Raw genomic sequence first — 72,089 nt, 5'->3', positions numbered from 1 at the left:
AGGAAAGTGCTTGAGTCACATTCCCCAATTAGGTTCCTGCTGCTCTAAACCATAGTGGTTAAGTCAATGGTTAGGCTGATATTCAGACTGCTTCCTCCTTCAAGTTTCACACAAAAATGCTTTTGAGAGGTTAAGAACTCAAGTACGAACACAGATAGCTTGAACAAGACAGAGTCACTAGCTGAGATCCTTGCCTAAGTTTTGTGCTCTGACAGCACTTTTCATCCCCCTCTGCATAGTAGCTCCTATTTCAATTCAAATTCTTTTTATATATCACTTTTAGAACAAGGGGGTGGGAGATGCACCATTAGTAACCTCTATGTGCTGTGGAACTGGTGAAAAGAAACTCTTGATCCTGATTGATAGGAAAGAGCTGGGAATATTTCTGGTTTGATAGTGGTGACCTCACGGCCCAAGAAATAATACACTCAAGACAAAAACATTAAATAATAAGAAGAATTTTTAAAATGTATTAGAAATCTGTAAATCTAGCCACAAATTATTCAAAGGATACATCTCTTGATTATTTACACTTGCCCTTTTGTTCAGCATTTGTTTTACACTACACCAGTTCTGTCTGAAATATTTTTCATTAGGCCATTAAAAGAGATTTACTTTCTTTGCAATATATGACACACACTTCTGATTGATAGTGCTCTATGTTTTTTCTGGTGAAGATTTACAAATCAACTTTACAGATGTATGGCCTGCTGCCCCCCTATTTCAGGGATCATGATCTCCGGCACAAGCAAGTAATTTAATCTTTCAAAGCTAGTGATAGAGGCAGGAACTTAAAACTGCTGACTTTGAGCATAACCATGTGACCATGTTTCTTTGTATGAGATGGAGAAGGCTGCAGATTACAAGACACTTGAGTCATTTCTATGAACACTTTCCAAGCAGGGGAAGTTGTAGCATACACATTTATCTGTAGAATACACATTATCTGCAGTCCCATTAATTACTTTGATTTTGTGAGGTTTGATCTATCATGATTCCATTGCTGTCTCCGAATTGTTGCCGCTACTGTTGGCCAAGGAGCTGCAAGCCATGGTGTTCGCACCAGCGAGAACAAGTCTCTCTCTGTTTCCAAAAACTTCATTCACTGCAACACAGATAAAGGATTGCTTACATGTTTCTTTCCCAGGTACAGGAGCAGTACAGCAGGTACAGTATGGTTGACATCATAGAATGGAAATCCTAATCTGATGCAGTTTTCAAAGCTCTCCCCCTTTTCCCTGAGCAGGGAGTTGAAGTTTACATGTCAGAACAGTCTCCTGTATATAATACTTAAATTACAAGTCCTGTTCTTTCTCCACCAGAAAACCTTGATGTTTTCCTGTGCTTAATTACGAATGGGCTGCATTTATCCTAAGTACAGTGAAAGGGATGATGATTTTGGTAGAGCAAAGCATTAAGCTTAAATAATTTAATTCTGGTTTTAGTCTCTCTAGTTTCCACCAACCTCTTAAAGCCTTCTCAAAAATTCATGCCATTTAGTTGCATGCAACCCAGACGACTGATCAAAACCAGTCCTCACTTTTGTTCCTACAGGTACTCAAGAATATGATACCTTGATTACACCAGGAACATTTAGGAAAAAAAACTCAAAACATAGGTTTTATGAGAAAGCAGTTATTGTATTTCTGCTGCAAGGAAAAAGACAAATGTACAATTCTCAGAAAAGAAAAAAAAAGCTGACAATGTGAAAACACATCCAGTCTTAGGGTATTTCTTTAAAAATAATAACCTACGGTTTCTCTCAGAACCACAATACATTACTGAATATGCAATATACCCTGAGGGCAGGGAGGGAGCCACAAGATTCCAATAAATGAGAACATTACCTGCAGAAATGCTGCTTATATCCCAGATGCGCAGCCCTTCTCGCTCTCCTCCAAAAGCAAAGACAAAAGGAAAGTCAGGGCAGCAAGCTGTGCAGAAGAGAACACCCTGGGAGAAAGGTAGAGTGATCAGTTTTTTGTTGGTTTTTTTTTTTTAATTAGATACACTGACTTCTTAAAATACTTTTACCAGCTAAGTTTAACAGATGTAAGCTTGCTGTTTCCTCAAAACTGAGTCAAAATTATTTTATAAAGACACAAAATTACAGAGCTTTTAACTACAAACAGTAAATCACTTCTTTGCCTTGAACCTGGTAGATACACATTAGACTACCCATAGTTCTGCTCCAGAACACTGCATCTGGTATTCAGGTCCAAGGCTTTGAAGTGTTTGGCCAATTATATGTTGAATTGAATACTGCAATGTAGTGAGAATGATTTACCTGGAATACACATTCTTAGATGTGATTTTTTTTCTAAAAGTTGTCAAGTTATGGAAAACAAGATACAAGTTAGAAAAAAAGATTAAGCAGACTTGGTTTATATATAAACCTCCTTAGAATCAAGAGATGAAAGTTACTTTACCATTTTCATATCCCTGGAATGGATTAGACTTGGTTTCTCTCCCAGGATATCCCAGATTTTCACATATTTGTCAGCAGAAGATGTCACAAGGCACCCTTTGATCTGACTGCTTAGTTGTAGCCCTGGAAGATTACAGTGCATCAGTCAGAGCACCATGTAATCACTGTTTCACAGAGACAAGGATACATTTTGAGCAAACCTAATATTCTCCACAGGCCTTATGCTAAATTTTTTTCCAGCCCACAAGAGCAAAAGGTTAATGGAAGTTTCATGCTGCCATTGCTCCCATAGTGACAGAAGTAACAGTCTCATGGGAGCAAATTAACTTCAGGTAGGCCTATTTCACCTGTCTCTCTAACCACAGAGTCTTGCACAGTGCAAAGATGTTATTCTTCTTATTCCACATAATCAGGCTTCCCCAGAGAGCTTTCTTCATTCATTTCCCAAAGACCATCTCTTTTGCTATCCAAGACAATGGGGCATATTCACGTCATCTAGTTTTAGACAACTGATCCAGTACTTCAAGTTGCTTTTTAGAAGCTCCTACTCTGGTCAAGTTATTAAAGTAGCAAAAAGCAGGCAGTGTTAAGACCTTCCCATGTGACATAGCCAAGTAATCTCCAGAGTGAATATCAGTATAAAATAATTATGGATCCAGGAGGTAAATGCTACAGTCAACAACCCTCAACTCTTTTTTTTTTTTTTTCCCAACCTAGCTTCCACAGTTTTTGTCCTTCCTCTCCCAAAAAGTATACGGAACATGCCCCAAGTGAACAGATCTGCTTTGCCATGCTTAGTCTTCATGACATTCACCGAAAAGAGTTCGCTTGTTAAAATACTTCCCTTGTAATGACTTCTCAGCAGAGATTTGTTTCATGGGCCAGCTACCCACGATTAGTACACATGACTTTTGTTAAGCAAGTAATCACTGCCGCCTCAGCTGTATCAGTTGAAGACATCTTCTAGATGTGTACCTCCATGTGTTTGGGGACAAACACAAAAAACAGACACAAATTACCTGATACCTCTTCATCGTGAGCCTTCAGAGTAAACAGTGGCTTATCAGAACGAGCATCCAGACAGTACACAAAGCCATCTTCTGTGCTTGCCTAAGGAAAGCACAATACTTTAAAAACAAATAATCACAGTCATTCATCCAAAAAAGCTTCTATGAAATAACACCCACACACTGTCTCAAACCACAGGGATTTAACAGACTTGCACTACTTAGCAGGGCACATTACATTGCCCACTGAAGTCAGACTCTGGCTGGTACCCGAGCTACTCTAGGTACCTAAACTATGCTGCACTGACATACACACAAGTCTTATCACAGAATCACAGAATGGTTGTATCCTATACAAATTTCTTAAATCACATTTTGAAAAAGGTTACACTACTAGGCTTGGTTCTGCTATTAGGCAATGAAATACAGAGCCTTTTGTCTCTTAGCTGCCAGTTCAGTGTTTTTTGGGCCATCCAGTGGCTGCATAACTGTCTGTGCAAAGTTAAGCATGATTTTTCTAAGAGGGATCTATATCAAACTCAACAAAACTGAGCAACTGCTTTTGTTGGCTGTATACACAAAGCAACAGAGAACTAGACAGCAGTTGAGACTAAACAGGATTTTAAACGAGTATTTTTGATTAAAAGTTTTATAATAAAAGATTTCCAGAGAACAAGGTATTTTTACTCTATACCAACTAGGAGGACAGTGCCCTCTAGTGCTGATGTGAAACACTGAATTAGTATTCAGGATCTTAATTCTCATTAGCTACTTCTCAGCTGCAATGGCCTCTCTACATGAGGCATAACAGGGACTACGCAAAGGAAAATATATCCCAGCCACTGAACACTATGACACCATGGCAAAGACACCACCTCTGCAGTGATTAAAGGATCAGCACCAATTGCTTTTCTTCTATCACAATGAAGAGATGATACCAAATGAATAACTGAATTCAATACACATGCTGAAAAACAACCTAAAAACATCCCCCCACATACACACACTGCATTTCTAAACTAGGCAACACCAAGAGCTCAGCTCTCCATCAGCTCCATTATATGATTCCGAAACATTACGAACACAAAAATACAGGTTAATTAAAACAGCAATAGACAACAGACCAAGAGTAGAAGAGTATACACTCACTAAGAAGTTGCAAGGCGAAAAATGATTCCACATTACTCTTTCAACTTGACCACTAAACCGCCAGATTCGATGGTTATCTTGTGGACTTCTGCAATCATACAGCACAGCTGATCTGTGGGAAGAAAGGATGGCAGAGGGGATCACATCCAAACACTTCATGAATTTGATTTGATCTAATGAACATGATTTGAAGAAGTTTGTTTTTAATCACTGTCCTATAGAGGATCCACGTAAATTACAATGCTAATATTAAAATGGAAGCAAATTCAATATTTAGTCTTCCAGCTCATAACAGATGAAAAATCTCTTACAAGTACAAGCTTCAATGTTTCATCCTGGTTAGAAACAGCAGTTCTATTGAGACAAAGCAAACAGACCTCTGATTTGCTCAATACATAAGATACTTATCGCATAAAAGACAGTAATTATGCAAACATATCACTTAATTAGGAACAAACTTTAATATAGTCAAGTAATGACTGTTCAAAAATAATATACTAATTAGGAAATCAGTGTGTGACACAAACATTTTCAAATATGCTTTAATCAAAAAAATTAATCTTTAAAAGTGGTTAGGGAAATGTTACTTTAGCAAGGACAAAGAGCAGATGGTATTTAGTAGGTCCTTTGGGATTCTTTACAGCTGTGCGCTCAGCCCAGTGGGGGCAGAATCTGTTCAGGCTCAGAAAGCTCCTTTATGCAAATGTAAGAAAGGATAGATGCTGTCACTCTAGCAATATCTCATCTCAGTCAACATCCACAGTATAACACATTTCCACCCTATCCTATAATTATAGCCAAAGAAATCCGATTTCTCAGTTCTTTTACCAGACATTTTTAAAAACAATTTTAGCGCACATGCAATTCTTAATTGGTCTTTCATGTTATGAAAGGATCTGCCAGTATTCCTTGAATAACCTGCTGTCCTGGGATGCTTTACAGGAGAAGTCTACAAAGGCACTACACTGGCTTATGGGTGCCAAGGGGTTGAAGGACTTGCTAATAAGCAATGGAGAAGTTGGCCTCAGTGTTTGGACTTTTTTATTCTTTTATTCTATTCTGACGGAAGTGGACAGAAGGAGGTTCCCAACAATACAAATTCTTTTTCCCCCAGTAATTTTACCTAACAGAATGTAGTAAGAACATAATATAAGCCAGAGAACATAAAGGCGTGGCTAAAGATTAACGAGTCTTTAAATATACAAGTGCAAAGTCTTAAAAAGCAGAATAAAAATTTAATAGAAACAAAACAAAACATGGTTATAGAAGTTATTAAGAAGTTACCCCCAGAAAGTCTTCTGATTGCTAAGTCTTGCACAGAACAACAATTACAGAGCTGGGCAAAGTGTCCAGTCACAAACCATTTCACAGCACCTCAAGACTGCAGTTACAGGCGGTGCCCTGTGAGGTTTTGGCAACAGCACACCTATCAACAAAGGCTACAGAGAGCTAATGGGGATTTTCAGTTCCCACATCCCCCCCACCTCAGGCTTACAGTTTGGTCAAATCTGGACAAGCTTTCACAGGGATGAGAAATGGCACATTTCCAATGCAGAAACTGCAATAATGCCAAACTAAGAAAAAAATTCATTTTGGAGCAGACACTTGGCACAGAAAATTTCAGTCCAGATGGTTAAAAGATTTGGCCAGTCCTAAGAAAGAGGCAAGGAAAACTGCATATTTTGGCCACATTCAATCCTGGCTACCTTACTGGGGGGGGGGGGGGGGGGGGGGCAGAACACCCCCAAACCCAACATTACTCAAATTTGGCACAGTTATAAGCAATTGAAATAAGAAAACATGAGGCAACTTAATGGACTCAGTTCAATATTTATACCCACCCTAAGTATAACATTTGAAAACACCACCCTTGCTTACTTATCATAAGATCCAGAAATAAGGGTCTGAGTTTCAAATGGATGAAACTGCAATGTCTGAACCTATATGAGAGAAATAAAAAAAAGCATTGAGCTTTAACACACACAGCACTTTCTCAGAAAACTTCTAGACTTCTAGTAAGCTTGTTGAAACTCTCATTCTCATAAAACAGATCAAAAAGTGCAAGAGATGCACATTATTTCTATTTCAGTCACCACTGCCCAGTGGAAACTAAATATTGGCCAATGTCATTTAACTGAGCAAAACCACATGCTCCCTTTCTACCTTAAATATTAAAAAAATAAACTAGAAGACGTAGAAGAACAGCTGCTTCAGTTTGGCAAAAAATGCATACGTTAGCAAGAACAGCAACAAAAAAAAAAAAAATCAGGGGTTTGCCAAGGGCAGTGACTTTGTTAACAGCAAAATAAGGTTACAGCTATTAATAACTAACTTTCACATTTTAATTAATGTAAGATGAATTGATTTCTGAAGTACCCATCACTATGGTATTTTGGTATCATTTATTTTAAAACATACTCATCTAAAACAGATTGTAACTGACACTCATTGTTTCCTTAAGAGAGTTACAATTTGACCTATTCTCAGAGACCTATTTTTTGTAGCTTATACCAGCACTATTAGATTCCCAATCATCAAGATTTATATAAAAGTGTCTTAAAAACTCCAAAAAATGCTGTAAAATCTTCCCTCAAACTTTCTAAAGGATAAGCTAAATAAAACTTTTGAAAGTGAATAGTGTTGTCCACAAAAGCAACTAATTCAGAAGTTTGAAGAATTCTGCACAATTCTGCACATTTTTTGGAAGTTACAGAATTGTTGTTCTAAGAGTTCACTACCAAGCAGCTAATGAAATAAATCACAATATTTTTCTCCATATTTTACAGCGGAAGAAACGTAACTATAATTACATACCTTGTCTGTGTGTAATGTCAGGTTGGCTGCTGGCTTACCCACAGACATATCCCACAGAATCACAGTATGGTCAGCAGACGCACTTGCTAAAACATTCCTTACAACATAATCAAAAGATACAATTTTTAAAAACTTTCTATAGACACAAACAAATAATGATAAAAAAAATCCAAAAAACATACAGAGTCTGATTTTGAAATCAGGTACACTCTGATCTACAGTCTACATCTTTCAAAGCACGAGAAATAACTTCCTGGAAGGTAATTATAAATCACATGCGAAGATTACAAACGGACCATATTACATTACATTAGTAAAACGCTTTCAATACAAAATTGACAGCTTTGCTTGTATTTTTCCCCACGCACACCTAAAAAAGAAAAATTACTTACTGGAAGCTTTTTTTAAGCAAAGCAAGGCTTTTGAGGACTCAGTCCTTTCCTCTGGCATTAAGGGAGTATTTTTAAACATTATTATGCAGCTTCGGTTTGCTTCCATATGCACATGCCAAGAGCCAGACAAACTTATTTTTAACAAAATAGTTCACTCTCCGGCATGTTTGCATAATTAATAATGACCCAGCACTGTACCCCCTGCATAGAATGCTCAAAGTCAAAGCAATTACTAACAATTTACAATTAGTTTACAGGCCCCCACATTTCAACTTAAATATCAACTATGTTCAGAGCAACAAAGACAGTTTAGACCTTTAAACAGATAAAGCCCCAAACACTCCCAAAGGCCTGTCAAGTACACAGAACAATCACTAGCAGTGCTCTTAAATACAGATCTATTACTATAACATGCTGTTTCTGTTTGAAATTGCTCCTCCTACTCCTCTCATACTAACCAAGTGTTTCTAACTGAAAAGGCTGGCATTCTCCTCAAAATACTGTTCTCTCAAACTGTGCTGAAAGGGCCAGTTAAGAACACACACAGTGGAAGCTAGGCGAACATTTTACAGTAACCCATTATGACCTACAGGCAAAAAGCTATTTACAAAGAGCTGTCACAGCACGACCTGCTCTACAAAAATGCATTTAAATATAAGCTGTTGCAAGGAGCTCCTCGTTTTGCACAAAAGCTTCCCATTTCAAGGCTGTTTTTTTCTCCTGGAGGATCTACTGGTATCAATGAGTTTGTAACCCAGCATATTACAGAATTATACATTTCAGACATTTAACTATTATAGCTGTAATTTCTGTGACTTTTCTATATACTGCCATCAGCCAGCCACTTCCAGGTAACATGAAAACTACTCTTTCGTAAGACTGATGGAATAATCATTACCATACTCTGTGCATATATATAATTTAAAAACAACAGACAATGCACTGTAAATTAAGAGTGCAATTTATGTACTTTTACTGAATGTCTATGGGGGTGGTTCCTTCTTCAGTGACTAGATAATAAGGAATTATAAGTGAAGGTTGACACTTGCTGATCAGGAGCATGTGGAAATGATTACGTGCATCTTCAGAGACATTTATGACAGCAGGAAAAAAAAAAAAGAAAGTCTGTTATCTGACTGGAACATTAGTTTCAAGGCTCATGCCAAGGAACCTCTGACAGCTGTACTGTTAAAAATGACCGAAGTGATTTAATAAATAAATAAATAATAATAAAAGCATCTTTACTTCAGTCAGCACGTTCACTGGCCTTGACCTGTCCCTCAAGATGAGCCAGCTTTGTGTTCAATAGCAGCATTTCATTACTGGTTCATTCAAGCAATGAAGAATCTCAGTCTCAGGTAACCCAAGAAGTCAGAGGCATTTCTGTATTTGTACTATTACTGCTTTTATGTTCCCTTTTTTGCTCACAGCTCTGGGGCAGAAGTCAGAAGTGGGGTGGGAGGCCGGAAAGGAGGACTGACAAGGAGTTCCTTCTATAATAGCTACCTCTATCTGTTGAAATGGTGTTTCAGATCATCAGCAAATCAGCACAGGTCAGGGCAACCTTTGTGCTACTCTAGTTTGTGCATCTGATTTAAATGTAGCTGATTCATTAAATGGCTTGGACCAGCCTTAGCCCTGCCCTCATCTGGACAACTTGCTAATAAAAAAGATCTGGAGCAATATACAGGTTTAAGGAAAAAAGTAAAACCCAAGACTCCCAGTTTGAGGGGAAAAAAAAAAAGAAATTGGGCATATTTTGAGAATTAAACTGTGATTCATTCTAACACTGTTCTCAAGTTCAAACTTATAATACACAAAGTTTTGGATTTGTGTGAAAAATGAACGCCTAATTAAGTATGCCAATTTGTAACCATCCACTGGAAGTTATCCAAGTATTCTTTTACCTGCTTTGTTTATTCCAAGAGAGGTCAAGCACAGCATCAGTATGTCCTTCCACTGTCCCTTCTGTAGATAAACCCTGTGTATGTGGACACAATTTAAAGGAGATTTTAGAGCCTTGATGGAAATCAAACATTTGATTGAATCACAGGAAAATATCAGTCGTAAACTATCTGGATAAAACCATACCTTTATCTTCTATAACCCATCTAGACACCATCTTTCAACAAGACAGACAGAATTAAACCAGACTGCATATGGTTTTCTTTTTTCAGTGTAGAAAAAAAGAAAGAAGACATTATCCTTGCTCGAAATTTCTACAGTCCAAGAAGATAAGCTTCTTTGCAATACTTACTTTCTTTCCTTTCTTTTTCTTCTTTTTCTCTTTCTTGCTTCCTAGGGAAAAGACTGGTTCTAAGGAGTCCACTATATCAAGGTCCCAAATATCAATAACTGGGGTCATGTTTCCCACTGCAACATAACTTCCTGCAGGAAGAAGACCATTACAAAAGAGCATATTCGGCAATCTAGATGTTGCTCATTTCTTTAATTAAGTAAAATTTTTAATTAAGTAGAATTTACCCTTATGTGCCAGAATCTTCTATTTAAACATTTTTCATCATTAGAACTGACAAAGACCAATTTAAAAATATTAACTGACAACAGACATGGCCAGAAAAATATGACTTGTTCTCCAGTACACTTCTCCATTAGCAAAAGTAATTGTCCAAAGAAGCTGCACAAAGCTCCACATTTAAGGAAAAAAAAAAAAAACAACCCACATTCCAGGTGATATGAAAACATTCTGTGAAACACAGGAAAAAGTTACTAAATACATAAGTACATATAAATTTTCTTGTGCTTTATAGTTGATCAACTGCATTGGCCAGAATGAGTTTGACCAAAAGCAAACTTTCATTTGCAGACTGAGAAAAGAAGATTAAGAAAAGAGCTTTATTTGGGCTGCTAATTAATAACAACTTTATTATTTGTAGTAAAACCAATATTTTCATTAAAGTCATTTATTATGACTATATCACCAAACCAAAGAGAATTGATATTCATTTTTTCCCCTCTTAACACCTAGGTTTTATTTCTCTGTTAGTACCTCTGGAGGAAACTATTTAGCGACATTACATTTATATACTTCAAATAAGAATGTTTTTATTGGACATATACAGTCTCCTTTGTCATTCATTTACCTGATGATTCAGCAGGATTAGGATCAAAATTCAGCCACTCCACACTTAGAGGATATGCAGGCAAAATAATATCATGATGTACATAAAATGAGTCCTCTTCATGATTATAAACTGAAAAACAATTAAAGATATTACATCCACAAAGAGACAAAACAAGCAACTATAAACAGTTCATTGCCACAAAACACACATATGGCAAATACTAAATTCTCAAGAAGATTTAGAATGTAAATTTACAGTGTGTTCAAAGATTAACATAAGGCCAGAGCCTCCACTACTAATGTTACACCTCACAGAATTATGCAAAATAAACACTCTCTAACGTACTTTACATAAGAAAGTGACAAATTCAGCAAAGCTTAATCACCTCATTCCTAACACGCTCTGTTATTTTTTGTTTGCAAGATCTTTTGAAATATGTTGCATATATGTATCACCGCAAAGCATTCCCCTTTGTGCATCAGAGGACATTAATGAAGTTTTAAAGACTTATTTTACAGAATCAGTAATCCACAAAAAATGAAATAATTCCAGATTCAGTCACATGGGAAATGGGGGTAAAGACAGTTTTCAAATTAGAGGAACCTGGAGAAGTCAGGGGAAGTTACCATTAGTAGGGTGTAACTGAGGTACAGGAAGAGTTTTAGTAAAGCAGCTCTATACTAAACACAGCACACTCTTTTGCCAACTATTTTTCTCCTCATAATAAACTAATTTAGTAACTGGATAGCAGATAAACCCTATTAGTAATCTTAACAACATGGTATCATATCATCTCACACATACACACACACAGAATCACTGCACCATTTTTAAGTCCATGTTTTAAGTAGCATGCTGAGAGCACATTTAAATAAGCCAGGAGAAAGCAAGAAAAAAAAACAAACAAAAAAACACGAATACAGGAAACTTGCCTGGTCCAGATAGTAAGACGGTTCAGAAGAAAGAATTGTGTGTTTAGAAAATAAAAAGGCCTTAATATTTTCTAAGTGTTATTAGGAACACAGTAAGGAAAGCAAATGTTATATAGACTGCAAAAGGCACACTATTCTCTAAAATAACAGTAACTCCACATGGAATACTTTGTTTCTGGAAAGTGGGTGAAACACCAGGGCATAGGAAAGAAGACTAAACACATAGGGCAAATGGAGGAGGGGAAAAAAAAAAAGTTCCGCAAAGTGACAGGGAACAGGCTATGCAAACAGTATTTCCCAACTTCACTGCAAGGAACAAATCCCATGTTACTCACCATGGACCTCTAAACTACAGTAGTCTTTATCAACTCTGCCACAAAGTACAAGATTGTCACTGGACTTAATCATAAAGTCCTCCTGTTCGTACTGATCCTGAAACAGCAAGAAGGAGAAGACCATGGATGTTAGAAAACACACACCAAACCACACATGTTCAAAAGCCTGAATCAGTAATAATTTTTAACCATAGCTGAAAACTCTCAAAACCCAACACCCTGCTCCCCCAAGACCATCTAATGGTGGTAAATGGAGAAAGGCAGGAGCCAGAGTCCATCATGGGACATTTAAACAGTTACCATATAGACTGAAGGAGTGTTTAGGTGGACTGAGGTGGATTTATGGAGATGTTTAAAAACCAAATATAAAACCACCTTTTCAGGTTCTGTGATGCAACACATGGCGGAAAACTAAATCACTACCAGGAGCCCACACATGCAGCTTATTTCCCTTAGGCTCTCAAGCCTTGAACATTTATATAGCGTAACAATGTTTTACACAATAAATATATTGTAGCTGCTCCTCACATCCAGGAAGTAATTCCAACAGCATTAAAGTATTGTCCACTTTCTGGAAAACATTTCCAGAAAAATACTGCCTGCAGCTATACTGGGCATTCAGCTGCACCAGAGCAGATGTAGTCTCTCATCTCATTTTCATTGTTAGTGATGAATGGATGCCATTCATGGAATTTTTATTGCTTGAAAACCAAGAACTGTAAATAAACCTCAGTAGTGTTATACAAAAACTACCATCCTTCAAATATACAGTACATGCAAGACCTTTTAGCCTTCACATTGCAAAATTAGGGTTTTTTAAAATTTATCCAAGCATCTATTTAATATTAGCGTTCCATCTATCAAGAATGCAATGTTTTAGTTAGGCAAGTTAATGCTGCACAGTACTTAGTCTTCAACAGACTAGTACACACCAGAAATAACATAAAAAGCATGCTAAAGCATTTGTTTTATGTATAAAAGTTTTCTCCTTCAGAATTTGAGGAAAGGACTTCAGTATAGATGTAGGGGACAGGGAAAATGGTGTTCACTATTTCTATGTCTGGAACAGAGCCAACTTTTTTGACACAGAATTAGTGTAGCTCATACTCTCTCTGATTCTCCTTAAATCCCTGTGCGAGTCCCTCTTTGATTTTTAAAATCACCTTTAAGACATGTCTCTCCTCTACCAGTACACAAAAACAAGAAAAATCATCAACCAATCAGTGGAGCACAGAGAAAACATACAGTGCCATAAAATGTACATAGCAAGTGAACCGGTTTTAAAGATAGACTTAAGCTTTCCTCTCTGAACTTTGTTACAGTATGTGAAGTCACCATAGTAACTCACTGCCTGAGACCACATGCGTTTTACAAGTTCCCCTGACAAACAAATATGACATTGCGGTAGGAGTCTCCTGCTACTCTGCTCTGTCAATGTTATTAGCTATGTAAAGAATTCAAAATAGCAGAGAAAAGTCAGTGTCCAGATAAATCTCAGAACCTTTATGGATAGAAGACATCTCAAAAACTCACCTACTCCATCACCCTGCCCTAGATGTTCATAGTCTCTCCTGGTCACTCTCTAGGTTATGTTTTTTCTTCTCATTCAACCTCTCCTTGTAAATTAAGTCTATCAGAAGTTAGAGTCTATCCTTATAAATCATATTTCTGGACATTCTTTGAAATCTCTCCATATCTTTTCTGAAGTGGCACTCAAAACTGGACCCAATATTCTAGCTGAGACATTACCATACTAAGTAGGGTAGAAGGATTACCTCACATCTTGCATGACACACCCCTGCTTACCAGAAAAAGACATTATAGGCTGTCTAATGGCACAGTGTTGTTGAAACAAAGTTAGCTTGCAATAGACTACAGCCAGAGATTTCCCCCCACTCTGCAGGGCTCCTATAAAATTTCCCATCTGATACATTATGGGAACTGATACAGGCAAAAATAGTCAACTACACACCATGCTGTGCATAAGGGACATATTTCTTCATGCCATACCCCTAATTTGACACAGTAACTTTGAATTTTAATCCCATTCTCTAAAGTAGTCCGAGTCCCTCTCAGCTTGCTTTCTTCCACAAACTGGTGGAAGACTCTTATTGATCTGGGTCATTAGTGACCCGAGATGACGAGATTTGTTATTTCTTCAAGCACTTGCTGGTCCCTGCTAGATAACTGACAAATCACCTCCACATACAGAAGCAGGCAGCTTAAATAATGAGCCAGATCTCCCTTATATGTGACCTAGAAGTGAAAAGCACGCATAAAAGGGACTGCACAAAGCAATTTTAAAGGAAAAATGTTCTGTTGCCACAACATTTTTTGCAAAATGTTGCCAAAAACCTGGAAAACCTTTTGAAAAGGACCACAGGCATCTATAGACTATAAGTCAACCTGGCACTGGTGAAAGTTTAACAGATTTTTATGTTGTTCAAGACATTTAACATTTTTAAAGTACTTACAGTGCTTTTTAGGGTGATGTAAGGATCATGATCATTGCTCCCATATACTGCCAGACCAGCTAAAGTCTCTCCAAGCTTTGTATCACCTAGATACAAACACAACATTTCTTATATGGATCAATGATAAGTGAAGTCTTAGAAACTCCTGTACCAATAACTGTATTGCAAAATATCCGGAGCAGGCATGATCAGAAGTTCAATTTCCAAATCTAAGAAGAACCTCAGTAAGCTAAGTTGCTCAGTGCTTTCAGAGATGTCTGCTGCTCCGTTCCACCACTACAGCAGGGGGAGAGACAGCCTTTCCAACTCTGCTCTGTTTCAGTGCCTATCCCTTAGGGAGGGGGGCACTTAAATGTTTCACTCATTCAATGGCTTCTTGAATCGGGACAAGCAAATAATTCAAAATGTCACTTTCCCACATTTGAAACAAAGTACTGCATAATTTTATGATACTCGTGTCTTAAGTACAATGAGAACCAAAAAAATTCACTCACACTACAGGTTTGACATCTAAATTTCTCTTGTTACCTGTGCTTTCCTCTTCATCGTATTTGTCCAAGTCATATTCAGCCAGTTCATCATCACTCAGCTTTTCAGCGGTTTCCTCCTGGTCTTCATTTTTAGGAGAAGACTCAGCTCTGTCAGCAGTAGCAACATCCATGCCATCTGCCATCTGGCCTTGCTCTTCTTCATCGCTATCGTCAGCATCCTCCCTGTTAAAAGACACGCATCCCCGAAGAGACGGACATTTAGAATACTTCCAGGAAATAGGGGATGTGTAACAAGATTTTGACATATTCATTTCACATGCATTGACTGTTCACATGCAATCTATTCTCTCCACTCCTTTACTATCTTTTCCCAAAATACAAAGCACCATTATTCTCAGACTGCTTGACAGAGCTAAACCAAAGTGTGTCTAAACCCATCTCTCCTATCCTTTCTTTGTGGATACAATGCTTTCGACTTTTCCTCAGTATGTTCTCATATGTCCAATTCCTTCCTTCCTTTTCCTTACCCACCTGTCCTATCATTTGTGATGAATCTTGCACTTCTGCAAGACTTTTAAGACCTTATTTCCTTTATACATCTCAAAAACTAAAAATCCTTCAGCTAAGACCTAATTAGCTCAAGTTTCATAACTGCAACCTTCTCTCTGCTTTACCCAATAGCAATGCTGCCCCACCTCAATCCATGCTTGCTAAAGTTATATTCCTATGAATCTAACCATCACAGACCAACTCTTTTGGGCATCCTAACGGATCTGGTTACACTTTTGTATTAGAGGAAAATAAAACAAAAGCTTCATTAGGTAGGGCCATATTGCAGATTACTTCTAAAGACAAAAACTAGGCAACATCTAGAGAATTCTGAACTTTCATGACAACGATTCAGTTTCTGTTAACACCTGCACGGAATTCAATAGAAGAAACTGTGCAGCAAACATTGACCGAAGACCTAACAGACATCCCAGACCTCGCAAAGGAGTTGCATAGCAACTCCTCCCTGCTGAGTACACTCTATTACTGTCCTTCTGTTTGCAAAATTCCCAGGCATCAATAATCCAAGATGCTCTCATAATCTTTAAAGTGCCAGAAATCTATTTTTATGATCTGTTTAGTAAAATAAACACTTTTTCTCCATCTAACATTTTATTCTAGTAACAAATGTAAAAACTGATAGCAAAGTAATTAGAGATTTTAAATCTGAATCTGATTTGTGATGTTTGCACAGGAAAAAAAAGTGACCAATATCGCAATGAATTCTACAAAGTACAAGATGTTATGAAGAGATCATAACACTTTTGGTTGTTACAGTTATCTCTAAATTTTCATGCTGAAGTTCAACAGAATGAATAATTACTACCAAAAAGCACCTCAGATTTTTCTGTATTTTTGTAATTGCAAGAGAAGAGAATCTATTCAGGAAACAAAAGCATGTATACGTAAAGATAAATACGTAACACTGTGTGCAACAGAAATGTGAAACAGTTTGTTAAGAAATGAGTGTGAAATAAGAATCTTCAAAACATTTAGGATGATTTTGAAACCATTAAAAAACAAAACCAGAACAAAACACACTCTGGGATAAACACTTCGTTCAGTAATAAAGTCGCAGATCCATGTAATAGAAATCGGGTGGGTAATGTTTACTCAACTATAGGTTTAGTATTTATTGCTACCTACTGTATCTGTTCAATCACACAATACTGCAGTATAACCTTACACACTACATAGCTCAAACAGAATCAGAAGCCTGAATCTGTGAATAAATCTGTAGTTGAAAATGCTGAAAATGGAGTAAAACCCTCAATCCTGCCTCTTTTTCCAGACAAAAGAGACCCACTCCTTTAACTTCTTCCATAGATTACATTTCCTACATCCCTCACTGCTGTTATTCTTCTCAGGGCTCTCTCATCCATTTACTTTTTTCTTTAAGGCAGAGTGATGAAACTGAATCCAGTTACACAACTAGGAACTTTCAGAGTTGAGTGGAAAGTAGTGACATCTCCTGTTTCATATATGATCCATCCTGAATGATGCTTTGCCTTTTTTTGCCAAAACACAGATACCCACTCATTTATCCTGAGCTCCGCTACAGCCTCCAAACCCGCTGAGACGGCAATGTCTCACACTCAGCATCCACGTGTTAACACTGTCAGTTTGGTGCTTTCACCTCGGGCTGGCGCATCTCCGAAGCGCCTAACGGCCCCCCGACCTCCCCAACACCTGGGATTACAAACTCGATCTCTTACTTCCTCCTTCCAGTCGCGGACGGCGGTTGCAGGGACCAGGCCCCGCGCGGGTCTCCGCAGATCTCACCTGAAGCGCTCGCCTCGCCCGAGCGCCAACGGCCGACGACGGAAGAGCCGCCACGAAGGCGCAAACCCCCTCCCTCCCCCCCATCGGTCTCGCTCACCCCAGCCTGCTCCGGGCCTCCCCGATCAGACGCTTCAGCTCCTCCTCGCTGAGCTGCACCTGCGGGCGGACACAGAGAGCGGTGAGAGCGGCGGCGGGAGAGGACGGGGACCCGCGGGGACCCGCCGGGACCCGTCCCGGCCCCCCGCCCCCACCTTGTCCGGCGTCTCCTTGGCAACGCCGCGGCGCACCCACGCGGCGCACGTGACTGGGCAGCTCATGGCGGCGGCGGCGGGCACGCGGGGGGCGCGGCACGTGCCAGCGGCTCCGGCGCGCCGAGCGGTCGCGCCCGGAGTGACGCAGCCCCCCTCGGCTCTGCCTGTAACGGCAGAAGGGGAGGCGGAGGCAACAGCTGCGTGAGGTCATCACCGAGCGCCGGGAAAGCCCAACGGCCGAGGGGGCGTGGCCTGAGGGGGAAGTGGCCGTTGAGCAGCTGGCGGGGCGGGGCCTGATCTGTACGAAGAGGGAGAGGGAGAGGGAGAGGGAATGGGAATGGGAATGGGAATTCAGCCAGGCCAGGCTAGGCCACCGGCCTGCGTTTGCCTATGCCATTAACCAGTTAGGGGAAGAAACACGTAGGGTGCCCGGCCCAGCAGGATCCTCTTTAGTGACACTGGTCCTGCTGCTGTGAGCAGAGGAGGAAGGGGCAGCTGGCTGCTTCCTGAGGTGCAGTTTTCAAGCCTGCCCTTCCAGTGTAGCCCCACTCCTCAAGCCGCCTGACTTTTGCTAGCCTGCTTTTACTCCTGCATCTTGCAGAACACCTTCACATACATTTGAAGACAACCCTGAGGCCGGAGATCCAAAAGCAGTTCTTTGGCAAACAGGCTGGCATAAAAGCGTCTCCGCCTGTTCCCCAGTCACGCTTTCTTGCTCCTCTCTCGCCATCTGCATTGTACCAGCACAGCCGCCTCTGCAGGTGCACCATGACTGGGATCAGGGAACAGATCTGACTTCACAGGGGGGACAGGAATTGGCAGCCAGAGGGGGACAGCCACTACCGCTAATGTGACATAAGCTTAGTTTGTGATCAAACTTGCAAGGAGACCTATTGCCTTGAGCAATAGTTGCTCCTGTTCCCAGCAAATTAATTCCAGAAAGGTACTCAGTTTTGTCCCTTAATTAGCCTGGATTATTATGCTTGGCACTCCTGCCATCTTTAGCTTGTGCTAGGACTAGGCAGAACTCAAAGACCCATTTAGTAGCAAAAATTAACACTTTGCAACATAATACATCTTTGCATAACCACTCTACTTGGATGGTCTGTTTAAGTAATGTGCTGCCTCATCTCCAGGCTCTTCAAGTCCTTTACTTACTGCACCTAATTACAGTTTCATATTCTTGCAGGAAGAGACCTGCTGTACTGTCCTTCTGCTGTTTTTATACACTTTGGCTCTAAAATATTCCAACAGTAATCCACCAAAATTAGAGGTTTAGCAAAATAAAAAACTACACTGATTTAGCACAAGATTCTGCTTTTGTATCAGCATACATACATGGCTGGAACTCTGTATAACTTACTGACTTTAAACTTATAGCTTGTTGAATTTTGGGGGATATACATATAATCCAGGGGGGATTAGAAGATATTCACTGTCTTTGAACATCACTAAATACACTCATAGTATTCAGTATAGGTGCCCTTTTTGTTACTGCTTTTTAAATATTGTCCAAGGAAGATAAACTGATGCACAGTCTCTGGTGTGAGGAATATGCAGGAACCTCTGTGAGGGAATAGCTTGCTCGCAGGAGATGTTTCTTTTTTCCCCTCCCAAATATCCATATCCTATACTAGCTACTTAATTAAATCAGAGAAAACTGATAAAATGTCCTTTGGAATATATAGAAAGGTAACCTTTCATTAACATGCAGAAATCATTGCTGTTTGCATCACTGAAATCTTATTTCAGAGGCTAACTGCAAATTACAAGGATGAGGAAACAAGGTTAGGGGAAGGAGCATTTCTCATGGTAAAACTCAAGGATTTGGCAGCCAAATTTCAGCTTGGCAGATAGGATGGCTATGTTATTTCATCCATATGTCACTAGGCAGCACAACTGTAGCATTTTCTTTATTTTATTTTGATTCCTCTGTGGTTCTGGCATGAGAGATAAATATCAAAACATTGCTACCTCCCCTGCTCCCCTGTTTATTTCACCCATTTGCTGTGTTTTGTCTTAACTTAGGAAAAAAACATATGGAGGCAAAAGCTATATCTTTTTAGCTATTTGTACAGTACCTTGTAAAATGGGCATCCTAGTCCTACCTGGGGTCTATGGTAGGGGTGATACATAGGTAATTACCAAACTGTGTTTTGCTATGCTGTTTTGCTGTGTTTTTGCTGACATGTTATTATTTGCTTTGCTGGTCTTCTCTTACTGCGTTAAGAAATCCCTCTTTTCCTCCCATGCATGAATTGGCTACAATTTCACTGCCAGTCCTTTTCCAAATTCTTAGGGAAGTTTTGTGTAAGCAGATGCTATTCCCAAAGGATAGGCAGAGGGAAGTGTTATGCAGCCAAGAGGTGGAAAGAAAGGTTACTTTCCAGTGACTGTGGTTCTTAGATGTGTTTTTTGCAAACATACATTTACACTGTGGATGTTTGTACAACAAGAACTTGAGCCAGACTTTTTACGGAAGCAATACGCAGAGGGGGCTCACGCTCTGCCTTCCCTCCCACTGTATACATAATCAGAAAATGGTAGTGCCCTGTGGTGATGCTCAACCAGAGGAGTACCAAAAAAGAGACTTGGACATGGAGGAGGGACAGAAAATAGGTAGCAAGTGTACATATAGATAACACAGCCCAGAGAATTGCAGTTACTGCTAAATAACTTTTCTTCTCCTTTGAGAGCCAATACATAAATGCTAGGTGTCTCTACTACTTCCCTCCTTCATACGCTCTCTGGGGATTTGGAGCTGGGAAAAGAAAGATCAAAGGGCTGATTTATGAAATACATTATTGGTTCAGGGTGCCTTGGCAATAGCACAGATGTGGTTGAAAGAGTGGAGCCCCAGAGAGGGAAGCTCCCTGCAGACACCTGGGATAGTAACTGGTTTGACTCGAACTCTAGTGCAGTACAGCCCCTAAGGAGCAAACCAGGACGTCTCATAGATCATAACACACCAGTAAAAAATGGTCATCTTCGTATCTAGTATGCAAAGATGACTCTGCCATAGAGGTGTGAGGCTTAGGAAAGAAAACAGATGTTTATTTCTTAATTTGGATGGAATTCTGACACAACTGTGTGGGATGCACCCAAAGAGCTGTCCTAGTTGAGAACAAGACTGTATAGATGACAAAAGTCTGAATCTCTCTGACTCTGCTAGGTGGAGGAAATGGTCATGAAGACGGATATATGCAACAGGAGACAAGGGCTTGAATGGCTGTCCCAGGCTGTCCTTGGTTGAAAGGACCAAGTTCAGATCCTATGGAAGTAAGAGGTCTCTGACCAGAAGAAAAATTATCATCAGGCAGTTACAAAACATTCTCAAGCCATAGTTTGTTCTGTAATGGCCTTGAGGCTTTCCTAAAACTGAGCTTCTAAGATTTACAGGCTTCTTTTTTTTTTTCTCATCAGCAATCAATCAGACATGGCAGTACATCTCCTGCAGATTTGGACTCTGGCTGGAATCTCTCTTAGACACATTTCTCTGATGAGCAGAGCTGAGTTTACTTTTCCTCTGTGGGGCATCTGCAAAGTAGGGCAAGACACAATATTGGTGATTTTCATTGTTTCAGTTTAGTCACTGCTTCTAGTGTCAGAAACTCCTATGCCTGTCTGAAGTGAAAAGCACTAAAACATTGGCCCTATTTCTGGATCTGCTTACGTAGAATTTGGAGCATTTGAGCTATCCCAACCTACTACTTTCTACCTAAGGATGCAAGGGCTGGATAGTTCTCATCAACAGAAAGCGTGTGTGCTTACTTTGGTCAAGGTGCCTTCATCAACATTCAGAAAGGTTCATCTGGATTAAGTTACCTAGCTAAGCAGAGCAAAGTTGTGATCTGGCATGGACTTACCAGGTCAAGAAAAGGCAGGGGGTGGGGAGGGAGGGCCAGGGCCAGGAAAAGTAGTAGGAAAAGTCAGTAGCTCCTTTAAAGGGAAAAGTCAACTTCTTCATTTTAGGGGATGGGTCAACTTGGTGCCAGAGAGCTAAGATATTTGTCTTAACACTAATGGTGTTAAGAGAGGAAACCTGGTTGATGAAGAAGTGATGCCGAAGTAGCTGATACCAGTAGGCTCTCCAGTAATTATCTGAAAAATTGAAAAGAGGGCACTGCACTCCCCAAGGCTCCGCCGAGAATTTGAAATACCTTGAATGATGAAACTGTCAGGGACACTGTAAACATTTCCAATATGAAAGTTGGAAGCTACTACAAGGCCATGAAAAGGTTCATACTGTAAATCCTATGGGCTGTAAGTAAGAAAACAGAGGGAATTTTGTATGTTTTAAGAGAGGTTATGCTGTAGGCTTATGGCTGCAGTTCAATTGGCCTCTACAGATGTAAAGAAAAGCAAGTAAAGGAACTGATACATTAGCAGGCCCCCTTATTAAAAAAAAAAAAAAAAATTCTCTCTTCCCAAATGAGCTGCAAAATATTACTTCAGCTGTCCCAGAGATGAACAGCTGAACAGCAAGGCCAGGACATCAAGAAATCCTCTGACTTAACAAAGAAATAAGGGAGTACTTATTCTGTGGCTTTGAAACACCAAGGGTAGCCATAAAAGTCCTCAAGGTTACCTTTTGATTCTCCATTTGCATTCCCTGGGTGTTCCTATGAAGTAAAGACTATGAGTAGTGAGAGGAAACCAAAGGAAGATCAGATCTCAATAGGGCAGCATCCTGTCAAGGGAGACTACATACCGTATTTGCACACAGCAGCATAGCCTGGAGGGAGAACTCCTCAACTGACAGCTAGGCATAAAGTTACATTTTCGGGTAGCTGAAATGCGGTAGCTGCTTTTGTTTTTCATTTATCCACAGTCTCTCTAAGGAGTTCTCCGGGAGAGCACCAACCTCCTCACTTTAAAAGATGAGGCATTCTTGTGCCAAAGCTTATTCTCCCAGGTCTTAGGTATTGCTTTTGGTGTTTACCTTTAATGGAATAAACTAGATCTGTTGCTTACCTTTTAACTATGCCTAGTAATAAGTGTGATGATCTCAGGGTGAACCAGATACACACATAAGGCATTAAATGCTTATTGGAACAGTGAGTTTATTATCAGTGCAGAGAAGTATGCTTATGGAGCATCTGCTTCCCTAAAATGTGTGCTGAGAGTTTGGGAGTTAGAATCCCATCATGCCTGCAGTGACTGTTTTAAGATAGTATTGGAGTCAACATAAAGGAAGAGGAGATCTTCTAGTCCGTGCCCTCTCAGCAATCTTGAAAAAGGACTTCTGGATGTGGATTCTGGATTCATATTTGCCACACACAGCCAACAGAGGAAAATAATTTTAAAGATACTGGTAGAAAGCAGAAGTAGTAGAGTTGAGAGGAAAAGGGGAGAGCTGGGAAGGAAGAACCAAGAAGCACATGAAGGTAGGACACAGTCAAGGGCCTAGTCGGCCATTCTTGGCCAACACACACAGAGAAAATGACAAAAGTTGAAAAGAGCATAGAACATTGCAGTATGTTAAAGATTTACTAATAAAGGAAAGTCAGTACACATATGGGTACAGGGGAAAAAAAAGAAAAACAATTGGTAAAACTCCCCAAGCACTGTGACTCGCTACGTTATTCAAGTTCTGCCCTTTAATGGTCATTCTCAGAGCAGGCGGAAGTGGGGTCTGCATGCGCTCTCTGGACATTGTTGTGGTCTCCACCCCAGACTTTGCCAGTCAGACCTCCCCGGTGTGAATGTGCCCATGTGAGCATGCCAAGGAGAGCCAGCGGGGCTGCATCACGCCTCTGAGAGCTGACGTGCTCATCAAAACACCTGATGACTCTCACCCCTCCAGCTGCTCTGTGCCATGAGACCGATGGGAGCTATTAGGGCTGGGATTTGGCTCAGTGGTAGGACATATTTATTACCTCCGGATCCTAAAGTATATTGTTCAATACTAATTAAGTATTTATTATTTCAGAAGAGACTCCAGCTTCTTACACAAGCCACGGGGCTTGTAGAGCAGAGGGACTGATAAGCTCTAGAAAGGTAGTCAGGCAGCAGGGCTGCGCTGGGTACGGCAGCCTCCCAGACTGCAGAGGATATGTGCACAGGTTCTCAGCATTTATCCTGTGGTCTCAGATCTTCATAGCAAAGCTTGGAAATAGCCAGCCCACACTCCTCTGGAAAAGCATTTCCCTAGAAACATTCATTAGAAGAAAGGAAAGCCATTGCAGAAGTTTTCATTAAAATATAAGGCTCTATTGACTTGAAAAAGTTTGGCTGATATTATTAAACACATAGAAATATGCCTGTATAAGCCACTATGCAGAAATTATTATTTTTTTTTTCTGAGTGGCTTTCTTAAATTTGGCTTAGATGTTACTGTTACCTTTGAAGTAATGTAAGTTAAACTGAGAATCACTTTTTTTCTGCTACACAAATATCTCTGCTACTGACTCCATCAGTAGACCTACATTAAGCACTTCAACAGTGCTGTCCTATTTGAACAGAACCTAAAGCTCCTCTCAGGTGAGCACTAAAATTAGCAGTGGTGGTTTAAGATATTGCTGCCCCTTTCTGCCCCAGAAGAGGAGAAACAACAGCAGTGGGTGTCCTAAACCTTAATTAGCTCAGTGAATACATTAAGAAAACATCAAAAAATGTGAACTGAATATAACCAAAGCATAGATGAGTTTGCAGAGAACACAGAACAATGTTGTTCTGTCTGTTGTTCTGTCAGGTCTCTCTGAACTTCTCTGTTTTTCTCAGTGAAAGTTCAACTCAGATGCCCAGAAATGTTTTAAAATTGTCCCTGTATCCTTGCTTGGGAAAGGAAACACATTAATCCAGTTTGCTAACAGTGAAGCTTGCTTTGCTTTTTCTTTCAGTTAATGATACTGGGGAGGAAGGGAAGGGGGCCTATATTTGTCACAAAATTTAGACAACTCTAGGGTTCCTCTAGAGCTGCCTTTCACACTGTGCTCCCGAACAGCTAAGCTCGCAGAGCCCAAAGGCACCTGACAGAGCCAGGATCCTGTTCTGGACAGTCACCCAGTTTACTGTGAGCAGCGTCTCACTCCCGTGACTCGCATTTGTGGCTTTTTCTTTATAGGCCATACTTGAAAGGCGATTACCACTTTTTGCCTCCTGGACCAGCCTGTTTCATAATAATCTGATACATTATGAAGAAAGGATTTGACTTTAAATCCACCAAAACATAAATGGTATAAAACATTTTAAATTAATTTTAAATCCTAGATCAACAGATGAAGTAAAAAAATCCTAAAATCAAAAGATTTTTCAATGCTTGCTTTAACTCTCAAGCCAAAGTTAATCAATTCCTTCTATTTAATTCTGACTTCTCCTGTGATACCCCTTTGCTGCTTATTTGTATACACTTGCAGCAATATAACATAATGAAGCAAGCTTCCAGACTTTCAGATCTTCATGTATTCAAAACAGCTTGTCTACAGTGCATTTGCAGATGCTTAATTTTAAGCACGATGGAGCTCCGTTCCCAGCCTCATGTGCACATTTGTTGCCAGATCAGGGCTCGGACCAGAAGCTTTGGAAAAGCATCCACGTCACTTCTTCACAAGCACAGCAACCATATTGACAGCACAGAGTGGGGAAAAACAGCACCAGAATTTCCAGATGAAAAAAACCCTGAAGGTATATGGTTTCTGGGAGATGATTCTTGGAAGAACCCCAGTCCTGTAGCCATCTGAAGTATATTGAGAAATATCTGAACTGGAGAAGGAACAACAAAAACACTCACAGCAGCCATTTCCTAGGCTAGAAAACAATGGAATTTTTATTGAACAGAGATGGCTCATAAACACACTCAAAAGAGTTCCACCTGCTGTTCAGCAATATTCATTGCCATCTGATAGTAACCTATGGGGGCAGCTGTATAAAATAGGAATAAAATACCAAATTGCTATATTCATTAATAACTTTGCCTTCCAAATACAGAACTGTATGTTATTATTTAAAGTCTGAAAATAGACTACAATTGTTAGCATTTAAACCAAAGTTTTATGATAACAAATATACAAAAAGGCAGTCAATATATTAAACATTTAAATCAATAGCATACATTTCCCAGAGGTAAACACTGAGCAAACAAAGCCACCAATGATATTCAGAAGTCACGTAAAAGTTTTAAGGTCAAGCTCCAAATGCTGTAGCTTTCCTAAAGTCATAGTGATATTACACTTTTATCTAGCCCCTAAACTATGTAGCATGAAATTTGAAAATATAACATTTGCTACCAGCAGGAAATTGGAAGTTTCTGGGGTCCTCATTGTGTTTATCTTTAACAGAGGGAAAACAGGGGGAAATGGGAGTTAAGCACTTTGTTTTGCTAGGTTGGGGTTTTAGTTCTGCTATAAACCAGGGCAACAGTGTCATCATATTAAACATGAATTCCAGCACTGCCAAAAAAAGAAGTATTGGCCTGACAAACTGCATGAATAATCAGCCTTGCAACTTGCATTAAACAGAACGGGATTTGCATACCTGCCTATTTTCTGAAAGTCAGTGCTATTTCTACTGCACAGAGAAACTCTCAGTAGTTGATCTAATGCCTGAGTTTGAAAGCTTGTTACATACACTCAAGAATAATGTGACAAATTTACTATCAATAAAAACATGTTTTAATGCCAACAACTAATAAAAGTTCATATTCCAATATTGCTCACAACATAAATGTACAATTTGCACAAAACGTGGCTCTTCAACATGAATATTTTGCAAGCTACAATATATATATATATATATATAATATGTATAATTTCTTTTCTTAAAGAATTATAGGCCAGAGTGCATGCAAAGAATTTCAAAGCAGTAACACAACAGGAGCAATCACTTGTTTACAGGTTACTGAAACCATTCAATACAGAAACATTGGGATATTAGATAGACAGACAGACAGACAGATAGGTAGATGTATATACACACTGCTTCTTTGTGGACCTTCCCATGTGACACAAGAAGTGTGGGTTCCTTCTTATTAGATCAGGTCCCTGTTAAACACTGATCCAAACAGGGCTTTAAATGTTCTCCACACTCTTCAAATATCAGAAACCATAAATCACTTCCCTTCTATTGGAGATGACAGCGAAGGAGGCACTTGTCCTTTAGCCAGGAGTGGAGGCAAGCAGTCTTCTCCATAGCCAACATCTGTCCCAGTTCCTACTCCTACAATTATAAGCAGTGGGTTGTGATCATCTATCCATCCTATTTTTTGGCTGGTCCCAAGCAGTCTCCAGCAGCCTTTACAGTCAAAACCCAAGACTGAAGAACCTGGATCTCCTAAATAGCAGTGCACAGCACTGCCACCACTCTAATCAGATATGTACAGGGAATGACATGTATCCTCTGGTTAAAAATTTACATAGAATATATACAAATAAAGCTATACTATCAAGGTGCAAATTTATTATTCTCTGGTGTGTTCCAATGAAGATTTCTTAAAAACCTTTATACAAACCCACCAGGAGAGTTTACACAAAGTTGCCATTTGTCACAGTTCATTAGGTAGACTTCTTCTGCAAGCTTTATATCAGAAGCTCCCATTACTTTCCCTTGGAGTTCTGCCTACGTACAGGACTGGATTTGGTAGACTACAGTCATGTCTAATAAAATTTTTTTGACTTTGATACATTTCCAACTGGGGTGAATTGGCACCATGTGTTTGGTTTTTTTTTTTTCCCCCGGGAAGTCATCAATCTCTATGAAATGAAGCAGGACATGTAAGTTGACATCAAGGGTGGGGTAGGGGGAGTTGCAGTTTGTGCACCCAATCCAGCTTTCCTTGCTTTTGATAGGACTGTTTGTGGTATGTGAAGCTAGCAGAGTTTGGCCCCAAGGGTATATTTTGAAGTCCTTGGCACTATTTTACACTAGCTGATGGCAGGCAATCCCCTCAAAGAAATTTGAAAAAAAAAAAGATCAAATGTAATTTACTAAATAGTAAACATCAGACTGATCCACTAAACAGATGGATATGGAATGCAACTTGTCTAAGATTAGAATGGTTGATGTTTTCTTAGGCAAGTCTAAATTCATAAAAATCTTTCCCACCACACACAGGCCTCTTTCTGCAGCATGTAGATATATGATCCTTTTAATAAAGTCATTGGAAATGCAAAGGCTGTGATACAACAAGCACAAGGAAAGCCTACCCTCTCCCATCTCTGTTCACCAAAAACCTCAAAATTGTGCAACTAACTAACTACCTGTTTATGATCCTTGCTGAAGCTGGGTTGCTATGTGCAATGACAGCAGGATTTGACCTTCAGTCTTTATGGTGTATGAACCACAACTGTGCAGATGATGGGATAGCAAAGTATATCTGTTAGTGCATTAAAAAAACCTTACAGCCTTGCAGTAACTCACATTAAATATTCCCACTGACTTCGCGAGAGGTAGAGCAGACTGTAACAAGTGTGTGTTCTGCACCACTGCAGTTAAATTTTTCATCAAATCTTTATAAGGCCATTTTCCTCCATTTTATAACTTGATTCTAACAAGGCATTCAGAGCAGAAGCTTTGCACATGTAGTCTCAAGCTAAGGGAAATATATTACATGAGAAACAAAGATCTATTTACTTTTTCCCTTTTTTAGAATAATACAATAAAAAAAAACCTTGCTAATTTCACATTCTGTCCTGCATTAATACAGTGTTAACAAAATGATGTTTAGCAACAACAAATGAATCATAACCTCATTGGAGATTTTAAAAGGATTAGCATCAGACAGAATGGGGTTTAAAATGATGTAAGGTGCACTCGGAGAACGTTCTCAGAGTTTTCCCAACATTTATGCTAAGGATCTAATTATGAGATAGAACACATAAAGCTTTCTGATCTAGCTGACTGAATACATTATGCTCAAAGAAAAAATTATGTTCACAATAAAAATAATTAAAAAAATAAAAAGAAATAAAATATAAACACACTTTTAAAATAACATTAGGGCTGTGGACAGGGTGGACAAAAGCTGCCACTTCAAATTATGGCTGACCTCCTGTTTTTAATACATTCCCCTTCTGCCCTTTCACAAAGGGCCATAAGTCAATTTCTTCAGTGGAAACAGCTTGCTCTCGGTATATTAACAGCTCCAAATAGGTAATTTTCAAAAACATCTAACAGTCTTGAGAGACTGACATCTTTGAATGAGCTATAGGAATGAGCTATAGATGCTTATCTGTCTTTCTGCGGAAAAAAAAATGGTTCCAAAAACATTTTTATTTCTTATACTCTTTGTCTGTTCAAAAACATCTGTCATCCTATTTTCTATACTCTGTGCTATTTGTAAGTTGAGCATTCATAAAAGGATAAGCAAAGAGGAAGGATGTTTCATCTCTGTTGTTAATTGTAGATGACCTCAAACACTTCTGCAAAGCCACAAACCAATACTTAAGGTACAACTGTGGAAGGAGGCCAATGTCTTCTTATTTGTTGAGGATCACTGTTGGGTTGTGTGATATTTCATTTGCTTCTCCATATAAAGTGAAACCTTCCCATACACACCCTAACAATGGATGCCAGCAAATAAAACCACGGTGCTAGGAAAGAAAAAAAAGAATACCCAAGAAACAATCATAACCACTCCTAGTTTTACATTGTGCAAATTAGGAATCTGCCTCCCCTCCCATAGGAGGGAATTCAAAAGCTGCAACAATCAAGATTCACTCAATAGTTCTGCATCATTCTAGAAACCATCTTATTTCTAGCACGTCCTTTCCTCTGGTCTTCATTTTTCTCGTCTAAGTTTAGCTTCAAAGACAGCTCAAAGATGCAGGTGGGAGTGGATGTGAAAAAGGATGAAGGAAGTAAACATTTGTCACATGGACAGTGCTAGCTCCTCTGTCTTTTCAGAGTGCTCACACTGGGATTTCCCCATTCAGCTGTTGTTTTCAGCAGCAAACAAAGATATAAAACCAGTAGGGGAAGGCAGAGGAAAGATCTCTTCCCCATTTAAGGATCAAGATTGTGCTTTCTAATTACAGATATGCATTTGGCTTGGAAAGCATGAGATGCAAAAGGACTTCAAAGGTGACTGATAGTATGAAAGAGAGGTGGAAAACAGACCTGATCCACAGACTAGAAAAATCAATGAAAAGGCTTCCAGCAATTTCAGTGGGGTAAATTTCATCATGCTTTCATGTTTGTTTTGTGAATGGTGCTATAGTAGAATCCTAACTTGTATTTTTCCTAGAACGCTCATTTATCCTTCATTTAACATGGAAATTACTTTCTTGAACCTTGTATCAAATATTTATAAATGCTAAAGTAGGTACAAAGTGAAACCCTTTTGGGAAAGTGGGGCGGAGGGAGGTTTAGCTGCACTAATGGATGTTGCATTAATGCTTAGCATCAAGGAAGGCTGACTGCCATTAACAAGAAATCTCATTACAAACATGATTTCACGCCTCATAACATATCCTGTAGATCTATTTACTGTCCATCTCTCTCCCTCTCTCTCTCTCTCTCAAACAAACACACAAAGATAACTCTATGGACAGAAAATCCAAAACGTTTCATATGCTCAACCTCCCTCCCCTCAATAAAAAAAAAAAACAGAGAAACAGAAAATGCACAGCTCTGATATAAAATACAGTACTTTATAATGCCACCTTTGTTCTGAATGACTCGAGATGTTTTCCAAACTTTAAGCTAGTCAAAAGCCTGCTTTGAGGACAACGATTGTACAGATGATATTATAACAAGCTTTCAGATGACCTGGACTGAAGTAACCCACCTCAGGATCTCAGTGTTCAGGATGCCTTGGGCTCTTTAAAAGATACACAGATTAGAGAGAACCAGACTTTTAAAAGTCTCATTTGAAAGCCTCTCACGCAGTAAGCCATATGAGAGTTAATTTATCCACTGCTGGGAAGGGGAAAGGGTAAGACCGGGCTCTCTTGTACCTGTGGCTTGAACAAGTCCAGATGTTTTGAACCATTTTAATCTGTCCCTGCCAGCATATCTGAGGTGCTAAGGCTGTGGCCTTAATTAATTAAAATGACCTCCTAACAGATTGGCTTTTTATAAGGTGGATGTCTCTCTCTCTCTCTCTCTCTCTTTTTTTCCCTGAGCATCTCCATTTTCTAATGTGGCTTATTTTAAAACATGAATGATTTCTGATTGGGTATTTCAGAGAGGTTTTTTTTCCCCCTTTGTTTGCTTAGAAAGGCAATAAGAAACAAGATTGCCTCTAACTGCGGTGGGTAAAGCAGAGTAATGGAAGTTTTAATGAAAACACAGCAGCAGAGATGATGGGAAGTGGAAAGACCAAAGCTAACCACACACAAAGGGGTTCAGGCAAATTCATTCTTGCAGCTGCAGCAGTGGAGATATTTATAAGGACAAAGAAAAGTTACCAGTTGCTAGAGCTCCACTGCTGAATCTGAGAAGTGGGAATGAGCAAAGCCTCCGTGTGAACACTGAAGAGACGAGAGCCAAGCGGGCTGGTTGGGAATGCTGAGAGACACATGGGAAATGAGGCTGCTTCCCTCTTTCCTCCTTCCTCCTCTCCTCATGTCCTTGCGTTCCCCTCCACTCTCCTTTGACTCCATGGAACCTCCAAGTTGGAGAAAAATGAAGCAGGAATAAGGAAATTCCATATCTCTGAAATCCAACGCAAAGATCTGGGGCTAGACATTTAAATTCTTGTACCTAATCCTTTTCCCTAACTGAGACCTCTTCAGCAGCATGCCGTGCCACACTGACAGAAACCTGTGCCTGCTCTAAGTATGCCTGTTCATTCAGGGGCACAGCACCATCACCTCTGCAGCATGAAAAAACAGAAGAGTGAGTAAAACTATCAGCCCAAAGAAGAATGGAAAAATCCCTCCCCGAGTGAAAACAAACACCAAAATTGCTGTTCTGGTACATCATCTCCAATCAGGTGGACAGACCTAGCCAACTAAGCAGCATAGCTTACAAACCAGGAAATGTTTGCAGAGTCTAGTGTTTCTGGCCAATGCAATCCCCTTTGCAAGTGACTGCCATGTCTCCTGGTGTTTCAGAGAAGAGCAGTCCTAGGAAAGCACAAAAAGCATCATCTACAGAGACTACACAGACCTCAGGAAAACAGGAGATACCACATTTTGAACCTTCTGCACAAAAAAGTCTAAGATAAATATACACTAGGCCATCAGTGGTTGATCCATGGAAGGAGACTTGAGCAAAGATAAAAGAATGACGATTTAATGACAACAAAAAGAAATACCTCCCTCCTACACACACTAAGTTTAGTTCTTAGGCCCCTTGAAATCAGTTAACAAATGCCCATTAGCTTCTGTACATATCCAGCCAGATCTTAACTCAGGAAATATTACTGGTGAACTTGATGGCAGATTTTCCTTCTGCTTTGGGCACCACATTTGTAATATTTCAGCAGTGGTCTCACTGAACTCACAGATCATCAATTCACAGCTGAAGACTCAGCTTTAATATTTTTGCCTTTGAAGACCAGTTATGAATTGTAGGCCAGGAACAATTCTACTGAAACATGATAATCTGGTCAGGGCTGGGAGCCTCAGTTTGTACCCCTTGAAGATAATTTGTCTTGCCTAAAAATAATGAACATGTTAAAGAATAAAAAACATTAATTTTGTTATAAATGAATGGAAGATGTGATTGGAAGTGATAGGAGTTAAAGACAAAATGTTGTGCTTATATGCAGTCATCTAAAATAAGTGATTTTCTCATGTATGGGATTTCAGATATTATTTCAAGGTTACCGTTCTGAAAGCTAGTTTATTATATATTTGGACACATCCTAAACAGCCTTCTTAATGCTTATATATTTCAATCGGCCCACATCTCTGGGCTAGGGAATGAAAGCAGCATCCAGCCCTACGTTTCTGTAAAGCCCTTGCAGATCCGCACATGAAAGACACTTTGTCAAGCAAACTAACTCTAAGTCTTTGTTTGACTTTAGGTAACTCTCTTTCATCAAAAAAATTATCCACTGACTTCAGAGGCAGCTTTAGTGAAGGCAGGCTTCAAGAAGATGTCGTCCTTCAGGAATATTTTTAAGAGAGAACCAGCTCTAAATACCTGCAACTGACTTCAACAAGCTCTGCAAGTTCTCAGGCTCTAGGATTTGACCCACAGACAACAGTACTAGGAATGACATTTTCTCTAAGCTGGCTTGAGCCTTGTCTTGAGTATGCAGATGTGTGAACTTTAACAACACCTGCATTTTTCTTGAACATAAAAAATTCACTTAAACAGGGTCTCACATACCTGAGTCCCCACAGACTTAGTAGTATTCTGTGCCATAACAGAACTCTGATTTTGGATAGGTATGGGGAAGAGGCTCTCTTTCTTCCTTCTCACCACACCACCTCAGAGCAGTTTATTCCAGTACAAACTGAGGATTTTTTTTTCTTTTAATTTTAAGAACAGCACATCATGCTACGCTGAAACAAAATTAGAGTTCCTGAAAGCCCCCTAACACACCAGATGCTGTAACACATCTAGAAGGACTAGCACAGTGTGTGATATGAAGCCAGTGGTCAGTGGATATTCAGTACAAAAAGGCTCAGTGTCGAAAGTAGCACGTGGAGATTCAGCAGGCAGCTCTCATTACTGCCAACAGACTTGCTACTAAGCCTTCACACGTCTTTAAAGATGTTTTCCTCTGTCTTTAATAGACATTTGCACAAATCTACTCAGAAGCTGAGACCAAGCAGGAGAAGTTTTAGCTGGGAAAAAGTCTTAGCCTTTACAAAGCTGGCCTTTTTCCAGAGTGGAGAGCATCTGGACACCAGCTGTGTTTAGAGGACAGAAGGCATAAGGAATAGGTCACGGAAAATTTGAGTAACAAGAAGACAGTGCTGAAATTTGTCCTGAAAAGAGTACCAGCCTTCCTCTCTGATGTCCAAAACCTTTGCCCTCATACATTCCCCATCCATTTCTCTTCCCAGCTCTCAAGCTCATTATTGGAAAATTACTCATTAGTGAGAACACAGATACCATTTCTGGGCTTGGGAAGGGATCCAGCAGGGCTCAAGAATAAAAAATCAGGACATGTGGAAACTGGCTGTCTGTTAGGCAAGGTGGAAATGTGAGGAAAATCTGGAAACTAAGACAGGGCCAAGTCTCTTGTAAAAAGGCAGAAGGAAAGATCTTCAGTGAGGCTGGGGCAGGATGCCTTTAAGTCCTCAAGTATTACAGCAATGGACTAGTATAAAAAAGACAGATGGAAAGGAACCAAAACAACCCTTCAGTCATTTCAGGCTAGAAAATTATAATAAAAAAAATCTCAGGTTTTTCTAAGGATTTTATATTTCTTCCATTTCATCTAGAGAGGCTGGAGAAGGCTGGAAGTAATATTTTCTTCAAAATTGGCAAATTATTGCAAGTTGTACAAAGACTAAAGAAGCAGAAGGGTTTTTTTTGTTTTCTAAATGATAATACTATCTTTCTAAAATGCTAATAAAATGCTCTGATAGAAGAACCTTATCTGATAGAGATGGTATTCATGGACACCCACTGATACTCACACTGCTTTTTAGACTAAATTTATCACAGAGCCCTTCCCTCCACACCCCAGATTAATGGAATGAAGAATCCATGCATGAAGCCACATATAATAAAGCTAGGAGATTATGAAACATGCTAGAAGACAGGACCAAAACTAAAAACGATCATGATGAAGTAGGGAAATTGCCCCAGTTAAACCAGAACAAATTTTAATAAAGATGAGTTGTAAGTGTTACACTTTGGAAGGTACAAACGAATGGACAAATACAAATGGGAACTCCTGGTAAAGCAGCAGTAAAACCCCCAGGAATTATAATGAATGATAGACTAGATGCAAGTCAGCCATGGGATGTTCTTTCAAAATATTTTCTGGGATATATGTTTAGATATTCTGTAGGTAAAACTCAGGAGACAATTACTGCAGTTTACTTGTTATGGGATAAAACCCCTGCTGGAATAAAGCATTTTGGGGAAACTAAGAAGTCAAGAGGGGAATAACAACAAAAATCAGAGGCCTAGAACATATTTTTGAAGGGACTAGGAAGGACTTATACTAGTGAGGAAAGTAGGATAATTCCTCTCATACATAAAATATTCTTATAAGAAGGCTGTGGATCATCTGCTCTTCATGTCAATCAAGGCTTGAAAGAAAAATGGCTTGCTTTGCAGGAAAGAAATTCTAAATCAGGTATTAGGAAAAACTTCCAAGGTGAAGACTGTGGATTCTTGTCACTGGAAGTTTCAAGAGCTGGCAAGTTACACATCCTCTGGGGTGGACAAGCTATGCCTCATCCTGCTCCCTGGCAGGAGAGGTGGGCTAGTTTTCAAACTCTAGTCTTTGGATCCATAAAGATCCACGGACTACTTCCAAGAGAAATGAATGCTTGGGTTACATGGGCTGGCACTTTTGCTGGCAAAAGTTATGGGGTTCATCTGTAAAAAAAAAATGTGAAAATCATGACTTTTCAAGGTTCCTTTCAGCTATACATTGATGACTTTGGCATGACCAATGTTCTTAAGGGGAAAAGTTACCTGCTTATATATCAGTAGCCACAATCCTTTCCTGTAGCAGTTTTGACTGATATGCTACTTTGGTGGTGTTCTCTTCTACCATATGATAGAGACCAGCAAAGCAGATCTGGTGGTGACAGTGGGGTGCCCTGCTTTCTGTCATGCTCAGCCATCCAGATTCACAAGCCCCTGAAGGAGTAAAGGGACCCACAAGTGTGTAGGCTCACACAGTTCTGCTGAGGGGCTCATGCAGTGTGTGCCTGATGGCAGGCACACACTGCTGCTGGAGGCTTGAGTTCTCATTTTGCCTTTGGGTGCCAAAACACGATGACCATTCCATTCACGGACAACCACCAAAGAACAGATTATGCCCTTCATCTCTAAAAGAAAAGCAGCAAATGTTAACACAGATATTCTTGACTCAACTTATCAGGAGAAGGACTAGCACAAGAAGTTATCAGTGTTTACTTCCTACTGTGTCTCAGGCTGGTTCCTACACATCCTCAAAAACCATCCCATTCCAGGAGTAGCCCATGCACACAGTTCTCTCTGTCCTATTAACGAAGCACAATTAGCATTTGAACTAGAAACACTAGCATGACAGTTGTGGCTATCATTATCACATTAGACACCAGACTGCCTAGCCACATGTATACCTGGGTGCTTGTTTCCCAGCAAAAGATATTCTGCCTGTGGATATATGCGTATGCAACTCCTGATGACTTTGTTGGGCATTACGCATGTACCCAAGGGAAGAATTTTAGCACTGTGGTTATTGTCTGAAAAACTCTGCTATTTTAAAACTTGAAGCTGCAGGGTGAGGTCTGCTGCTGTCCTCTAGTTATTATCGGTTTGGAAGGATGGGTTTCCTTGGCCGAGGAAGCACATATAATAAGCACCCCTGTGTGTTGTAGTTGCATCAACCACATTCTTGCTTCTCTAATATCACAGCATTCCCAGAAAAGTTGCCATTATCTAAATGTTCTGGACATCATCTTGTATGGACAATTACTGTGCAGAAAAAAACTGTTTAATTGACTGACATGCTGTGTCCCTGCGACATTAGTGGCAATTCAGACATTTTTGTAATTTGTTGCAGATACTGTATCGGTTTTAAAAGACCAAGCATACAGGAGGATTTACACCTCAGAGTCATAAAACAGCTTCCTACTGTCTTGATAACTAAAGCCAAAACTGTTCTCTGAGCATTCCAAAAGCTATAAACATGGAAGAGCACCCGATGCAGATACTTCAATGAAAGAACAAGAAGTTAACATGCACTGCCAAATTAAAACATCTAAAGTCTATGGACTGGGCACAGTTTCTGAACAGCATGCTATAAAATAAATATATTAATGTCATTTTGCCATGGTCAAGGCAACACCTTTGCCTGCTTCTTAATGTGGTCTTCTCTATGTTTTAAATCAATTGATTCATGATAGGTATTATTCAAAGACAGAGCATCAGGAATGTGGTGGCACTTAACAGATTTGCCTTGCTAACAATACGCTGCAAAATAAATGGAGCCCTGACATTAAATCCCATCCCTGATCCCACCCCATCCAAGCCCTGCATTGTAGATAACCTATACATTCTCAAGATACAGTGAGAAATCGTTCTATAGTACATATTTAATTATAATTTAAAAAAGTCTAACTCAGACACATTCTCTGGCCAGTAGCAAAGTATTGACACATTACTAGAATAAAGATCTGTTATTATCCCTTCACTGTAACAAACAGAAATCAGCATCTCGGGAAGGGTCTCTGGGGGTATCATATCACAACCAATTGCACTGAATGAAAAAATATGCTAATTTCACAAATGGAGTTTGACAAGAAGTAACATTGCATTTGTCTTGGCAAAACGAAGCACAAACATAACGTTTCACAGGTACAGTTACCATGCAAATGCATGTTGAGTTTGTCATTGTTTTTAAACCCCAAATCACAATTAGCATGCAGTTCTCCTGCCCCCCCCCCCCCAAACAACTGTGATAGAGATAGTCTTGGTAATGTACCTCTTTGGTGTAACCATTGCCTGTTAGGCAAGATTATACCACCTTAGGAAAGAATACAAGCAAAACTTGATCATATGTATGTTTACACAATGTACATTTTACCATTTAAAAAACAAACCGTTACATAGATTCTCAAACACAGCTCTGTCGAAAATGAAAATTTAAGCTTAAGAAATAGTTTTAAACTACAAGGCCACCCCTTTATTTTTTATGAACAATTTAAAAAGTTCCCACCCCTAAAAATCTGCCAGTATATTTCCTCAATTATAACAGTCTTACCCACTCTCAAACACAGCTGATCATTGCTCAATGGCAACTAACAGTTCTTACATTTCTTAAATGCACAAGATAATGGACGCCGGGATAGATATAGTTTTTAAATGTGTAACACTGTGGAACAAAACAGCCTTAAATGACTAATTTATGTGTTCCATGGCATCACTGCTCAGGCAGGGGCTTCTGCTGTTCATTGATGTGGGTTCTGGCTTTTGTTGGCATCTAGCTCCGTGACCACATTTTTGTGTTCAGAATTTGAATACAACAGTGATTCACTAGACAATGTTGTATCCCTGTTACTCAAAAACATGGAGGAGCTATGTATTCTGTATTCCCTCATCCAAATGAGGCTGCAGCCTCAATGCAGCACCTTTGGCCAACACAGAACTATTTGGATGTGAAGCAGAATTTTTTTTGCATTCATTTAAGCAACTGCAACAGGAGACTTAACTTGCAGGGTCTTTATTGAAGTGTTACCATCTTCTTCAGCTTTATACAACGGAGCCCTTTGAAGAAGACAAATGAATTGACTGAATCCTTGTGGCCAACGTCCTCTGTAAGTCCTGTAGTACATTTTGACCAGACGTTTCTCCATTCCTGTCATACAACAGCTGTTTGAAAGCTTCATTTTCAATGAGGACCATCATATTTTTTAGAAAGTAGCCTTCACAATAGGCAGATAGTTCTGTGACTCCGAGAAACTACAAGAAGTGAAATTAGAGAAAGATAACCATTCTGATAAAACCTGGTCAGCAAATACAATGCTAAAAGCTGCACACAAACAAATATACAAGCCAAGCCTTTTGGATACAGATGCATATGTGTGGGGGTGGGAGTTAATCAAACAGTATTTTACACTGACAATTCTAATGACAAATTCCATGTTACAAGGCCCTTTGTTACAGGAAAAAAAATTCCAGGGCTGAAGTTTGGGGCTCTTGGAAATTGGTGGGAGTTTTACCAGAAAGTTCACTAGACCCAGGATTTCATGCTAGAAGTCATACCCTAAACCTATAGGTTTGGAGAAATCTACTAGAGACCAAGTTTAATGAACATCATCCTTAGCAAGGATGGGACACACCCCCTCCAAAACTTGGCATGCAATGTAACAGCTTCAAAAAATCTTTGGAGGAGAAATGGAGGTTTGTTGGGCACGTGGTGTGAGGCTGTCAGCAGTCCCTTTACGCTGACCATCATGCCTTTGGAGCAGGCAGGGATGACGTAATGCATGAGCAAACCTCCAATGACCCATACTAGGACATGTAGTCACAGTGGCTGAGCTGTGGGCTGGCTCCAGCGGTCATGCAAGGAGTGGACATGATATTCCGCTATAAGTCATGCGAGGTTACAGAGCAGTGCTCAGCCCATCCTCCTGCCCAGGTAAGCTCCTGCTCGGTCTGAGCTCTGAGAAGAAATGAGAACCTTTGGCTCGCTTGAGACTGGAACGACTACATCACACTGTTACCCACTACAACCTTAACATCATGTTTGGAACTAAGAATGGAAACCACTAAAAAAAGAAAATAAATACAGATTAGGGCTAGGTAGCTTTCTTCCTGAGGAAAATGAACGATTTCAACTTGATTTCAAACCGTGCAAGTTTTCATCAAATCATGAGTGAATTATTTTACACTTGGATGAGACAGTGTACGGTGTGAATCTGTATTCTTCTCTGAAGCACCATTCATCCCTGTTCATTATTTCATTATATTCACGATATTGAGGAAATAATGTGTTTTTCTTTTCTTTCTTAGACTTGCTTTGAGCCCCAAATTGCAAGCTGTGCAAGTGCTGAGTGTCTTTAGGCATACATTCAAAACTCCAGTTAATTTTGCTGGGTATGGGCATTCATGGAAAGCACAACTGCTATCCAGTGGTAACTAATCAATCACCATTATAAAGCCAATTTGCCAACTTACTCCATCTCTTTCTGGAGATAACAAACAGTGACAAAGATTTTGAGTGAAAATGAAAACCTGAAAGTGATACTAATCAAAAGACTGCCTCTTTGTAGATGTTTGCAATTGAATGGAAAACAATGGAAAGTTCATAGGATTGCTACATATGATTTTAATACTCTCAATTCAGCTTTTAAATTGTAAATGTGACCAAATGCACATTCTCTCACCTTCATACCATATACTTCACCTCTAATCCAGGGCCTCAATCTCTTGTCCCTACAGCTCCTACTACACAGCTCACCACCCTGCTAAACACTCCTCTCCTACAGCTTATGCCCCCAAAACAGACAGACAACCTTCCAAATCTGCTCAGTTCATGCTATGCTTCTGCCAATTCATTTCTTCCTCCCAACCATGATGACAAAGACTGCGCACTCTGTGCCTCAAGGCCAACCTGCTCCCCATCTAGAAAAGCAGGTCTCAGCATTGCCCGAGTACCTACAGGCATAGCCGAGTGTGCAAAATACCAGGCACTAGAAATGGTATCTAGAACAGGAGCAAGTTACCCAAGTCCAAAGACACAGTCATCTGCTCCTGACTGACACAGTGATTCCTCGCTTCAGTGCCTGCTCACCTTATTCCCACCCTCACTGCATCTAACATGAGCTTCTTTGACACTTCAGACAGCAACATGGAAAGCCAGACAGTCAGCTGGCAAACTGCGCTTGAACTGCTTCTGAGCTCCCTTGGCTCATGAAGACCATCTGGCTTCCTCTACCACATATCATTATCTCGTATTTAGATAACAGGCAAATGAAGCTACTGTGTGTGACTGGAGCACTCTGAGCAGAATGAAATGTGCTCAAATTAACAACCTGCATATCACACAAACCTGAAGCAAAAAGATGGAGGGTCTTCTCTACTCTGCAGGCAGCATAATAGAGAGATATCTGAACTACATTTAAATGGATTAGTTCAGGTCTTGGAAACCTTCCAACTATGGCAGTATGAAGCTTAACACTGGTCATTTACTGGAAGCAGGGCAAATTAGCCCATGCAGAACTCTAGGGTGACGTGGCTTAACTAATTCCAGGACTCTATACTTCATTCTCAGCTAGCTTAGATATCCTTGCTGTGAACTCCACATGTTAATGCATACATGACCCTGGCCTTTCAAGCCTACCAAGTATACCGTTTCCACTGAACCCAGAGAGATGCAGGGATGGAAGAGTTTCAGGTTGAGGCCCTTACAGATAAATAAGGAGCCACATTTAGTCATGAACTAATCCCAACTAATCCCCCACTAACCAATCCCAGCACTGGCTGCATAGAAGTTCCTCAGACAAGTCTAAAGCTGGGCTCAAGAACGTTCTTCAGTCAGGATGAAAATAAGCGCTACATTTCACAATTTGGAGAAAAGAGGTGTGATCTTAAAACAAAATTATATGTTTTACTTACACATTACGTGTTTTACTTTTAGCAACAATAACATAAACCCCAAAGTTCCCACATGAGCTTAGAAGATAAATCAGGTATTTTTCAAGAAGATTCTAATACTGGTGATTTTTTTTCCCTATTACAATAAATGGACCTGCAGATACATTTAATCTATTATTCATTTTGGAAGTGGAACTTTATGCTGTTTCAAACACTGATTGCATGTGTCTGCACATCAAGGCTTTGCATTACCACTCTCTGAAGGAAATACCTGATGGTGGGAATAAATGTCTGATCAGCAGGGGTTTGGAGCAATCTACAGGATTATTCTGTTCAGTCAAACCTCTGTGTCACACTACAAAATTTTATCTTTCATATAGACCATGTAAGTTATGGAAAGACCATTTAAGGAATACTTAAAAAAAAAATTAATTGCAATTATTTTTGTATCATTTCCATCATGCAAGTGAAAGTCTAACTACATAGCACAAAAGAGAAGGGGACATAATCAATATGGCAAACACCTTCATCAACGACCTAAAATAGGTTTTCTAGATCTAAAAATGCCATGTCCGATGGCTTAGGTCCCCCTCATAAGCTAAGTAAATATTTGATTCCAGTGAGAGGCTGGGAATCTCTCCTCTCCAAAACATAAAATTCTTACTACCATCCTTGCAAGGTTGTGAGACATTGCACTTTGACAATATGACATTTTCATATATTGAAAAGCTGACACTAACATTGAGTATATCACCTCTATAGGCTACAGGCAGAAGGAAACAGGAAACTGTAATTGGAAAATCCCACGTGGAAGGTGAAAGACAGAGGTCTTACTCAGTTAGGTGATTCTTGCTAAATGATTCAGCAGTTTGTGTTGCTGTGATAAGGGGTAGGTCTGCCACATGGTGGTAGACACAAATAGAGTTTGAACCGGTTAGGGAAGGGGATGTGTAGCTGCCAGAGACGCTCTTATACTATGTGATCTAGAGCTGTCACTATACTAGGTACCTACTAGCCATTCAGTCTCAGTAAATGCATGACAAATCCTTGATACACGACAAACCACACCAAGTCTATCACACATCTGTCACTACTTATCATGACCCATGACCACACAGAGTATGAGGACAAACACATACATAACATGCATACATATGTGGTTATTTTTACCTTGGCATGATTATAAATATCCACGCAGTTTTCTGTATTAATGCTTTTTGCACAAATGATCTCACAGTGTCGTTGTAAAGCTTCAAGCTGGAAAAATTTAGCAGCAGAGAGAAGCTAAAAAAAAAAAAAGGAAAAAATAGTCAGAACTGCTGAGCAATACAGTATCAGAGCTTGCTTCTTCACTGTTTCACTATATTTTTTTCCTCAGCCCCTGCTTCAGTTTGAATGAATGTATTGACCCTTGATAAATAGTCAGAATGAGAAGGTTGCTTTGTTGGTTCAACCCCTTGCAGTCCCCTCCACATCAGACTATGGGAAGCTGTGTGTGGAGAGACCACCACTGGCCGGTCGGGTCTCCATGATGACTTTGGGAGGGGGGAAGTGCCAAAAAGAAAGTAGCATCTTGGAGAGTTTTTGGTCACTTTGCAAAAATGACTCTGCATGGAGGGATCTGCAATCACATTCCAGGAAGAAAATGTCTGGGCTCCACTGTTCCCCAAGCTCTGGCTGAAGGAAACACCTGGGTTTGATGTGGAGATGTCAGGAGAAGGGCCAGGACCAATACTACATAGGAATTCAAACCAGATGACAATAACCACCCTGTGTAGCTTAAAAATCTATGGAGGTAATAAACTTCAAACCTATCACCTCAGCAGGTTCAAGGAAATGGAGTCAGATCTCCATATGCTCCTTGCTCTAGCTTGTGAGCAGTGGTAAGGTCATGTCTAGGCCACAGGCACTAAAACACTGTCTGGCTCCACAGGACTCCTCGGGGTGGGCACACAGTGGGATACGATGCAAACGTGTGGACTGGCTTGGTACAAGGTAATGCCTCATAACACTAGCACTAGTGTGATGTATCAGTGGCTGCACTAACATGGCTCTCGTGCTGGCAGGACTCAAGCTGACCTCTCTCTTTGGCACTGCACCCACTTCGTGGGTACACTGCCTGCACTGGCACTACCTTGGGGTCTCTGCACTGCGCTCCACTGTGTGCTCTAGGCACAACCTGAAGCTTGCAGGGTGAAGGTGTGGCTTAAGCTGTGAGTTTTCCAACTGATTTCATTAGTGCCAGGATTTCCCCTATTGCCCCTTTTCTGTTCTTTACAGCTGGGGAAGAGGATTTAATTTTTTTTCTTTTCATGGTAGGTCATCACCTCTGGCTCTGCTCTGGCTTAGAAAGCACACTGGGGTTCTTCATTACTTGACACCTTGCTCTAACCCAGACGTGTCTCTTAGGCCAAGCTGTTGATCTCTCTTTAGGCATTTATATGACCCTTATCATCATGGGCCCTGTGACAAAAAGCCATCCTGTGACTCCCAAAGAGCTCTCATGCTGCTAGGTGGAACAAAACCCTGAAACTGCCGTGACATTATTCTGCCTCTCCTGTGCAGTCTGCTCAAGCTCTGCTTTGATCCCATAAATAAATCAAAATGCTGGAAATCTGCAGTGCTGATGTGATAGCAGCCAGCTGGCCCCAATTATGAATTGCAGCAAAGATTTCTGTGGAGTATTTCTGGTGCTTCTTGTTATCATATTTGTAATAAGGCAAGTTGCTAAATGCAGTTTGGAAAGATAAAGCCAAATCCTATTCCAGCTGCCTCTGTGGCTTAAGCAGTCACGTGCTGGTTTGTAATTACTTTAAACTGTGAGGAAGCGTGGCTAGATCTGTTATCAATAGATCAGTCAATCAGTCATACATTCTAGACTCACAGAAGTTTTGGGATGTCGCAAAAGTAGAGCAGACAGCTGAACTGCAGCACAAGCTTTTTAACAACCTAGGTGATTACATATGCATCTCTCTAAAGCTGTTTTACCATCTAGTTTGACAATCCTTATTTGAGAAAGGGTTAGAAATTCAGGAGCTTCTTTCAAAACTGAGTGAAAGAGAGAATCAGTGACCTGTTTCTATAAAGCTCAGAAGGTCAATGTGGGTAGGTTTAGTTAAAAATCCACAGCCTGCATTGGAGAGGGCTAATTTCAGTCCTGACTAGTTCCATCCTCTGGTTGCCAGCAGGATTGTTACAGATGTCCCTGTACCCACCAGAGCTGATTCTCTGGTCAGTCATATGCCAGAGAAGAGCTGCTGCCAATTTCTGGTTAGCCTTATTTCGGTGAAAGTCAAGCCTCGCATGAATGCCCCAGACAGTAATGTCACAGGAACAGACTAACTAGTGTGAGCAATAATAAAATATCGTGGTGCTGGTGGACTATAATCTGTACACTGGTGATTACCAGCATATAAGTAGCTCTGACTTTAGTATTTACTATCCTGTGTTCCTTTTGCCTGCCATAACTTGATTGTTGTCCACAGGAAACCTCCCTGAATGACTATCAAGAATTTGCTCAAACATGTCTTAGTTTTGTTTATTGGGAGTCATTAGGTTGGTCACTGCTGGTAATGACAGCACACAGTATTTGGAGGAGGATGACTTAACATCCGTACAGGTTATGGATGTGTGGCTACACTGAAGTCAGCTCCAATTGGCTTGGCTTGGCTTTTGCAAATTGGCCCGATAGGACTGTACTTTTTACATCCAGTGATATTCTTGAAAGGAGAAAGAAAGGGGTAAAGAATTCTCTGTATCTCAGGGTGCAGCTTAAGACTTCATTCAGAAAATCAGACAATCATGTGCTTACTTGCCACTGAATTGAACTTTGGCTCCAGTGGGATTGCTCCCATGGCTAAAATTAGCTACCTGCCCCAGAATTCTCCTGAATGATGAACAAAACTGGGTGCTTTTACACCGCTGAGATAGATTTGGACATGTAAGCCTGAGCTGACAGGCCAGGAGTCACAGCATGGCAGAGAGAAGCTGAATGGCCTCCCTGGAGCAGACCACCTCACCTATTAGGCCAAGAGAGAGAGAGGATGGTATGCTATGCTGCCAGGTAACACCAGCTTTTTATTTCCCTAAAAGAGCCTCTCAAAGCATCTAGCTAGATATTTTTATTCCAGATAATTTTTTTTGTTTGATGACCATTATTTTTCTACTCTTTCTTCTGTGACAGTCAACTTCATACTGGCAGAAGTTATAATAATGGACAAACAGCAGGGCTGGAAGGAGACTGAGTATCCTCCTGTGGGACTGCAGACAGCCTGGGCACTTTGGGCACTGAGGGTGAGGTGATGCTGGGTCTTATGGGAGATCTCATGTCTTGCCCAGCAGCCAGGGTGCCCTTGTGCGAATGGTACACAGATCACTTAGCATTGCTCCCACTGCAATTAAAATAAACACCTCTTACCTCCATAATTTCATTATTTTTAATCAGGAGTGACTCTGCACCTCCATAATAAAGATACTGCATAACCAGCTGCAACGAAACAAAGGGAGTGTTTACAAAAAGCAATCCAAGGCATCAAGGGAGCAGGGGTGGTGGTGGTGGGGGTGATGTAAAAATTGCAGGGAACACCCGAGACTCTCCAACACCAGGGTTCTGGAGATAAAAGTGGCCCAAACCTCCTGATTTCAGGATTTATTTGGCTACTCTCTCGCTCTCTGCACAGTTCAATGTTTCCTTCTTGCAGGTACTCTAACTTGTCTTCTCAACCCTCAACAGCCACATTGCCCAGACTTTCTGGTGAGGTCCAGACAGCATACAGGAAGCTGATTAATTCATTCTGAATTTTCCAGGTATTTTTCAATATGATTAGTACATTTTTTCAGGAAAGAATGGCATATATAATGGTTAGTGCCTTATTCCTTCCCTGGCAACAGCACCCATACCTTCACCTAGCTGTGTGTGGGCATGCATGGATGATGAGAAAGAGTAGGGGAGGCTTTGCGCTGTAAGATGAGCCGACTAAGATTTCTCTGTAGTGAGCTTCGAAGCACGCTTAAAAGTTACTGTAGGCAGCTGGGAAATATCTGCAGCTGTAACAGCCAATACATGGAAACTGTCCGAGTGCTGACTCAAATAAAGGGAAGCATATACATGCATATGCTACATATGCAGAAAGAAGGCTCTATATTTTCATGAAAGAAATGTGATTAAACGATATTGCTAAAGACAGGAATGGGCTATGTCTCCTCCAAGCCTGTCCATTAAATACAGAAAGAGCCTATAGGATAAAAAGGTATCAAGTACTTTACACTGAAATGTCCCATGTCTGCACACCCCATGTAAGTGAAATGTATGCTATTATATCTTGCTGGGCACATCACATGTTTGCAATCAATAGCACTGTGCAGTTTAGTGTTTAAAGGGAGATGAAGCCTTTGTTCATGAAACGACTATTCTGAGCAATGTTTATCAAATACAAATGTATTAATTTGGGCAGGGTATATGCAATGTTCTTACTAAATGTTCCATTCAAATTCAATATGAGAACTGACTTTACCTGAAAGATGGGGTACTTCACATAGTTGATCTCAATACAAGTACTATCAGCTGCAGGCTTGCTAGATAGCAATGCTTTAAACCTAAATAGAAATGAGCAAAATTGAAATACCAGCCTGGTTATCTCTGTGAAAAAGTACAGCAAAGTGGAAGGACAGCATCAGCTCTTTCAAAAACAGTACACTAAAATGAATGGATTTGTCACTGAACGACATCAAGATTTAGACACTGACATAAAATAAAGTTCAAATTGAAAGGAAGAAGCCCCTCTTTTAGGAAATTTCAATTCAAAACTTTGGAAAAATACATCTGATATCACAACAGAAAAAAATCTGTCCAGGAAATTCAGATGCTGTAATGTTGTAGGGCATATTATAAAACCAGAATCTTAATGTTTTTTTGCTTGAAGAAAACACAGTCTTATAGGAAGACTTGCAACATTCAAAAACAGTGCACTGTCTCTTTCAAAGAAGATCAATTTGGGCCTATTTGCCTCATACTGCTTTAAAAAAATGGTTTGGAACAAAATATTTAAAAACCTACACTAAGATTTATTAATGCTTTTATGCAGACTCAATACAATTGTGTAGGTACAGGCAGAAGAGAAAACTGGATAGGTTGCTGTTCTCTGATTATCAAAACCTGAAATTCAAACTTGACTTTCAAGATAAAAACACAGCGGAGTTCTTTTAAGTTAATAACTGCTGATTTATGTGAGATTTATATAAATATGTAGCAATCTATGTCTCAAAGCTAGGTATTCCCATTTGATCAGAAGGTGAAAATGGGAAATACACTGTCAAAAACATCTGCCTTTGTATTTCCTCTTTTTGATAATTCATCTGACCTTCTAGAGGTAATGCAAAGCTTAGCTTATCTATCAAGACCAGCACTTGCTGGATGGTAACTTTTTCCATACAGGAACTGCACTTTGTTAATTAAAATATGGATAACAATTGGTTTGTTTTTACTACTGTCAAACTCTACTATGAACACAATTTAATCGGTTTAAAGCTGGAGTTTGGAATGTGCTTGTATGTTTACCAATATGCTCTAAAGCAAAATAGGCACTTCTTAGGCTGAAGGCAGGGTCAAATATTGAAGTTGCTTTATGCAATCTTTTTACTTTGTACAGTGATGGGTTGGCAGCATCTCTATCATTGATTCCCACATTTCTCAGACTATGCTAATTCAATGGCTTGCCCTTGCCACATCTTGAAATAAGCCCTTACGTAGGGCTGGCTAAACTTGTTTAAAAGCACATCCTGAATGATAAAGCTGTGTACAGACTAGATTTGTGAGCAGTGAAGGAAAGGATTTTTCTTTAAGGCTGGGCTGAGCTGGGTGACCTGGATTCTAGCCTTCTGAGCACAGGGAACAGACCACAGGTACTGCCTTTGGATACAGCGTGCCATGCTTTGTAGATGCTTAATTTTATTTTTTAAAGTGTAAAATGCTGTCAATGAATTGTGTGATAGTAACTTGTTTATCCTGGAGATAGCCTATACTGATGCAAGGCAGGATTTAGTGGCTCACAAGATAAATAATTGTTAAGAATCAATGACTCCTTTACAATTAAGGGCCGGATGCAGCAATGAGCTCCATGCAAGCGTGCCTTGGTGAAATGAAGTCATACGCATGGCCATAAGCACAGAACATTTACAAGGTGGGAGCCCAGTGACAGGAGTGCTAAAACGTCCTGCAAATCAAGCAGAAACAAGCTGTTGACATTTTCTGGTTAGGAGAAACTTGAAGATTGAATCTGTTAGCACCATTAGTCCTCAAAGAATTGAGGCAACAAAATGGCAAAAAACCCACCAAAATACAAAATCAAATTCTATTTTTGTTAAAAACAGAAATGTTTCTATATTTTACCTTGGTGACGCGGTAAATAGCAACACTCTATGTGCATAAAATGGTCTTCCTTCCACCAGAAATGTAACATCTGACATCTCTTTGTTGTTAAGAAAATGCGGATCTAGAATCACAAAATGAAAAATAAAAATCAAACAAATAACTTTGGTTTGGAAGAGGTCATGAACGTACAGAATATTTTCCTGTTCTGACCAAAAAAAAAATACAATAGTGTAAAAGGATATTGTTTTTAATGAGTAAAGCCCATAAAGTTATTTTAGACAGTCTGAGACAGAAGATACACAGACAGCCAAATGCAATTCAGACAAAGGAAATACAAAGCTTTGAAATCCACGTTGACCTTTTGCTACGAGGACAGCCATCCCTCCCGTATAGCTCAGATCCGGTGGAGAGCTGGCACTGCCTCCTAGCTCTGTTACCCAAAGATAACTGCATCTAAATGGACACACGAGGGCCCTATTCTCATGGACTTTATTTCACCCAATTACGCCATGCAGGGAAGACTTTGTTTGAAAGAGAAAAGGGGCCAGGAGACTCACTCACATCTTCTCTAGATCACATTAAAACAACTCAGGCTCTGTCAGCATGGCTGGGAGGGCTCTGCCTTTGTGGTGAGAGAAGATCTCCCGACCTGTAAGTGCCAGCCATAGCCAGGCATGGTGGTTTCAGACATGGACAGATGTTTGGCTTTAGGCCCTGGGCTCAGATCCCAGCCTAATTAGCAACACAGACAAATCTTTGCAGAGTTATGGCCCCGTTCTAATGCACCTGATGATCCATCAGTGGGAGTTGTGGGTCAGGTGAAGTTCAGAGCCCTTCATTTTTCTAGTTCTGCCATTCAAATTCACATTTTCTCTGACTTGTGCCCTCCCAAAGCACCCAGTCTGCAGTGCAGAGTTCCCATTGCTCTCTGTAAAGAACCAAAGAATAACTTTAGGTCATGGCCTATAATGCACCTGATGCTTACCTAAGCGAGAAGTCTGTTTGCGCTTAATTTCAACAAGCTTTGGAATAGGGTAGGGTCCATAGCAATGAGTGAAAATGACAGACAGCTGCTGACTTATCACTTCATTCTAAACAAAAGAAACCAAATATACACAATATAAGGTTGAGTATTCAAAGGGACATGTTACAGCGTTCTCAAGAGTTGCCTATTTTGAAGCTGAAAAATGTCATCATTGAAGCTTTATTAAAAATCAGCACTTAGAATTATCAGTATTGGGTTATAAACTACAATTCTTATTTACTAGTTTGTTATGTCCCCTGTAGGAATTGACTGAAATGAAAAGTCCTCTTCTTGGATTGAAGTCTTCTTCCCGTGCTAAACTCCACAGCCCCTGAGCCCTCCAGTAAATGAAGCTCCTTTACAATAGCAATTTCATTTCACTTGCAAACTTACTTTACTGTAAAAGGACATTTTGTTGCTTTTTAAAAAATGATCATTGGTCACATTTTAGGAAACCAGGGCTACAAAACAGATATAGCTGCACTGCCTGCATATATTTCTAACCAGAATACTCTCACAAACAGTCCCCACTTTATACAGTGACACGAGGCCTCACAGCTTCTCACAGATTCTCTTCATATAATCCCAAGTATTTCATTAATGTGATCTTACATCCTTGGCACTGGCCTTGGCACTACTTTTCTGAGGAAGCCACCAGAATCTCACCAAATCTGGGGCTGCTCCCTGGCCCTACCCATTTCTACCCAGACTCTGGGGGCAAGGCATTCGCAGGACATTTTCCTAAGTGCCTGAGCAACTTAAGTATTTGTAAGCCTGAACTGCAATGATAGTGAAAGGGATTTAGCACTTAACTACCTAAGTCACATCTAAAAGCAGGATTTAAAAGCTTTTGCAAATTTTATCCCACCCTTTGCTGGTAACTGGAGCAGGTCTACTGAAGTCAAGGGTGCCATAAGGCTAATTCATGAGAACAAGCATCTTGCCTTTTAACTACTCTGTTGGTTGGCAATTCCTTTCGATGCTAGGGAACTGTGAAAAGATAAGGCACTTGGATATGAGGGGGACCAGGGCCAGGGAAATAAGCAGGTAAGGGAGAAAAATAAACTTCATATGAAAAATCAAAAAGTTTAGATGTTCAGCTAAAAATATCTCCAGGCTTATGAAGCAGAAATTGAAGCTTTCCTTTATCTGAGCACATTTCAACTCAGCTCTAAAAGTAGAGATCCCTTAAATTCCCCCAAAAATGGGGAGGAGTGGCAGAGATGCTGTAATGACTCATGTATGGCATCTAATTAGATGGGGTGGGAAAAGGGTAGAGCTGTGCCCTCATATGCAGCGAGTGCTGATGTCAATGGAAATTACACACGCTCACCTCCAGGCAGAAGTTGGCTCCTCTCACTACGTCAGACATAATACTAAGAGAAACCTGCTAGCACTGCTCCAATTTACTGCTGAGTAATACCCAATGAGCCGACACACTGGTGTCCCCGAGCGGGGAGCCAGGGTACCAGCCCCTCAGACAGGGGCCTGCCACTGCCACTCCGCTTAAAGACAAGGAGGACATTCTGCATGGGCAGCATCTTTTTGTTTAGTGTTTTTCATACGGAGCTTCTCAAAACACAGAGAGAGTGAATCATTAGGCTAAGTGAAAAGGAAGATTTAAGGCCAGATTTAAAGAAGGAAGTGACTCAGTTGCTCAGAGGGCTGAAAAAAGAGCTCTAGACAGACAGGGCAAAGAGAGCAACTGCTCTCTGCTCAAAGGGTTGTGCTGAAGAGAGGCGGCTGACTGAGTCAGCCCGGGAGGAGTGTGCTGGAGGGATACTGATTACTGGCAGGGCAGCTCTGAGCTGCGTTCAGCCATTGCCAAGAAGCCAGTAAATACAACAGAGGATGGGAATAAAACTGCAGATCAGGGCGGAGGGAAGGTTGCAGAGAGGAGACATAAACGGAAGAGCAATACTCGCCTTAAACCAGGGAATAAAAGGAGTTACTGTACTAAAGAAGATAGTTGCTGGCACCTCTCTCTGCCTCTCTAGTCTGTTGCGTGCACAGGTCCTGCCTATGCCACCGTGGTTTTAATGGGCTTGTGAACTCATTAGTCCTAGCCAAAGCCACCTTTTCAAAAACACACATACATAACAATAAAGATAAAGCACCACCTCCTTCCAGTGATGCCCATGTGAACATCCTGATGGGAAATGTGGACATATCCCTCTCCATACCCCTGTAGGAGACCGGGGGTCTCACCCATGTAGCAGACGGGGGTGGCAGCCAAGGCACTGCACACTGTGACGTCCAGATGTACTGAGGCCAGGGGAAAAAAGGCCAATCCCAGTTACATGGGTGGGCAAAGAGGATCCCTGTTTGTAACTCAGACCAGCACAATGAACTGGTTACACGCGCAGACAGTCCCACATGAGCCTGCCAACATCGGTGAGGCACTGCTAGCTCCTGGGATAATTAATGGGGCATGAGCCCTGCAGTGTATGGATGGAAGCCCATTATAAAGCCACCTTGCCACTGACTGTCCACAAACCTGTTGAAAACTCTGGTGTAAATGAAATTTTAATTACCTCAAAATGTGAAACATTCAATGTGAGATACTTAAAAAAACCTCTAAGGTATAGAATAGAGATGGGACAAAGGAAAAAAATACAAAAAAGGAAAGACCTTACTGTTGGTCAAAGAAGCAGAACCATCAAACGAACAGTGACTTTATCCATCACAGAGCCTCAGAGCTCAAACACAGGACATTACTTGTTTGGCAGAGAGGAGGCTGGAGGCCTTTGGCTTACATCGATAAAACTGAATACTCATTATACATGCCTTTGGAAAGCCAAAATCTGCTAAGCTAGAAAGCTAACAGGAGGATAAGTATGTGCTCATTTAGAGTCATAGCTAGCAAACAACAGCAAGGTTTCTACCAAAGACATGGAGAGGGGAGTGGTGAGATATTACCACAGAGCAACTTAACTTCCCACACAAACACACACAGAGCCAAGTCTTTAAGGGCTGTGGCCCTGAATCTGCTCCCTGAAGTCTGCTGCTTTTACCAATAAACCAGGCAGGAAGCAGCAGCAAAGAAGAGAGATGAAAGGGAGTCATTGTCAAAGGTACAAGTCTGTGACTGGATTGCTGGGGAAAAAAATTGCTTTTTCAGAATCCAACTCCTGCTCTTGGAGCAGGTTGAGCTGGGCTACCTGTCAAGCAGCTGGGAAGAAATTACAGGAGTCCATGAAGAGAATCTGGTGCATCAAAGTTGCTATAATGGAGAAAATGTATCTACCCTATTCAGTCTTCCCTTTTGCACAGTGTCCTCACCAGAAAGCTGAGAGACCACCTTGGTTACCACGTCCATCCTGCTGAGGCACTGAGTGGGGCAACTCTTCCCTATTTCTCCTATCATCCTACCAGCTGATTGTAAAAGAACAGCTGTAAAAGCTTTCAGCAGTAGTTGTGGGTGGTGATATTAACACTGGAGGGGCAAACCGAAGTTTGTTTTTTTGCTGCAGTTTGATGTTGGAAAACATTTTGCCAGGATGTGTGATGCTGAGATCTGGACTGAGGCCAGCTTCCTTTCAGACATGGGTGTTCATTCTCAGTCAAAGAGAGCTGATGTGCATCTTCTGTTGTAGGAGGGAGAATATAGCTTGGCATTGGATATTATAAAGCTATTTACCTTTCTATGGGGTAATTACAGATAGGCAAGAGGGAGCAGGGAACAACAGTGAATCTTCTTAGGGAGATGGTGCTTCCAGCAAAGAGCTGGTTTGTGAGCAAGCAACTTTGCTTTGTAGATACAGGCAGTCTCCTGACTTAAAAGCATTCTTCAGAAGAGACCTAAAGGAATCCCCCATACTTGGTGAGTGCACTTGAACTGTGAGGGGAATTCATGAATTCTTTTGAAGCAAAGCTGAAGGTTTTCAAGTTGCCTCAGCAGAGACGTCTAGTAGATTGATTTGAGAAGAGATGAAGAACCAGATGGGGGGGCATTCATTTTTTCCTGAATGCCCTTCTGATGAAGGTCTGCAGCAGAACACAGAAGAGGCTCCTCCAGACTTTGCCTCATACTCTGGAAAAGCTTGCTCCATTTTAGCTTACCCGATTCAAACCATTCTAGCCATTCTGTGGCACAGTCCTGTGATGCACTGGACACAGTGGGAAACACCGAGCCAGTTTTCTCCAGTACCTAATAAAGGTATGTGTCATCTTGGACACCTATGCTCCAAATTCTTAAGGGGAATTAAGGATTAAGCAGTTTGGCTGCTGTTTTGCTCTTCTCTGACTTTCCAGTCTTCTAAGATCTTGGCCACACTTGCTTCTGCTGCCTCCTCTTCATAGGCTCCCCCATTCCCACACTGCTTCTCCCTGGACTGCTCGAAACCCAGTGCTTTGGCCTCCTGACTGGCCTAGAGCCATCCCGCTGCCTCTCTGCACTCCTTGAAACCCAGTGATTTGGCCTCCTGACCAGCCTACAGCCATCCTGCTACCTCCACACATTTGCCCTCAACTATGGTAACAATTTAGGTTTCTTTTCTTTGCCTTTGAAACTCCACACAATACTTTATTTTTCTCTTGCACTTATGTCACCCTCCCCAGTTCAACTCCATTAATGCCAATTTAACCAGTCCCTTTGTTTCTGTTTCACACAGCTTAAGTGTGCCAGGCCCTCAAATTCCTCTACCACAAAGCCCCAAAATCAGCAACTCACAGCATTAAACAGAAAAATAACATGTTAAGTTAACCATTCTTCTGGGCTCCATGTCTGCCTGTTACTACACATATCCACCCTGTGCAGAGACACCAGCAGGGGTGCTGGCAGAGGTATCTTTTCTTCCCCCAGTCCTGCAGATGCTGGGAGATGACCTAGCTCTCCGTTAAATATAGAGCAGCAGAAGAGCTGTTCTCAATCACATACTCTGCACATGATCCCCAGTGCTGTTCCAGCAGTGGCAGATTCTCAGGATACCCAACTCTGTTGAGGACTGGTCCACAAACTTCCTTCCATGACATGCAGAGATGCCCTTGAATTTTTCCTCTATTTATGCTCCCCTCTTCCCAGGAAGAGCCAACGAAGTTAAGTAATAGAGAGGGCTTTTCGCAGACTGCCCTGGCTTGAGCCCCCGAACTCTGCTAGGAGACTTTCCCTGCCATCTCTCTGAATCTTTTTCATCCTTCCCTAGGTGTTTTTGCTATGGTCCTCTAGCATAACTCACTTTTGCCAGCTGCATCAAAACTGTTTAAATGCCACTTTAGAGGGTCGCTCCTAGATGATTAAGCAGCATACCCATAATTAATATTAGTCAACAGTTGTAAAGGTAGGGAAGCCCCAGAGGTTGGAGATACAGTTAGAGGCATTGAACTGCATAACAAAATAGGTTTTGTTAGTGCTGGGCTCAAGTCCTTCCACTGGAAATACAAACGGAATGGAATTAATCACAGGTAAGGCACAAATGGACCCTTCAGTTAGTTTCTGGGAAAGCTGCCAAGCTTTCCTTTCAAAAGGCTCTTTATACCACAGCTGTGCATTGTATGTAAAAAGCTCAGATCCCCGGGCACAGTCTAATCCCTGGGTGAGAGCCCAGAAAAGGGCAGGTGTCACATCCATGGCATTTATTTATTGTAAATGAAGAAACGGCTTCTGCCTCTGGCAGGGAAACATTTTAGAAGGCAGATAGAGGGTAGAAAAAATCAAACCTGTGTTAGTCTGAAGCGGAATCTGTGTTACAAAAACACAATGCAGGGTTAATAGCCTGTTATTAACATGCCACTCGGTACCTGGCATTCCCATCTCACATGGAGAATGCATGACGTACATGTGTGGATAACTTGCCTCCTGGTTACTCTGAACTGTTTAGACACAGAAGTACTACAAATGACAACAGACAATGTTACAGATCACTACAATTACTTGAGTGCAGTGAAACCTGCTTTAAGAAATCACTCAAAGTTCCAGCCAAAAGATCAATCACCTACTACAGGATGGGCATTAGCTGACACTCAGACAGATGGTATTAGCCATTCCATGGAATCTGTAAGCAGGCACTTTAGGACCGTGGATGTCTTCAGGGTTATTTTTAGTGCAGGTTTTGCTGTGTCTGCCTCCTCTATGGAAAGCCCATATTTTTTTTCACTTAAAGTATTTCAGTCATTGGCCAAAATATTCCATTTTCAAGTGTTCATTTTTTCAAGAAAAGTAAAATATTATAGGGAGAGCAAATATTCTAATGAAACTTGTCATTATATTAAAACCTCAATTCTCTGTTGAAAAGCAGTTTAACAAGAAAGTAAAATTTCACCCAGGCATAGAGTGTTTCCTGATCTGTTTGCAGGCAACAGAAAAAACATACAACACTCTACTAAGAGAAGGCTTTACCCTAGGAGCTCAGGAAGACCCAGCGCCTGCCTATAAGCCATACTGGATTCACATCTCCCCTCTAACCTAACCCCTTCCTGTAGAACAGGATAGTCTGACTTCATAGAGGAAAACAGAGCTTCATTCAAACCCATCTTAACAAATATTCATTTCAGCCCATCATGATGCAAAGGACAAAAAGAGGAATTTTCCAGCTCCTTCGTCCTCCAACATAATTTCCTGGGTAATTTGTGGCCTAGGGGGAAAACTGATGCTTGCCAACCCCCATGTCTGGAATTTGTAGAACGGAAGTATGAATTGTGTCTGTTGACATACTCTGAGGAACCTCTTCAGACATTTGCTTTAGAGGAATTAAATCCAGAAAGACCATATCAATAAATAAACAGGACACCCATCACAAGCTTCAGCCTCTGAATATTTTTCTGCAACAGAGCAGGCAGGTGTTTCAGGCTGTCCTCTTGCTTTTTGCTTCTTGGAGACATGTGAAAATTGTTTTTTCAATAGTTAATTTTCTGTGACAGAGGCTATATATTGCTATTTCTGAAAGGATATATTTTAAAACATGATTTTCTTTACTTTCTAAGAAATTTTGGATTTCAGGCGGCTAAAACACTGTTGAAACAGTACTTTAGCTCTTAAATTATACAGGCCAGGTTTCTGAAGATACCTACATGCCTGAATTCTTCTAGAATTTGTAAAACTGCTTATTGTTTTGAATTGTTATTTGTTCTAAATAGCTGTCAACATTGGACTGATGGCTATTATTCAAACAGGTCCAAACAGTTCAACTTTTCAAAAGAGTCCATGCGCTCCTGCAGATTTCTTCAGCTGCTTTTAGATGCATTTGTAGAGTTTGTGAAACTCTGCAGGAATTCTGAGGAAACATCTTTGCAAAGTAGTTTCCTGCATCTTTCAACAATCTGTACTGTACAGTATAATCAACACCTCATTAATGGGCTAAATCTTAAAATAAACTACCAATGGGAAGGGTGAAGAGAAAGCTGCAGAACACTGCTGAGTAGGGGGGGATGAAGGACCTCCCAAAGCTTTTCAAATTGCTAGTATATTATACTAGCAGGAATACTCATAGTCTGGAGCCAATGTTTCCCAGTGCAAAGAACCTCCAACATTGCGTCCAGTGGAGCTTCAGGACAACACGTTAAGCACATGCACTTAGGCACACCTGGACTAACACATGCCCTTCAGCAATATATTCCCACAAAGGATCCAAAGTAATGGCAAATAGTAGTTCCATGTCAATACAATGGGGCGAAAGGGAAAAAGTTGTGAGAGATATTACTGGGAGTTAAAAGGTTTTTTTCCTCCAAAAACTAGGCCAAAACCAGTTATGTTCTAAATTGCTGCATGCAGAAAAAGCAGTGGATGAAACTGGCTCATAACAGCACTGCCGGCAATAGTGCTGGCTGGTCTCCATGGAAATGGGTGATCTTACTGAGCTCACACTGAGGTCCAGAGTGGAAATCTAAATCCAGCCTCCTCCAAAGGCCAGAGCAGCTTAACATCTAGGGTTGTGGTTTTGAGTCTTTCTCTTTTCAGCTTGTGGAAATGTCAAGGTCAGACTGGGACAGCTCCAAGATTTCTGTAAACAGGGAACAAAGATGCATCACTCACATTCAGCATGTTATTTTTCAAGATAACCTCTTTGCAAAAATGGAAGAGCACATATGTGTCTATATGAGCTCATGACAGCCACGGCTCCCTCCAGCCAGAGCTGCCGCTGTCCTCCCAGCCTGCAGCACGGTGGCCTGCCGGCATGGTCTGTACAGGTGTACCGGAGCTCTGACATTCCAAGCCAGTAGATCTGGGTGCAGCCTCCTCACCACTCTTTTTAAATTCTGTATTTGGGGGGCCAAACTGAGAGCTATGGCCAGACCTCAAGAACAACCCCTCTTCAGGCAACTACGGTACTCTGACATGAGGCCGGATGGAAATTCAGGTCAAAGCCAAACGCATGCAGCAAATGTCAATCTCAGCTGGAGGCAAATGAGAATTTCCAGTGAGAATTCTGTGGGTTTTCTTTAGGCCATGAAGTGCTCAATGCAGATACTGATAGGCAGAAGTTTGGTTGCATTGTTCTGTTCTTCTCCTGTAACAAGATCACCAGGGTCATCTTCGCTTTGAGGGACTCAACTCTGCTCTCTGCTCTATGAAGCATCTGAAGTTTAGCTCCGGGCTACTCGCTCCAGAAGCGTCTCTCCGACTTTTGTCTCATGCAGCCCTGTCCAAACCACTTTTAGCAGGCTATGCTTGCAAGTGTGTCTGCTTCAGAGATTCAATCTGCCTCGAAACAGCAGTGACTTTCCTCCTCATCTGGTGACCCAAATCCTTCAGTGAGCCACAACAACTTCATTGACAGTTTTAGTGTCAGGGCTTTGCTGGTTTGAACTTTGCTTGCTCTTAGGAAGGTGCCTTAAACTGAGCTCTCCACGTCCTGTCTACTGATACTACTTTCTCCAGAATATGTTGTTTCTGGTCTTCAGTTTGGTAATGACTCAGGCTTACTGCATGACAGCAGTAACCCCAGGGGGAGCAAGTGCAGAGTGATCTGTCTGTTCGGATAGCTCTGCCTCAGCAGCACAGAAATACTGTCATTTCTCAGCTCTTGATCCAATTCAGAATGGTGCAGTTGATTAAGATATTTAAAGGCATGAAGGGCAATGAAAGCGCTCAGTCCCACCGGAAGCCAACAGGAGCCAGGAACTTAACCCTTATTTGTGCCTTTCGAACTCTTCCCTCAGGGTTTTAGTGCAGCAATGAACAACCAATATGCAATTTATTAACTGTGCTTCCCCACTTTATTTCATAGCTTTAAGAAAAGCAATAATATTAGGGACTTCAGCTTAAGCACATATGCACCTGTCTTGTCTGATTTGCCAATTTTCCACCCTATGTTCCAGCACTGGGACTTCTGAAAGTTTTTCTTCTCTTTCTGCTGTCACCATTCTGGCACGTGAAGGGGAGCAGAGTGCCATTCTGCCAGAGGCTGACACAGAGCTGCCAAGGGAATTCTGACACCTGGACCCTGAAATCCTCAAGGTACAGGCATTTTAAAAAACATCTGTACGATAAGAGGAAGCGTACTTCTTTTATTTGGGGTAGTTCTTGTAGCTATTTGTATTTTATCTACAACTTTTTCATTTGTGTGGTGCCTGGCCTTTTTGCATGGCCTGGGAACCTGCGAGAACATTTCTTCAGACAGTGCAAAGCAGAAGGTGAAGGCAGAAGGCCTGCGCTCTTTCCAAAGACCTATTCTACGTTGCTATGCAATTTTTGGAGAGTCTCTCTAGCCAAATTACTCAAATTACAATTTTTTCTCTGCCTTATCTAGGTTGTCACAGTCTCTGAAGCTGAGACTGTTAGAGGTAGAGAACACCTGCATTACCCTATGAGGTGATGGAAAGCTGCCTGTTTGCTTACCTCAGTTTCCCTGTATAAGGGAGGCTAAGATCTTCCCTGTCTCAACTCATTAATGTTTGTAAATTGTTTTGAGACTATGGGATATTTGGAACTATTTACAGAAATGGAAAATGCCATTTCTATTAGGTACAAGTTGCCATGCAATTAAAATACACTGAGCATCACAATATGTAGCAAATGGGACATCTTGTTTTATATCAACCAAGAAATGCTAAGTGACTCTGTGCTTCCTAGTTGCTTATTTTATGCTTTGTGCCCTGATCGACTCATTAAGGAAATGTACTGGGCCAGACTGTGATGTTTAGCACGAGTCGTAATCTCTCCTGAAGTTCCCAGCCCACAGGGAAAAGGATGCCCATTTGGACAAATCAAACTTCTCTCCCCACAGCTTTATAAAACGCAGAGCTCTATAATTCGCTGTGCAGAGAGGGATCTGAACCACAGCTACAGCCCTTCTGCACTTCTTGAAGGAGATTTCCATTCTGTGGGTATATATAAAGCACAGTCTCTGCTCTCAGCCCTTCCAGAGAAGTGGAACAGAATATCCTTTGAATCTCAGCTTTCCTCAGCTGCCTTCTATGGCAGTGACCAGGGAGAAATTTTATTGTCTCTTTCTCCTGCAAATGATTTTATTTTGATTCCTGCCAAAGGGCTGGATAGAGTCTGTCCTCATTTCTGTCTGGGAGAGCTTTGTGAGAGGTCACTTGGACAAGACCGTGGCAATAATTCATGCCATTTGCAGACAATTTTTAAACCCTTACAGTGTCCCAGAATGATTCATGATTTTTCTAAGAATATGAAATTGTGTGTGTGTGTGTGTGTGAATATGCATGTGCATGAAGAGTGAAAACAGGCAGTTCCCCTAGGCCCAGAGGCAGGAACAAAGACCAACACAGATTTTGTCTTTATCTTATTGGGTTTGTTGTGCTATTTTATTTTTTCTTCCCTCCACATTTTAGCTTTTAAGTGAATCCAAAGCAAAAGGATGCACAGTCTTATTTGCTACCATATTGCCTACATGAGACACTGGAAGACCTAGTCGAACATCTCCCAGAGGTATAATCCTACATAAATAACTTATTTTAAAGCTGAACATTTATAAACCCATTGGTTTTGGCTTCAGCCACCCAGGAGAACAGCAGTTCCAACTATCTTCATCCTAGACTACCAGGTCTAAATCTAATCTCCATGAAGTTTTCAATATCATTAGTTTGATATCAGCTTTCATACCAAACAGCACCTTGCTGCTACTTGCTGGATGAACATGCATTAACCCAAGCAAATTCAGAGGGATGAGTCTACAAATCCTAGGATTTGGAATGACTTCATAAAAGTTATCTCTAAAAATTCTCCATAAATACCTATCCATTACAAACTAATCCCAAAGCAAAAGTTCATGGGAACAAAACTCAGAACAATTGCTGGAACAAACGTTCAACATTTGCTCAGGACTTTGAGTCCTGCTTCTTTTGGAGCAAGATACAGGAAATATATCTGTGTAAGTTTTCACTAGCTATGCTAAGCCTGGAACCTTTCAGCATTGAGTGCCTACACCAGAACCTCTGTCCTTTTCAGATTATTTGGGTTATTGCTGCAGGTACTAAAAAGTATTTGCTCCTTGCTGCTGTGTGTTGAATTGGATGAAAAATGGTACTTACTTCCCAGTTAAAGAAAGAGAAGACCTTAGCGACACGTACTATAGGGCATAAGAAAAAGAACAACAATCAAACCCTTTTTACACTTTTCATTACTAAAATAATTTTCTGATATCAGAAAACAGTAAACTTGACTGGGCTTGGGACAGTAAACTTGACTTGGGAGGGACTGATTGTCAATGGCAGCAGTAAAGAAGAGACTGCTGGTGTTAAAACAAGTCTTAAAAGAAAGTATCTAGCCTTCACTAAACAGGTAAGACATTTTCCTCTCCTTGCCTGCCCCACATTCTTCCCTTTTGCTATTATACTTGCATACCCAATGGTAACTCTCTCAAAAGGTTTTGTTACCCTGATTTGTCTGGGTAAGAAAATGTCAAACTGAAAGAATAAATCTGGGGAGACTGCAAGTACAAACACTCACACAGAAGATTTTTAAAAATTATTCTATATGTGTGCTTGTAGCAACCAGTCTCCCCACAAGTTTAGAAGTCCAAATCCCGCATGAAGGGAAAAGAAAATCATGCAAGAGGTCAAAGAAATCCAAAGCAAACATGAATATTAGCTTTGTCGTACAGTCCTATATAGCAAGCTGGGTAAAGTTACTCTCTGGGTTGGTTCAGTTATCAACATCTCTTGGTGTACTGCAATGACCCTTGTGACATTAATTTCACCATTACACATTAGCTTCTGTTGTCTCTCCAGCTCTTTGTTAGCATCAACATTAAGCTGTTCTAGCAGGAGATGTGAATAGCCTGCATGTTTTTAACCCATGCTTCCACAGTGAAAAAAACCGAGACACACAATACAAAAAAAAATAATTCTACATAGTCTAAACAAGCTTTGGGACAGCTGTGCAAAACCAGTATTGCAAGGTTTGCATCTTCTGGGATCGGAATGAGACTGTTTTCTTTAAAATGCATAATTTATCCTACCTTGCTCGCTTTCAGTATCTCAAACATCAAAGGCAACCCTTGTGTGATGAGCTCCTCTGTGTACTCTTCTTCCTGAATGGACTTGAATTCCTTCAATAAGCACTGGATGAGGGGTCTTCTGTGCTGCTGGAAGGATGTTCGCAAGGACTCCAACCATGTGTGCAGTGTCCAGGGAACACCTACAGACGGAGGACAGAGCTCATTCCCAGCTTCAGAGGAGTGTGCGTCCTTTTGCTTTTTTTTTTTTTTTTTTTACCTTTAGTTATGTTAATCTTAAGATTTTAAGCAAAAGCTGCCAAATAACCCTAGAAATCAAATTCCTATTTATCCACAAAGATGAAGACTGATGGTTATCAGGACATCCCAAACCTAATACACAGGGGCGCTCCTCCAAGTGTTATGAGAAGACTGTGGTCTCTTTGCTCATCTAGCCTTCAGCTTCTCTGCTGAGACTGCCAATTTGTGATAATTGCTGTGGTGCTTTGAGATGCGAAAACCTGTTGGAAACTAGATTTACACTAGCTCATTTGTTTGAATGTGGCCCCAGAGAGGTATTAAATGATAAAAAAAGATTTTGGTCACTACCCACCAGTATTCAAACTGGTGGTCCCGCGATTAAAACTTTTTTTAAGCTCTACCCCTAGTCCTCTACTGATCGTTACTATTTCCCCTAAACAGCACTGAGTGAATTAAGTAGATCAGCCTTTTAAGTAGTCATTTGTCATGGCAGAACCACTCTTCAAGAACTTAAAGGGAAATGCTCCCATGCACTGACTGATAAAACACACAGTCCAGGCATTATGCTGGATGTGACCTAGTTTCTGTTCTTGCAGAACACAGCGAGAGGAAACATGTGCTCTGAGCCCTGGGTTTGGCTACAAAAGGTCCTTCCTTCCACTTCAGCAAATGCCCCATGCCCTGAGGGCAGCCCCTTTGCTCCCTTCCCACCCATCCCACAGTGCTTTTCTTGCTCAGCCCTCCGGGTGAGGCTAAGCACATGGCCACCACGGGCTTCCCACTCTGGCGGCAAACGCTGATTCAGGCGAGAAGAGGCCAGGGTGGGAGCACTGTGCCATGCAGAAGTGAGCCCAGCACCCTGGTCTCTCTCTCTGAATGTATGTTAACAGGGTCAGTAAACAAACAGTCCAGACCGATTTCCTTTTGCACTACCTGCCCACCCTTGGCAAAGGCAGGAGCAATTCCCCAAGAGGCCGGTGTGATGTTTAAGCTCCATGTTGGCACAATTAGCCCACTGAGAAGTCAGTTCATTGCTGCTTTACAGGCTGAGTGCAAAAGAGGAGCTGTTCTTAGTTAACACTCTGCCAAGCCAAGGTCAAGATAGTTGCTGGTGGAAACCACTCAGTTGTGCAGAAAAGTGCAGGTGGCCCCTGAGGAGGGTGAGCTGAACTGTGCCAGGAACCCACACAACCCCCCGACACCTTCAGACTGAAGGAAGAAGAACAAGGTGCTGCTCTCACTATGAATGTAACACACAGGACTTGCCACAAAAAGTGATTGCCTGTTTTGTAGGGTCAGATTAGGAAGCAGGAAGCTTAACTGCTCAACTTGTCTCTGCAAAACACTGTCTGAGTGTGCAAAACCAGAGAGTGGACAGATGCACTTCCAGCACAGGCATCAGCAGACCTGACAGAATGGAAACTTCCAGGAAAAGCCGAGCCTCACAACGTGTATGCCATGTGGCATCTGCATTTGTGACGAGACAAGAGAAGCACATGACACCCAGGGGACATCACCCTATTCAGTCAGGGTTCATTGAAACAAAGCTGACTTGACAGATGCCCAGGAACCACAGCTCTAAACCTGTCTTGAACTGACTGAACTCGCCTCTCCCTCTCCTCACCCACAGACCCACTTGGAAACCCCCTACTATTGCTGCTTCCACAGGAATTCATGCAGATTTAACTCTGGTTGGCTTGACCAACAGCTTGAAAACATGTTTCTAAGAGTAGTCTCTCGGAGGAGGGAAAGGAGAGAGGACACCACAACTGACCTATGCTCCTGATGTCAATAGTCACATCCACGTATCCGTGCTCAGCACTGTGATACATGGCTTCCTTCAGGGCTTTCAGTTTGGCCTTGCTGTTGCGGCTGGCGCAAAGTGGAGCTGCTGCAGAATCGGGCAAGTCACTCCCCTCAGCCAATATCTCCTCCAGGGACAGAATATCGCTCTTCTCTTTCTCTGGCTGAGCAAGGAGCTTACGAAACACATTCCTGTCAACCACAGCACAACAGGGAGAGGGAGAGAGAAAAAGAAAGAGAGACACAAAGCAAAGTTAGTGGTTATGCTTTCTTTCTGCCCAGGATGCTTGCTGTGCCATGGCAGGTTAGGACACCTATCCAGCAGGCCGATCAGAAATTATTCCAATTAACGGTCATTAGGTAGGATGGGCTTACAGCAGCCCTGATACAAGCACCACTCCTGCTAGTCCACCTGTACTGCCTGGACCATGTCTGCAAGACTGGCCACGTTGCTGCAATAACAGAAATTGTACAGATGTCATATGTGCAGCAGGACCTCGTAGGAACAGAAACCCATGAGCTAAACATGGCTGAACTTGGGTGGCACCTGCCCCACTCTTCAGGGAGGCTGAATTGCCTTTAGAAAAGTTTTAAGGACTTTCACTTTGAGGACACCACTTGAAAAGGGAGATGTCTGAAGCTGCTGAGAACACCATCACTGCCAATTAACAGTCAAAGCAGTCTGTGTAAGCTGGAGCAACTAGCCATTCAACTAGGCTGATCAGGGCAGGTTCAAGCAAATTTGGGACCACTCTGCAATGCCAGCCATCTAGGCCGCCAAATAGCAAAGCCCAAATTCAACCAGTGGCTTGGTACCCCGCTCCCCTCTGGTTCATACCAGCATAACCTCATTGATCTCAACAGATTTGCTCCTGGGTTTCCGCGGCTGTCAGAAGGGAAACCGGGCCAGCCCCATCCCACCTCCCACGTACCCCGGCGGCTCCGACAGTGGCACCTGTGCAGGCCTGGGGCACGGCACATTCTGAACAAATGAGGGATTCGGGGAGAGAGGGAAAGACAAGGCAGTGTATGTGCACAGTGTACAGCTAGAAAGGTAAGAGACAGTTTTTGTGTGAAAATTAAGTTGTGACTCCACAACATGCACAGCCAGCACCCAAATCAAGGAGAGCCTCAGGTCCTGCTAGGTGACACTGGTACTACGATGCAGCTCCCGCTCACACCAGTTGGCACCAAGGCCCCAGCAGTGAACATAAGATTACAATAAATAAACTGTCCTCTCTGTCCCAGAGATTCCTCATAGGCTTCAGATGGGCAGCGTTGTTTGAACCCACCCCGACATGCCATTAGCATGTTGTTAGGCTGGCAGCTCTTCTCTAAGCAAATAGACGGTAGATCTGTCTCTAACCTGTATCTATGTTCCTCTGGATGGCTACAATCAGAAAAGTAGGAATGTGAAGATCATAATACTAATCCATTACACTGCAATTAACTCCTGAATATTGCAAGATCATGCATGCCAGGTGATTATTTCATTATTTTTTTAAAAAAAATGCAGCATACATACAACATTAACACACAGGACTTTACAGTAAACACAGATGCAGAAACTCTGCTTGGTGACAGTTAAGGCTGCAGCAGCACAAACACAATCCACCCAAACCTCAGAAATACATCCATGAGAAATTCAGAAGGAATGTCTTTGGCATTCCTTTCCACCCTTGCATCAGCTCCCATTTTACAAACATAACATTGCAACACACCACAAAGAGTCCCCCTCCCTTTTTTATCAGAAATCAAAAAGCAATTTGTACCACCAACTGGTCAAATTCACATGCTAGCGAAAAGCCTTATATCTCTGCTCAGCTGGTGGCATGTTTAATTGTTCATGCAGAGCTTCCACCCATCTGCTCAAATCAGACTCCCAGGCAAAAAGTAACCATTTGAACGATGCCACTAGACTTGTTCCCACTCTACCTGTGTCCATGTGCAGCAGCCTGACTGAAAGAGTTCATGTCACCTTGTGGAGTCATGGAAATGCCATTCCTGTACATTGTTCCTATCATGGGGTCAGCTCCTCGCTCCAACAGCAAACTAACCAGTTCAAAATTTCCTGCAAGTCAAGAGACACATTTTTATTTCCTTTAAAGTCCAATATTTGCTCATCTAAATCAGAGATCCCAACTGAAGAAGTTAATACAGTGGGAGGAGAAAGTCCTTACCAGCAGCTGCTGCCAACTGTAAGGGAGTTTCAGAGTAATTTTCCTCTCCATGCTCCAAAGAACCTTCTACCTTTGCTCCAGCATCCAGCAACAGCTATAAAGAAAATTCACCATTTAGAGCAACTGGGGCAGTCACAGTGTTCAGGGTTCATGAACAGTGAAGGATGAGAGTCTAATGCTTCTTGTTCTCTGCAAACCAGATGCAATGGAGACAAGTGACATGCAAATTCTGCCCATAATTTCACAGAGGAAAATTGATTCCTTTTTTCGCTCATTTTACACTGCCAGACACCAGGAGCATTAGTGTCCAACTTCAGAGCCAAAAAAGTGTTACTCAGTGTTTCTGAATGGGAAATGGGGATAAGATCAGTGTTAGGAAGTAAATGCACTGAGGATGGAAGTACTGAAATTTGCCCAACAAGCAGCCTTCCTTCACGGTCTTCTAGAAGGTCAGCACCATCCTAAAATGGATCAGATTTCAACTGCCTCCATCTTTAATATAAAGACATGGCCAAAGAAAGGCAATTCTTAAGAACAAATTGCAGCAGTGAGTCCAAAACCTGTGGTCTCCATCAGGTACACTTCCACATGAATAATAACAGTGATGAAAACAAAACTGGCCAAGGACAACAGGATAGAGCCTGCACTCCACCCCTCTCTTGGCCATTTCTGTCATAGGCTTTCATTATTTTGGAGCTTCGTTAAGTGTGCCACAGACACAACTGTTTTGAAGAATAAACCTGCTCAATTTTTGAGATGCCAAAGCACAGAACCAGCATATTGCACAGGACGTCTTGCTTGGGTAAGGAGACTGAGTGCTTCTCTGTCTTTGGAACAGAACAACGGTTGTTGTTGTCTGCCTCTCCCCCCACCAAGATAGCTTTTTTGTTGTTGTTTTTTAGAATATTATAGTGTAAGAGAGTGTAATGAATGAATAAACAAACATATAAAACAAGTGGTCAGGAAGGAGCACAAGGAGTTGTCAGACTTTCTTTGGTGCAGCTTTGCTTTAAAATTGTCCTATTTAAACCTCATATTGGTTAAGGTTTGAACACAGTATTCATTATATAATAGGTCTATTATATATCAGTACACTCCAGAAGAAGCAGAAGTAACCAATATGAGTATGACAGAGGATACTGGTTTGAGATGGATGTAATTGTAACTGAAGAGGAGAAACAAAAAAAATGAGATGCAGGTAGGGAAATACAATAATACCTGAACTACAGGAATATGTCCATGCAACACAGCAAATGTCAGAGCTGTCCAATGGCGGGTCTCAGGGTGGACGGATGGGTATTTATGAGCAGTACTGACAACCTATAAACAAATTAAAGTTATTTTTTTAATGGCTTTCGAAGACCTATAAGTAATAAAACCCAACCTGCCTGAAAGCCAGGCATGTGAGGGAGTAAATGAAATAGAAAACCTGGGAAAGGTGCTTTATAAAATGTTTGGTTTCATTTTGTCCAGCAAAAATTTTCTTAATACTAGAAGCGTTCATGCTGATTTGACAGCTTGAATAGAGTTCATACCAAATGAAGTCTTTTTACCAACTACTGTAGCTCCACCTAAACCACTGGCCACCAGATACTTTTGCACAAGGTCAAAACATTCACAGCTGTTTACAGCAGCACACACTGGGGAAGCGAGGACTCATCAGGACACTTACAGCTAAGGACCACTCCCCACTGACTCTTGCAGGCTGCGAATCAACAGCCTTGGGATTGCTTCGTGTCCAGAAAAATTCTTTCCACACAAATCAGTGTGACTTTTGTCACTGACATCAAGGAAGGCATGTTGTGATCCCTACACTAGAGTTTAAAGATGTGTTTCCAGGCTCCTTGTCCTTCACTGGAGGAGAAAAGACACTTAAGAACTGATGGGGCAGAGTGGCATTTCAAAGATGTTTTGAAAGAACTCCCTTTTACTGCTTTCTCCTGTCTGAATTGAGTTAAAAAGAGCAGAACAGCTACAGTCAAAAGAGAATCAAACTATATCCTTTAAAAAAAAGTGATACTTCACACATTGCTCCTTCCCTTCTCTATGCTTTCATGCCTCATGCCTCTACTGCAGACCTTGGGTAAAAACTCTTTGCTTCAGTTTCCCTGTCTTCAAGATGGAGATATTAATATTAATGAGGTTCACAGAGATGGTAAAATCTAATGAACGTTTGCAATCTGAGACTGCATAGTCAGATGGAGTGTGACACTGAAATTCAAAGTTTTATTATTGATCTTCAGAGGAGGACTAAAATCAGAGTAAAAGACGCACCATCTCTCTCATCAGCCAGCTCTGCTTTCACTATTTGGTCTGCAGTAGTTTTATCGACATAGGGGAGTAGGGCTGCATTAGCAGACAACATTTCAAAGCTCCACATGCAAACTCTTGCTAGAAGCATATGACCAGTCCCTCAGTCTCAGTGCTAGGGACGAGGGCAGAGTCTGAACAGCCAGTGCAGATCCCACAGCTTGCAAGAGGAGGAAACCTGCACCCGCAGCTGGCCATATCGCCCAGATTTGCCAAAGGGAGAGCTCGAAATGCTCTTCTCTCTTTTGCAGCCCCACAGGGGCGAGTACAGCATGAGCCCTGAAGCAACAGGAGAAGCGTGCTGAGGTCTAAGACAGGCATGGAACTTCTTTGGGTCTGGGTTTGCTCAGAGGGAAGAGGATCAAGCAGCTCGAGCCTTAGGGTTTGGGCTGGGGAGCAAGAACAGCAGAGGGTGAGGATGAGCAGGCTAGGTTCAAGGCAAAGCAGCCCCTCCAATGAGACACACATCCAGCTACTCCTCTTCCTCAAGCATGGACTCCCACTATTGTTTGGGGAAGCCCACGGCAAGCAGAGAAGAAAATTAAGTAGTTTTAACTCCTGTGCTCCTTTTCTTGGTTAGAAATTCTTTTCAGTAGACACGGGGTTTGCAAAAGACCTGCAGTTGACAGGGCTTTTAAGGCCTCAGTTGAGATTTGCTGAGCAGCTACAGGTTCTACCAACTCCACAGCAAATTGCAGCTTCTCAACACATCTGGAAATGAGTCCATTTTCTCTAAAGATGGGCAATCAAAAAGGGAGGCACCCAGCATCTGTGGCTACTTTTGGAAACATATATAACTGACTTGCAAAGTGAAATGGGGAAAATGATGCAGGCACCTGACAGAGTATTTATTTTTGTTCATGGCTGATTTGCCTCTTTTTTTTCCCACATAATTGCCCAATTCTCACAGTTGGTTGTGGTATGCACAAATCATCTTATAATTGCACACCATAATTATTCACAGTTCTTGTCCCAAAGTGTTTTCATTTGACTTTAGAGCAAACACTCTAGAGAAATGAATCAGGGAGGTTCAAATTCCTCACTGGAGCTGTTCTCTCAGATGTCAGCAATTTCAGGAAGACAAAAGTGTTTAAATTTACATTTGGTTCAAGTCTCGAAGATTACTGGAGCAATTGGGAGGACTGGACTTTCTTCTTGTAATGAAAACTTGTCCTAGGAATCAAATGAATGCCACCTCAACCTGGTGAGCAACGAGCAGGGTTAAAGGAAAAATCAGTCTCCATGCCCGTCCAATCTTTGGTCTGTCTATGGAGATGCTAACAAGGGTTCAAGTGTCCAATTACTGTCAGCTCTGAGGGTGGTTTACTTGAACTTTGGGAGGGGAGAGGCAAGAGTGGCTTCCACAAGGAACTGAACTGAAATCATCAAGTGATTTCACATAAGCCACCAAACAGCAATCAGATAGTAATGACTATCAGTCTCTTACAGGTGACATCCATTTCTACTTTTAAATTAAATTTTTTAAAAGTGCAAAATGTCCGGCTGAAAGCAGTGACTACAATTTATTAGCTCTCTCAAATCCAAACAGAACAGATGAAACACAGATAAGTGAAGCAGACAGTTTAATTTACTCATGACCTCAACAGATTGAAACTGGAACCATTAACAAATAATTCCTCTGTGGATTTTCAAATGGCTTTTAAAAATGTACATACCTGCATTGCTCAGAGTAGTAGCACAATCTGTTTGGTGGCCAGATTGTGCAAGTTTGTGATGTGCGTTCATCAAAGAGATGTTTATATTCTGGAAGCTTCAAGCTCCTCATCCAACAGTTTTTAACCCAAGGCATTTCATAAAACAAAACAGTGGATCTCATATTGCACTTGTGTGTTGTGGATGCTTACAAGCAACAACCCAATGCATAGAAATGTTCAAGCTTTGGCAGGTTATCAGAAGGGTATTTCTTTTACCCTCTTCATTTTAACTTAGCTGAGATTCAGGCAGTCCTACCAGTATCATTAGAACTGTGCTAGTATTCATGTCTATATTCATTTGCAGTGTGCAATCACAAATAAATCAACAATATTACCCGTGGGATAAGTCTCCAATGACTTGACCTTTTCTGTGCAGTGGATCCCAATGTTAACCTAATGTAGTTTGATTTCAATATTCATTTCAAGTGTTGCTGCCCAGGATAAGACAACTTTTTTCTATTTTTAATTCTTGGACATTTTTCCCTCTGCTACAGTTTCAGTGGGTGGTTTAAGATGTAAACAAATAACAGAACAAAGATACAATCATAACAAAAAGTCCTCACCTCAGCATTCAGATCTGCTCCAGCATCTAGCAGCATCTGCACCATAGCCTCATCACCCCTGACACAAGCATACATCAGTGGAGTCATGCCCTAATCATTTTTTGGAGTTAAAAAACAAAGGAATTGACAAATTTACCACAGAACTCTTTTGTTTGATTTTTTAAAATAATTATTTAAGTACATATCATCACGACTAACAGTTTGTGTTTAACAAAATCCATTACCTCTGTTACAGACAAGCCCCTCACACTAGCAAAAGCCGACTGCTTAGTAAAATCTCAATTATTTGTTGCCCCATGGTTGGTTGTTTTGTTTCTGTGTTATCCTCAGCACCCTCAGCACAGTGAGTGAAACTAGGCTTGTCATCTTCATCTTCATGCACTAAACTAAGCATCTTTGTCTTTGGGGCCCCAGAAGAGAAATGTTTATATCAAAGCAACTGTATTTCCACCAATATTAAAAAAAAGGCAATCATTCTATTCCATTTTCTATGATCCCTGTTTCATCAAATCTACTTTTTAATTTCTAATTCCTCACAGAGCCTTTAAAAACACCCACAGTTTCTCTTAAGACAGGTTAGATCTGGGCACAGCTTTTTCATGAGGGGCTGGAAATGTAAAAGCTTCGTATAGCACTCCACAGCAAACAATGACTTAATTTTAAATGAAATGCTAGACAGCATTGTTGCAAGTTGCTGGCTCTAGGAAAACACTGCACAGTTTGGAGGAAAACTAGATTAACTGACCCTTCACTACAGAACCGCCACAAAACAATTTGTATTAATCTGAAATATCTGGTGCAGCTGATCACCATTTCCCTTAAGATAAGTATTACTTTGGCAGTGGTAATGAGTCTAGATGAAACCATGAAGATATCATTACATCTACCATAAATTATAATAGAAAAATCTGCTTATTAAATACGGTGGGGGGTGTTGATCAATAGCCACCAATTGTATTACAGTAAATGTACTGCAGCACACAGCTACACTGCACGCATGTTTACAACCTATCTTGAGGTCCCCTAGTAAATTTGCTGTCAGATGATAGCATGCTTGCTGTTTAACCTGAGTGTTGTCGTGAAGTGAAATTATTTTCAAAGACAAGAGAGACGCTCAGCGTAGCCAGAAGCAGAGCCACAACTCTGTTCTTCCCAGCAAGAGCCCAGCACCACTACTTTTGCTGAACTACCCATTTTTCATGTTTCCATGCAGGGCTAAGGATAGGGGCCTCTTAGGCATGTGAAAGTTGCCCTTGTAGAGAAAATATAAGGTTTGACTCTGTAAGATACCGAGATTTCTCAAGCCCCCTTGAAACACATTGAACATTTCACTGGGCACAGGAATTTGGGGCCTGATACCATTATTAACAAGAAGCAACTTCACCTCAGGCAAGGAAGGTTCTTGGGTGACCTGAGCACAGCGAACAGAGGCAGCGAACAGAGGCAGCGAACAGACGCAGCAGTTTGCGCAGCAGTTCGCGCAGAAGGGCACGCGAAGGGACGCGCAAAGGGACCTTCGTTTCTGTTCCCTGTGGTGTAGGTTTCCTCAAGTATGGTCGTGACACGCCGCACAGCACGTTCCCCAGTGGCTGTTGGAGTTGCTGTGTCAGAGGCTGCGACCCAGACCGACCCTCTGACAGTAGATGCGGCTCTCCAGGTCTCAGGCTGCAGGGAGTGCTTGGGGCCTCTCCGGGAGGCCTGGGCTGGCAGCCAGCTCTCCTGCAGGAGGT

At 41.2% G+C, this 72,089-nt stretch overlaps 2 protein-coding genes across 6 annotated transcripts; both read right to left on the bottom strand.

Moving 5' to 3' along the window:
• Nucleotides 1-442: 442 nt before the first annotated feature.
• On the bottom strand, nt 443-17,804 carry PWP1 (PWP1 homolog, endonuclein). 2 transcript variants are annotated; one of them, XM_026063437.1, is made up of 15 exons: nt 17,691-17,804; nt 17,537-17,595; nt 15,146-15,330; nt 14,618-14,703; nt 12,144-12,240; nt 10,895-11,005; nt 10,048-10,178; nt 9,698-9,771; nt 7,399-7,495; nt 6,463-6,524; nt 4,585-4,696; nt 3,448-3,538; nt 2,430-2,551; nt 1,848-1,953; nt 443-1,105 (listed from the first exon to the last, which is right to left on the bottom strand). In XM_026063437.1, the coding sequence occupies exons 1-15, from the start codon at nt 17,754-17,756 to the stop codon at nt 990-992; spliced, it is 1,515 nt and encodes a 504-aa protein (XP_025919222.1). In that variant the 5' UTR covers nt 17,757-17,804; the 3' UTR covers nt 443-989. The 2 variants fall into 2 exon arrangements, with proteins under 2 accessions (XP_025919222.1, XP_025919232.1); XM_026063447.1 differs by having other exon boundaries at nt 17,543-17,595.
• A 9,542-nt stretch (nt 17,805-27,346) lies between these two features.
• On the bottom strand, nt 27,347-70,471 carry LOC112964825 (ankyrin repeat and BTB/POZ domain-containing protein BTBD11). 4 transcript variants are annotated; one of them, XM_026063385.1, is made up of 12 exons: nt 70,360-70,470; nt 66,990-67,091; nt 65,772-65,865; nt 65,527-65,662; nt 63,563-63,783; nt 61,552-61,730; nt 49,151-49,256; nt 48,184-48,286; nt 46,310-46,391; nt 45,214-45,282; nt 41,967-42,080; nt 27,347-38,159 (listed from the first exon to the last, which is right to left on the bottom strand). In XM_026063385.1, the coding sequence occupies exons 1-12, from the start codon at nt 70,444-70,446 to the stop codon at nt 37,950-37,952; spliced, it is 1,503 nt and encodes a 500-aa protein (XP_025919170.1). In that variant the 5' UTR covers nt 70,447-70,470; the 3' UTR covers nt 27,347-37,949. The 4 variants fall into 4 exon arrangements, with proteins under 4 accessions (XP_025919170.1, XP_025919178.1, XP_025919186.1 ...); XM_026063393.1 differs by lacking the exon at nt 45,214-45,282; XM_026063401.1 differs by lacking the exon at nt 66,990-67,091.
• Between the last annotated feature and the right edge of the window lie 1,618 nt (nt 70,472-72,089).

This window comes from Apteryx rowi, unplaced genomic scaffold (genome assembly GCF_003343035.1).
Source record: "Apteryx rowi isolate R43461 unplaced genomic scaffold, aptRow1 scaffold_1001, whole genome shotgun sequence".
NCBI classification, from domain to species: Eukaryota; Metazoa; Chordata; class Aves; order Apterygiformes; family Apterygidae; genus Apteryx; species Apteryx rowi.
This window is presented reverse-complemented; position numbering and strand designations above follow the sequence as displayed.

Bases quoted from the DNA above. Each gene is read 5' to 3' on its own strand.
- PWP1 (XM_026063437.1), bottom strand. From the start codon at position 17,756: ATGAGCTGCCCAGTCACGTGCGCCGCGTGGGTGCGCCGCGGCGTTGCC. The intron at 17,596-17,690 runs GTGGGGGCGGGG...GTCCGCCCGCAG, and splicing joins CCAAGGAGACGCCGGACAAG to GTGCAGCTCAGCGAGGAGGA. The intron at 7,496-9,697 runs GTAAAAGAATAC...TTATGTTGTAAG, and splicing joins TCTTGGAATAAACAAAGCAG to GAATGTTTTAGCAAGTGCGT.
- LOC112964825 (XM_026063385.1), bottom strand. From the start codon at position 70,446: ATGACTCCACTGATGTATGCTTGTGTCAGGGGTGATGAGGCTATGGTG. The intron at 67,092-70,359 runs GTGAGGACTTTT...ATTTGTTTATAG, and splicing joins GAGCAGATCTGAATGCTGAG to GTTGTCAGTACTGCTCATAA. The intron at 65,866-66,989 runs GTATTATTGTAT...TTTTCTTTATAG, and splicing joins GACATATTCCTGTAGTTCAG to CTGTTGCTGGATGCTGGAGC.